A 72,089-nucleotide genomic window follows, 5' to 3' on the forward strand; every position below is an offset into this window, starting at 1 on the left:
AAATGTTGAGTGTGAGAGATGGGGGGAGGCAAGAAAGATTCACTCTCCAGACTGTCTACTCTCTGAGTTAGGGAAAATGAGAGAAGCAGAGCTGGAGAGGTGGGGGGGGGGGGGGGGGGGGGGGGCAGCAGGGGTGAATTCCATATAAAATGTAATAATGTTGAGCTCCATAAGGTATAGCCAATTTTCAGTAGGCAGTTGGTTTTAGGATCAAGGAGTCAGAAGAAATACTTGGTTTGGAGATACTGTTTCAAGAATTGTTAGAATACGCGTGTTAATGGAAATATATGGAGAGAAGGATACATCACAGCTACGTGTAGATTTTTAAAAAACACAACAATTGAAGAATTGGGTAGAATATTACATCAGCTACCTGTGGCTACCAAACAATTTAGTGACTTTTGTTTGCATACAGTTTGCAGTTTGGCAGTTTGGGCTGGGTTCATCCAGGTGGTTTTTCTGCTCGTCTCGCCGGTGGTCATTCATATGGCTACAGTGAATTGGTGACACAAAGGGACTTAACTGATCTAAAATAGTCTCACTCACTTGTCTGGTACTAGGTAGGCCAGCGTGTGCCGGTTCCCTTTCGTGTGACCTCTCCAGCAGGCCAGCTGCAGCTAATACTGTGGGGTCAGAGTTCCAATCACAGTCAGAAGAGGACAACCCCAATGTGCAAGCAACTTTTAAGACTCTGTTTGCTCATTTCTCGAAATCCTATCTGCTAATTTCCTTAAAGCAAACCGTGAAGCCATGTCCAGATTCAATGGATGCAGAAATAAACTCTGCCTCTTGACTGCGCACCAGCAAAGTTGCATTGCACAGGGGCAAGCACACTGGAACGGAAGAGATCATTGAAGCCACCCTTGTAGTCTTCCAGGGATACGGCGAAGAACTGCTAAGTTGCAGAGTGGTATGCAGAAAGCCTGAGAGCTTGTTGACCTATAATCTAAGGGAACAGAGTTCGAAGAACAAGAAAGTAGCTCCCTGTGTCAAATGCTAAAGAAGCCTTTCTTTATTAACAAAGAAGTTGCTAGTGCTCCTAGCAGGGACAGTTGTCTTTGTTTTTGTTTTCATCTTTGCAACTAAATACAAATAGGTAACATGTTTTATAAGGGGTATGTCATTTTTCCTCAGGTTAATCGAGGTATAATTGGTATACAAAAAAAATGCACATGAATGATGCCATTTGGTAAGTTTGGACATATACATTTGTGTGACCAACACCACAATCCAGGTAATGAACATAATCCATCATCCCCAAAAGTTTCCTTGCATCCCCTTGTTGTCCTTTCTTTATTTCTCCTCCCTCCCTTCCTTCCTTCTCTCTTTCATTTATTTTTGAGAGAGAGAGAGAGAGAGAGGAGACAGAGTGTGAGTAGGAGAGGGGCAGAGAGAGAGGGGGACACAGAATTCAAAACAGGCTCCAGGCTCTGAGCTGTTGGCACAGAACCCGATGCAGGACTTGAACCCACAAACTGTGAGATCATGACCTGAGCCGACATCCAACGCTGAACTGACTGAGCCACCCAGGTGCCTGCCTTCCTTCCTTCCTTCCTTCCTTCCTTCCTTCCTTCCTCTTTCTTTCTCTCTTGTGTGGTAAGAACACTTATGAGATCATACAATGGAATGTAATTCAGCCTTTAAAAAGAAGGAAGTTCTGTCGTTGGTGACAACATTGATGGAATTGGAAGACATGAGGCTGGGTGAAATAAGTCAGCCACTGAAGGACAAATACTGCACGATTCCTTTTCTATGAGGCATGTCAAACGGTTGAAGGTACAGAAGCAGACAACGGAATGGTTGTCCTACCAGGGGAAGGGGGACGGGACTAGAGGGAGCAGGAACAGCTTTGAGACTGGCGGGGCAGAATCTCAGAGGGCTGAGCTGGACGTGGAAAGGAGATAAATGCCTGGGACTACTTTGGTGAGCTTGGTCTTAAAGAAGAATGTGGGACAACAGGACAGTTTGTTCCTTTGTTCTGTGGGACATACATAAAACCAAGCATGTTGAAGATTTGGCAGGAGAAGCCAAGGAAGAGAAAAGAGCAGATGCAGACTGAGCAAAGAGAAAAGAAAATGATGGAGGACTGACCGCTAGACAGAAGAGAAGTTCTCTTCCAGGGTAACAAGAAGAAAGAGGGAAACCATCTTCAGAAATGGAAAGGTGACCAACAGCAAAGAAAGATGTGTCCACACACCCACTGTCCCTCTGTCTCGTGCAGTGACTCAGCATGGGCTTTGTCCTTACAGATTACAGGACAAAGAGAATCCAGATGGCAGAGCACGAGTTTGGAATCAGAAAAAACCCGGGTGCCGAGCCTGACTTTCACACTCAGTAACTGAGCAGTGTGGGACAAGTAATTGAACACTTCCGATCATGGGTTTTTCAGTGTGTACGTGGAATCGTGATCCCAGACCCACACTGCTTGTGAAGATCGCATGTGATAAGATATGTGAAGCCCTAACACACAGCCTCAATTCTCCCCTCTCCTGGGCAGGCCCCGCCCACCCAATGGGCTGCATGGCGTTAGGGAAATTATGATCCTTTTCTGAGTTCTAGGCTCTCCATCCGTAGAAGTGCAGCCTGGACTGATGGGGTCCCCAGGCTCCTTTGGGCTCTGATGTCCTAAATATCTAGGAATGGTTCCAGCCCATGACCTGCCAGGCATTTGAAAGGAGGGCAAGTTTGCACAATGGCAGGAAGAAGGCCCAGAGGGAATATTCTGAAAGCTCGTGGGAGTCCTGAACAATGCTGTTCACTCGCCACACGTAGAGGCAGGAATCACAGAGCCTGTTGAAGAGAGGTCAAGCGGTAACTTGATGGTGACCTTTCTGAAGGAAGTACTTTTCTAGAAGCTTGACGATCCCTCTCTGGAGCTAAACACCCGACAGGCTGCCCAAACCCATTCCTTCACACATTTGGAAAATATTCACGGAGTGTCTGTTTTGTGCCAAGCACTCTGTTAGTATTAGAGACCTAACAGTGATCAAAATAGTTGAACATCATTGCTTTGAGCAGTTAATGCTCTAGTAAAAAATATCATAAAGCAATCAGTGCTATGGAGAAAACATAAAGCAGAGGAGAGGGAGAGGCTGTGGGTGGATGCAGGTGCCATTTTAAAAGGGTTGTCAGATGGTTCATGAGTTCGAGCCCTGCCTTGGGCTCTCTGTAAGCACAGAGCCTGCTTCGGAAACGTTGTTCCCCTCTCTCTTTGCCCTTCCCCCATTCATATTCCCTGTCTCTCTCTCTCTCTCTCTCTCTCTCTCTCTCTCTCTCTCTCTCTCAAGATAAATAAATAAATAAAGGGTTGTCAGAGAAGGCTTCACTGAGAAGGCAGTGCTTTCGTAAAGGCCTAAGAATGAGGAAGGTAATGGCTTTGAGACAATAGAAATTGCCAAGGTAGAAATGTGCCAGATATGATCAAACCCCAATTCAGGAACATTTGCCATGGATACAATGCACATCGCTGTATGAGACTCCTCTCTGGAGACTTGTGTGGAGCTCAGTTAAGAATCGTAATGTAATTGTAAGTGTAATTGTGATACCGTAAGAAGTTATCGCAACTCAAATAGATTCGGGCCCCGTGTCCCTCCCTCTAGCTGCCTCCTTGCTGTGCGCAGCCATGAGTCACCTGCAGTCAACCCTGATATCGACACTGAATTACTAAAAGCCCCTGTAGCCTCTAGACATGGTCTGCTTACCACCCAAACCTGTCTTATAGTTTATTGGTTTCCTTTTCTTTTTTATCGGATAAAACTATTAGTTGAAAAATCTATTTTGTTCTGCCGGAAGCCCTTTCCCTATTGGCGTCATCCAAAACAGACTTTAAGATTAAAGCTTCTTTCTTCAGAGGACAAATTCTACAACTCAGCACTGTTGTCCAGTCACCAGGATTATTTATTCCTAAGTAGCAATGACCCCATAACTTGCCGTTTCTCTCTCATTCTTCCTCATGCCCCTAATTTTATTTTTGCTCCTAGGTGACATATTTCCGGCAATCTCCTAGAGCCAACAAGAAGCTAATTTTGAGGAAAAGGATGCAAAAGTGTTGATGTAAAATGCTGATGTTCTGCTACCCACATGACGCACTTGAGAGGCTATAAATGTGGGATGGTGAATTTCCTGTCAAGCTCTCGCACACATTCCGAATTGATCAGGTTAAGGTAGCTAATTCCTGCCTCCATCAGGAACTGGCATTTCTTTTCCTATGTCTCGTCACAGTTTTCAAAGCCTTTTCATGTGCCTTCATTTATTGTCACACGGTTCCCTCCCTCACCACTGACCTCCCAATCGCTATGTTCCACGGACAGTCTGGGTTTTCCCTGACCTTGGCCTCCCTGAAGCATTTGAAGACGCATTCTCTGTTGTGCATTCAGCAACGTGATTCTATCCAGTTTCTCCCCATCGCTCGCCAGCCTCGGTAGGTATCTCTTTCTCAACGTACTCAAGTTTTGGTGCTCCCCAGGGCTCTGATCCAGCCCCCTTTGCTGCGTGAGCCCCAAACCCTCTCACTGGGCCCCCTGTTGTGCATGTGCCAAGGTTCCCCCCACAGCCTCCGACTTGTTCATTCAGTCCCTACTGATCTGACTCTGGCTGTCCGGTGGTCAGGAGACCCTATAGCCCCGGTGGGTCCATTTCACAAGCAGACTTATCTTCATTTCCCTTTGCAAACTTCTGCTCAGACATGTTCTTTGTGATCCTTGGCAAGAGATCATCACCTTCTCTTCCATACTCCTGCTTCAACTCATACAGACCTTCATTACTGCATAAACGTGCTATGGTCGGGGTTTTTTCTTGTACTGGGGTCTTTGAAATCATCGGTGGTTTTGTTTATGTATGTCTCCCTAGTGCCCAGCACAGCAGCTCACTAAGTGTGTATGGACGAATGGAAGGAAGGAAGACAGGAAGGAAGGAAGGAGGGAGAGGAAAGAAGGAAAGAGGAAGGAGGAAGAGGAAGGAAGGAAAGAGGGAAGGGAGGAAGAAACATTTTATCTTCCAAACTATCTGATTTTACAGATGGAAACAACAAGTTCAGAGAAATACAAAAGTGGCCCAGATCCACAGTTAGAAACTGCCATTCCCACTCAGATTGCAAACGACCAGTGCTTGCTCTACGCCACAGAAACATCAGTCACCTTTCCCTCCATTGTCCTGGAAAACAGCATGGGCATTGTTTTTTTTAAAGATAAACCAAGAAGGGGGCGCCTGGGTGGCTCAGTCGGTTGAGTGTCCGACTTTGGCTCAGGTCATGATCTCACAGCTCGTGAGTTCGAGCCCCGCATTGGGCTCTGTGCTGGCAGCTCAGAGCCTGGACCCTGCTTCAAAAATTCTGTGTCTCCCTCTCTCTCTGCTCCTCCTCGGCTCATGCTCTGTCTCTCTCTCCTTCAAAAACAAATAAAAACATTAAAAAAAAAAAAAAAAAAAGATGAGCTTGTCCATTAAAAAAAAAAAAAAAAGATAAACCAAGAAGGATAACTCCCTTGACCTACAGCTGGGACTGGACTTTTCACCTGGCTTCTCCCTGCGCTTCCTCAGCTTGAGAGGCAAAAAGCGTGTTGATCTCACCGGTCAGCAGAAAGTCATTAAAGCATCGCTCAGACAAATCCCACAGGATTGGAGGTGCCAGCCCCACCCAGCCCCAGAATCGGTTCTCGTGTCCAATCCTGGACGAATGAGTCACGAAACGAAAGGCCGTGAGCGTGGCGCATTCCTGCCACCATGGCCCCCGGGGCCGTGAGTAGTCTTCATTGCCTTCAGAGCCTTCCAAGCCTTGGGGTCCTCTGTCCTACAGAGGCAGCCCCATGGCCAGATCTGACGGGCAAAAGGAAGGCGCTGGCAGTCGCTGGCCACTAGAGCTCCCCCTGACAGTAGGGGAGCCCAAGGGAATGAGGATGAGGACCAGGAGGGGAGAAGGGTCTGGCTCTGCCCCGCTCCTCCCTGCTGGCCCCACCAGCCTGCTTCAATGTGTAAAACCTGTCTCATGAGGGTTGGCCACAAGTCCCAGCGAGCTCAGACCCTTGCTGCCCAGACTTCTGATGGGCGACCTTACCTCCCCATTGGCAGGAAATGGCTACAAGGGTCGGGGGAAGGGGGGACAGGGCACAGCAGGGTGCTGCTGGAGGGTAAAGGCTTTTGAGAGCTCTCTCTCCCACCCGGCTCCCCCAGCTAGGAAGAAGCTGTCTGTGTTGGAGGTTGTGGTAGCCGGGCAAGTTCTGAGCTAGCTCTATACCTTCTAGAAAGGCTGCCTCTTGGTGGCCAGGAGTGCCGTCATCTGACAGCCTGCAGCTACACAGCCTTCTGATTCCACCTCAGTTTTCAAGCCAAGGCCATGCTTTTCCGGGGTGCAGGGAGTGTCCCGGGCCTCGGGCATTCCAGTCCATTCATGACACCTCGCGTATACAATCCTGGCTCGGGAGCTACGTTTTGAGTTGGCCGAGAAGCTGTGAGCTCTGCACTAGGGTCGCAGTCTCCTCGCCCTTTACTCTTTCACAGACTTTACACCCCGACCCCAACGAAACCTCTTGCACTGCTGACCCCGTCTCAGTTCCTGCTTCCAGAAGAATCCAGGTGACACAGAAGTCTGTACCAGGTGCGTGCCACTTACTTGGCCTCGCCAGTGATTTTCATTCTCTCGTATCCGACTTGATGAAGTTTTTGCTCCGGCTATTTGATGGCGTGGCTTAACTGTGGAGTGTGAGACATCATTTGGGGGTGGAGGGTGGCATCACCGGGGAGAGATGCGATCTTCAAATGCAACTTCAGACTTTGTTCACTAGAAGAGAAGCTACTTCACTGAGATCATCGTCCAGACTAATGTGCCAAACTCTGCACCCACTGTTTGGTGTCCAGCTGTGCTTGTGTGAACACAGGCCCGAGCTCTATCGGCTCTTAAGAGGTTACTGACGCAAACAAATAAGATTAAGTACAAGAGCAATCGGTTTTATTTTTCTTTCTTTCTCACCACCAGCTGTCTAAGCTGCTGTGAGTCTTGGTGGCTCCCTCCTCAGAATCAATGTCCTGGGCTGGACTTCAGCTGCCCTGCAACCAACACGGGCTGTAAGTCATGAGTCGGCAGCACAGAGAGTGAAGACTGGTTCCCTTGTCAGCTCTTTCCTTCAAGTCCGTTCCGGGTCTGCTCTGAACTCTCCCAACAAAATAATATCTGTGGTAATGGCCACGCTGTTTGTGAGACGGGTAAGAAAATCTCACTAAGTCGGCCTCGAGTCACTTTAGAGGCAATGTTAATTTGATTAGTCTTTCCATTTAACATATCTTTCTTAAGGCTGTACTCTCTATGTAAGGTTAGGCACAGTGGGGATGTCCCATGGTTGCTGACCCCACATTGTGGGAAGACCGTTCCAGTTATCTATTGCTGAGTGACAACCCCCCCAAACACACACACACACACACACACACAACTTGGCAGCTTAAAACAATGACAATTGTAGATTGCTCATGAATCTACGATCTGGGCAGAAGCTGGCGAGGACAGAGCATCTCTGTTCCATGTGGTATCAGCTGGAGACGCCCGAAGGCTGGGGCTTCTTGTAGGAAGACTCTCGCCCTCACAATCTGGTGGTTGACGCTGGCTGTTGGCCGAGCCCTCCCCCGGGACCGTGATTGGAACAACTACACGCAGCCTTTCCTGGGGCCGCGTGGCTCCCTCACAGTATGGTGGCTGCGTGTCCCAAAAGGGCCAGACAAAAGCTGTGTCATCTTTTACGACAGCCTCATAAGTCTAAGAGCATCATTCCCACCGCCACAGACACTGACTCATCCAGACTCAAAGAAAGGAAAGAGATGCCGCTCCCGAGTGGAAGCATTTCATTGTGAAATATCACGTGGGATGAGACATATGGCTCTGCCAACTTCTGGAAAATACGCTTTGCAACCAGCAGATGAGAGATGCGGCCAAGGCCACCTGACCCTCACGGTCACTGCCAGAGGGCAATATGAGTGTGAGCCAGAAAGCAAGGGTGGAAATGAGCCCAGGGCAGTAGCCTGTCACTATGCTCGGCCTACTTGGACTAGAGCAGAGGGCTGGAGCGATTGCCATTGTCACAGCTCTCCTGAAGATGACGTGCCCACCAGCGTGGCATGTCTATCACGAGCTGCTTTCTCTCTGCTTCCCCCATCAGAGCAGAAATGTAGTAGCCATGTGACTTTCTTTTTCTTTTCTTTCTCTCTTTCTCCTTCCTTCCTTCCTTCCTTCCTTCCTTCCTTCCTTCCTTTCTTTCCCTTTCTTTTATGTAGGATTAAATATCAAGTAATACGAAACTTAAGGATTTTTGAGCAGACAGAAACATGGACCAGCAAATTGAAAGCCCTTGTGATTTCTTATTACAGAGAGGCAGTTAAGGTTAGTCAGTCCTCTGATTTCCAGGATTACTAAAAGGAGAGCATTACCCCTCATGTTTCTTCACTGAGCCTATTTCACTACAAAAATCAGAGTCACAGGGGTTTGTTTGATCGGTCCCATTAGTCCTGATGTCTAGGCAGTAGGCAAAGGAAAAAGAAAATGGATTCAAAAGGGCATTGTCCTCAGTGCCAACGGGGCGTGGGCCATAGGTTTACTGGGTGACCCTAGGCAAGTTGCTTAACTTCTCTGAGCAACATTCAGCAAATATTTATTGAGTGCCCATGTGAGCCAGGCAATGTCCTAGGCACTGAAGACAAAACAAAACACACAACAACAAAACATAGTCCCTGTCTTTGCAGAAAGCACATTTTAGAGGCAGAGCAAACAAAAAAGAGACCATGTCGAGTGCTGATGAGTGGGGTGAAGAAAAACTACTATAGGATAAAAAGTCAAAGCACGACGGGAGTAGAGTGATATTGGTAAGTCTTCCCTTATCAGGACCTGAAAAATGGAGGGTGGGAGCCACACAGATGTCTCAAGAAAGAACACTGCATGAAGAGTCAACAAGTGTGGGGCACCTGGGTGGCTCAGTCGGTTAAGGGTCCAACTTCAGCTGAGGTCAAGATCTCACGCTTCGTGAGTTTGAGTCCTGCATCTGGCTCGCTGCTGTCAGCGCAGAGGCTTCAGATCCTCTGTCTCACTCTCTCTCTGTCCCTCCCCACCCTCTCAAAAATAAACAAACATTTTAAAAAAAGAGTTGACAAGTGCAAGAGACCCGAGACCCCCCTGTGCTCATCATGTTGAAGCAACAGCAAGAAGAAATTGCACAGTCAGTGAGGCTGGGGTAGATAGATGGCGGGAAGATGGGCAGAGGCAGGAGATGAGACTGGAAGCAAGAGGTTGACCAGGTCACAGAGGACCTCATGGACCGTCATAAGGACCGTGCGCTTATGGAGGATCACGTGGAGAACCACTGGGTGGCTTGTGCACAGGAGTGACCTATGTAGGCCTCAGAGCATCTGCTGGATCATTCTGACCACTGTGTGGAGGGGAGTAGGGAGGCACGGGTGGACTAGTTCAGAAACTGCTAGACCAGTTCAACTGAGAGACAGCATAGCTGGGACCAATGGGCAAATAGGGAAGCGATGTAGGTAGGAAGGGGTGGCTTGATTGGGTGGCCTTCTGAATATGAGAGCCAAGGAACTGGTGATGGATCAGGGGTAGCACCACTATGACGAGGCTGTAAGGGGAATAAAATGAAACGTGTGTGCCATCTGGCCCCCCACCAATTCTCAGCCCACCTCTGCCCCGCAAGTAAAGCAGAATCTCTGGAGAATTCACACGGTCTTTTGCGCTGAGAAGAGGGGAGGGAGGGGAGAGGGGGTCCCCACATCAGTCAGCACATGCCCACCTTCCCTGCCACCGTGTGGCCAAGGTCCTCTATGCCCTGGCCGAGAAGGGACTCGCGAGTGATCCGTGAGGGTCAGCTAGAGGTGCTCTCCCCCACATCGGTCTTTGCACGTGCCAGTCCCCACCCCCGATCCTCCTATGTCTCGGTTCTTCATGAGCATTTCCACCACAGGCCCCGTGAGGTTCCACTTATTACGAGCACTGAGTTTTCAGGAGCCCCTCCAGGCCTTCCCTCTTCATTCTGAGTCAGAGCCGGCCTCTGCAGCGACCCGGCACCCCAGGGCTTAGCATCGTCCCCAACGTCACCACACTGGACTGTGACTGTGCCGGAACAGAAAATCCACCCACGTGACTCTCCTGCCCACAGAGACACGGCGGTTTCTTCATTCTGCCAATAACTGGCGTTGTTCTTCCTCATAAGCCCCCTCCCAATTGGTGAGCAGGACAAGAAAACTAAAGTTGGGTTAAGCCATTCCTCTTGGGTCTGATTCTAACACCACGAGGTGGGTGGGCGGAGGGGGGGGGGAGGGGGGCGAGTGGTGTTTCCCTGAACTGTCCAGGTGCCCTCTGGGTCCTCCCTGGCTTCCGCTGTGGAGACGCAGGGCTGGCCACGCCTTGACGTGGTATCTCCTGAGCACCTGCCAGCCAGCCCAGGCATCCTGCTGGTTGGTTGGAGCTGTGGACTGGCCTCTCTCGGCCTCTTCACCATCCAGTGGTGCCCTCGGGCTGCCCGCTCCTCGCCTGGGCAGCCACTACCACTCTCATACACCCTCAGCCTCTGCCGTATCTAAACCTACCCCTGCTGCTGGCGACCTCGCCTCCCCGGAGGGCCACCCTACGGTGGGCTCTTTCTCTCAGCACACGTACCCTCCGCCCCCAACCCCCACCCGTGCCTCTGGGGAACCAAAGTGACTCAGGGGTGCCAAACACAGCCCATCCACTCCTCTGGCCGTTTGTCTCCTCTGAGCAGATCTCCACTTCCCGTCTTCCCACACCTGCCAAGACTAGAAAGAGTGGGCTTTTCTCCCTGTCTCTTCTTGATTTGCAGACTTCTGGATACAAAATTCTTTGACCAGCCCTACCCGACCTACCTCTTGCCGTATCAAAGGAGAACTAAAACAATTTAGAATGCTCACCACCTCCGCAAAGACTGTCCTTCAGGCCCGCGTCTGGTAGCTATGGCTGCAAGGATGCCGCGTAACAAACAACCACAAAACCCCCGTGGTACACTCTCAATAAGCATCCGTGAGGCTCGTGGGTCTGGAGGTTGACTAGGGGTCAGCTGGCCGAGGCTGAGTCCCACCAGGATAGCTCAGCTGGTGTGATTCTGCTCTACTTATCCCTCTCCCCTGTCAGGGGACAAGCAGGCTAACGTGATTCGCAAGGAAATGGAAGAGCGCAGAAAGGAAGCCCAAAGGTGCAAGCATGTTTCATGCTTCTGCTGGCTTCGGGTCTGTTAATATCCCATGGGCAAAAGCAAATCACGTGGGGGTGGAAAAATATTAACCCCCCGCCCCCAACAAATGAGAGAGCTCTGCAAAGTTATGTGGGTAAGGTTGTGACTGGTAAGGGAGTGAAGAACATAAACAGAAATCTTGAATATGGACTGTTTTAGAAAGACCACTTTAAGGCCCCATTCTCATATGGCACCCTGAGGCTGATGATTGTCTTGGGCCAATTGGAATGGTTATCCCTCTTATGGAGTTATCTATTCATTTGTCTCCTTCCATGAAAGCTGGGGCCTCCTTACGGTCAGGGGCTGTATTCTGTTCATCTCTGTAAGCTCAGAGTACCTACATGTAGTATTTGTAGTGGATATTATAGTTCCCTCCCCATCAAAGAGCTCATCCTCCCCTGTTGCAGGGTGGTCATATGCTTTGGGTGACAATGAGCACACTCTGATTTTTAGTGGCACATGCCTCTAAAAGTTCATATGGGAATATACCAAGGCTTAGGCGAATCAATGGATGGCTTTTCCACGGACGCAGATTTTGGGGTGGTTCTACCTGAACAGAGCTCACAATTTCTGTTCCCTGGGAGAAACGAACGCCAACCTCCTGCATTTAAATGAGAAAGCACATAGCCCGGTCCACCAGCAGCCAAACTACTAGCATGAAGGCAGCTGGCTTAGCACAAAGCAGATTGGAGAGAAACGCAGATGAAAGATGAGAGAGAGCTGAATTGTGCCCTGCCTCTGTGGTTTTCAATGAAATGGCCCGGCGCCCCCAAACCCCCACATGTTGGCCTACTCTATGCCTTTCACTCTACGCCACTTCTTCCCAAAGTACAGCACTCGCATGTTTATTTCTTGAGACGAACATATTTATTTCTTCATCGTCTATCCTCTCACACTGGAATGCAAGCTCCATGTGAGGAGGGGCTATCACATGAACCGCTTTACCCTCCACATCTGGAACAGTGCCTGAAACACAAAATGCACTCAATAACAAATGGTCAAAGAGGAGAACAGGTGAGTGAGTGAATGCATGAATACATAAATGCCATGTTTAAGTCAGTTTGAGTTTTCCGTTTATTACCACTTATTGCCATTTGTTACCAAGAATCCTGCTATGCTTGCCGAACGCACGTGTGGATGGAAGGGTCAGAGCAGCAGACACAGTAGCTTGTCTTGAAACACGTAAAGGTTATGCTGTGAAGAAAGCACCTGGCTCACTCTGGGCAGCTCCAGAAGTGGAAGTTACATCAAGGCGCAACATAAGGAAAGGCTTTCCGACAAGTTGTTCAAACAGAATATGCACTGACTCGGTAGGCAGTGAGCTTCCTGTCACTGGTTGTATAACAAGTTTAGCCAAGCTAGTAACTATAGCGTGTGTTCTTGCAACAATAACAAGCTAGATGCTGGGTCTTTTCCAATATTAACAATTTATAGTTTTACCTCCTCTCCCAGGTCTCCAGACTACATGTGCATCTGAAAATCTGAACAGGTGGGGATCCCTCTTCTTTAGATATCTGTCACTTCCAGAATCTTCTCCTGTCTAGTCCTACTTTGGCACTTTATGGTTCTGTGACTTCGGGAAGCTCAGCTTACCTCAGGGAGCCTCAGTTTACTTATCTGCAAAAGAAGGAGACTGGAGTTAAGAAATTAAATATCTCAAGATCATATTGGTGAGCCCTTCTCTGTGGCTTGATGATGGGCCATGGGCTTTGGCTTTCCTTGGTTTAATGTGATTTTCATAATGATAGAAACCTTTACACTAAAAGGGACCACTACTATCACTCTCTTTTTATAGATAATGAAACAAAGACTCAAAAAGGCTAAGCACGTCTTCCACATCACAGGACAAGGAAATTCTGGAGCTTGGAATTTGAAGTATTAATCTGGACTCCGGCTTGTCAAAGTAAGAGCTTATACATTATTCAAAGCTGAGAAAACCACATTCTATAATACGTCAATGGGTCCTTTCAGCTCTGATGGCCTGAGATTCCCCACCTTCCTCTACTGGGCCACAAACTTAGGATTTAAGACTTCACAAGGCAACAAGGAAAGCAACTTCATCCTGTCCTGCTGGTCCCTCTGGCCTAATGTCTCCATACACCTAGACAGGAAAAACAATCCCCAGAATTCTGTGTCTCTCAAATCTCCCACACCATACGCTCCCCGCTTGAAGACTCCTTGACTATAAAGAAGCACAATAAACAATACCTGCTCTGAGTCAGACTTTTCCACTCAGGCAGGCAGGACCACATTATGTATGGGGGACATAATTGTATGTGGGTGGAAAGGATAATATTAGCATTCCCATTTTACAGACAGAAAAGCCGAAGTACAATGAGCTTGTATAACTTGTGCTAGATCACCCATAGCTAGTGACAAAGTCAGGACATGTGAGCTCAGTGTAACTCAGTCCAAGAAGCCCATTCTCTGTATACCTGTCTCTGTATGCATATCTCTTTGTTTTTCTCCATTTAAATATTGTCTTGCAAGAAAATAATGGTTCAATTCCACCCTGTGCATATTTTTACAGGAATGTAGTTGATCTTCTTGATTTGGAAGCTGAGAAAACTATGAGAGCAATCATTTGTCTACCTTCTCACCAAATATCCTTCCACGCCTACCCCTGAAAAATGGCCAGAGAAATTATTGTGCAGAAATTATGTCAAGTTCCCTATCCTGATCTTTTCCTTTTTCTAAATATAATGTATTGTCAGGTTAGCTAACACTGTATACAGTGTGCTCTTGGTTTCAGGAGTAGATTCCCGTGATTCATCGCTTACATACAACACCCAGTGCTCATCCCAACAAGTGCCCTCCTCAATGCCCATCACCCATCTTTCCCTCCCCCCAACCCCCTCTGTCAACCCTGTTTGTTCGTATAAACCACATCTTCTTTATCCATTCATCAGTGGATGGACATTTGGTCTCTTTCCATAATTTGGCTATTGTTGAAAGTGCTGCTATAAACATTGGGGTGCATGTGCCCTTATGCATCAGCACTCCTGTATCCTTTGGATAAATTCCTAGTAGTGTTATTGCTGGGTCGTTGGGTAGATCTATGTTTAATTTTTTGAGGAACCTCCACACTATTTTCCAGAGTGGCTGCACCAGTTTGCATCCCCACCAACAGTGCAAGAGGGTTCCTGTTTCTCCACATCCTCACCAACATCTATTACTTCCTGAGTTGTTCATTTTAGCCACTCTGACTGGTGTGAGGTAGGATCTCAGTGTGGCCTTGATTTTGTATTTCCCTGATGATAATGATGTTAAGCATCTTTTCACATGTCTGTTTGCCGTCTGGATGTCTCCTTTGGAAAAGTGTCTATTCATATCTTCTGCCCATTTCTTCACTGAATTATTTGTTTCTTGGGTGTTGAGTTTGGTTAAGTTCTTTATAGATTTTTGATACTAACCCTTTATCGAATATGTCATTTGCAAATATCTTCTCCCATTTCGTCAGTTACCTTTTGGTTTTGCTGATTGTTTCCTTTGCTGTGCAGAAGCTTTTTATCTTGATGAGGTCTCAGTAGTTCATTTTTGCTTTTATTTCCCTTGCATCCTGAAACATGTCAAGTAAGAAATTGCTGTGGTCAAGGTCAAAGAGGTTGCTGCCTGTTTTCTCCTGTAGGATTTTGATGGTTTCCTGTCTCACATTTAGGTCTCTCATCCATTTTGAGTTTCTTTTTGTGTCTGGTGTAAGAAAGTGGTCCCGTTTCATTCTTCTGCATGTTGCTGTCCAGTTCTCCCAGCACCATTTGCTAAAGAGACTGTCTTTTTTCCATTGGATACTCTTTCTTGCTTTGTCAAGGATTAGTTGGCCATAATTTGTGGGTCCAATTCCGGGTTCTCTATTCTATTCCATTGGTTTATGTGTCTGTTTTTGTGCCAGTACCATGCTGTCTTGATGATTACAGCTTTGTAGTAGACGCTGAAGTCCTGGATTGTGATGCCTCCAGCTTTGGTTCTCTTCTTCAAACCAAACCACTTTAGGTATTTGGGGTCTTTTGTGGTTCCATACAAATTTTAGGATTGCTTGTTCCAGCTCTGAGAAGAATGCAAGTGCAGTTTTGCTTGGGATTGCATTGAATGTGTAGATTGCTTTGCGTAGTATTGACACGTGGCCTTTGATGACAGTAGTGCTGCCCAACAAGATGCAGGAGCTTAAAACAGTTATCATCTACTGTCATGGCTCTAGGGGCCAGTTAGGGTGGCTTGGCTTCAAACTAGAGCAGGTTGGCATTGCCTGGCTTAGACCAACTTCAGCCAGCTGGCTCTGCTTCAAGCTGCAAGGCCCTACTCCACATGTCCTCCCCCACCCCCCGCCCCCATAGGACTAGCTAGATGGAACCCGTCCTTGTCACGGCACCAGTGCAGGCACAAGGCAGCAAGCCCAAATACCCACATGCTGTTTAAGCCTCTACTCACATCAGGTCTGCTGGCCTTCCATCGACCAAAGTGAATCCTCTGGATAAACTCAAAATCGAGGGATGGCAAAGTATACCCCACTTTGAAGGGGGTGGGGGGTGGGGGGCGGGTATTGGTTTGCTAGGGCTGCCATGACATAATGCCACAGACTGAGTGGCTTAAACAACTGAAAATTGTTTCCTCACAGTTCTGGCGGCTGGAAGTCCAAGATCAAAACGTGGGCTGGTCTGGTTTCTCCTGAGGCCTCTCTCCTTGGCTTACAGATGACCACCTTCTCACTGAGTCCTCACCTGACCTTTCTTCCACACATGCACACATCTTGTGTCTCCTCCTCTTCTTACAGGGACACAAGTCCTATTATATTAGGGCCCCACCTTTATGGCCTCATCTGACTTAATTCCCTCCTTAAAGGTCCTATCTTCAAATAGATCACGTTGGGGGTTAGGGCTTCAACATATGGATTTGGGGGTGGACACAATGAAATCCCTAACACAGGATTCGTGAATTTTTATGATCAATAATGCCTGGTCTCATTTTAAGATCTTCTATAACTGGGAGCCTGACTGACTATGATTTCAAATTCCGACTCAACCACTCAATAACTGTGCAACTTTGGGAAGGTTACCTGTATTTGCTCGCTTGCAAAAAATGAAACAATTACAGTAATTAACCTGCATGTTTGTCAAAAATTGAATGAAACAATCCCTACAGAGCAAGCACAAAGTAAGTGCTCAATAAATATTGCTAGTGCTGTGGCTCTTCACAATTAAGAAGCTTTCACTTTACTCAGGGAGGCTGTATGGGCTGGGGGATCAGCCATATGCCTTCCCTTTCAGGACCCGATTCTATCCTACAGCAAACTTTATTCTCCCAAATCCATCTTGCTTCAATCTGTTTCTGCAATATGGTGACTCTCTAAAAAAATCCACTTAACATTTCTCTGCCAATAAATTAGAGGCCAGAAAGAAGGAAGGCGGCATGCACTTACCTTTCTAGACATTTTGCAGATGGCTGGTTGCCTTGAAGCCAAGTCATGGCTTCTGGGGGCTCAAGTAAGTGCTTGATTCTCATCTGCCGCAGAAGAATCCTGTGAGCTCAGCGGGGGACAGCACAAGGATGAAGTAAGGCCTTTTGAGAGTATGTCTTGGGAGATCTCTTTGGAGTTAATGATACAGAATCCAAAAGACCTCCTGGAACTTTGCAGTCATTCCTCAAACTAGGTTGGTGATTTCACGGGCTAAGTGCCATGGCGACCTCACTGACATCTTCTGATGTCTTCTCAATGCCTTCTCAAAGAAGTCAATCATTGAACCTTCCCAGCATCAATCTTTTCAAAAATTTTTCCTAATTTGTGTTTCATGTGGTTTTCAAATTCTCAGATCCCACCCAAAATATCTGTAGCAAGTGGTGGGGCGGGGGAGCACAGTGAAAAACACCCACATGCATTTTTTTTCTATTCTGCATATAGCAACTTCTTCAGTGATCGCAATATCCCTGAACAGGAGTTAATGTTTTCTGCTTTTTAACATAAAACAAGATGGTAAAATTAAATTGTGAGTAAGTCACCAAGATACAACAGGTGTGCCTGCCAAAGTTAGATACCAGACAAAATGCTATATTTTTTTTTAAAGAAATTCTTGAGAACCATTTCCGCACTGCTTGGCTCCAACAGAAAATCACAGATGTGAAAAGGGGTTAAGATATGGGAAGAAAAGAGGATTTCAGGAGAAATATGTCTTCAGAGCAATAATATTCAAAATGTGGTCTCCAGACTAGCAGCATCAGCAACTTGAGAACTTAGAAATATAGATTATCAGGCTCTGCCCCAGGCCCACTGAATCAGAACCTCTGGGAGTGGGCGGGGTCCAGTAATCTCTGTTTTCACAAGCCTTCAGGTGATTCTGCTGCAGGTCAAAGTTTGAGAACCACTGCTTCAGATAAAGCTACGTTCTAAACACCCCAGGAAACTTCCCTAGACTGCCAAGAACATTCTTTGAGACTCTCTAGGGCATCAGCGTCAATTTAACCAGGGCATGCCTCACTGCCAGCCAACTTCCAAGGCACTTGGGGGCCACCGTTCCCCAAGGCAGGAAATTTAGGGAAGACAGAAATAAGACAAGGCTGTTTGCAAACAAACAACCAACCAACAAACAAAAAACCTTCTGATTCTGAATTTACTAAAGACACTTAGACTGGGGACAATTCAAGATCCTAAACCAACCTCCCTCATGTCTATGCTCTGATAGAGCTGGCCACACCAACACTTTATAGTCCCTGTAAAACCAGGGACTTCCTGGGGAAGTCCCTGAAATGGCCTGAGAAAATAAAATCACACATTGGTTTCCCTCCGTCACTCAAGCCTGCAGTCTCAAGTTCACTGATGAGGAATGGCTTTGCTTGGATCACTCAGTCTAATATGTATCTCCTGGGGTTTGTGAAACTCAGTGGACTGAAATATGACCATTGTCCCCCAAATTATGGAGGGCAGGAAACATGATCTGGCAAGCTGATTTAGTGCCCTTTAAAGTTTAGTGCAATGGTATAGGTGTGTACTCCTAGATGTGCTCAGAGAAAGGATGTGTGAATGTTTTCCACGGGCCCAAGGTATATGACCTGCATAAAAAAAGCCAGCATAACTCCTCTTAGGACCTGTATTAGTTGCCTAATGCTGTGTAAGAAATTATAACAAACTTAGTGGCTTAAAACATCACTCGTGTGTTAGCTCACTGTTCTGTAGGTCAGAAGTCCAGGAATGGTATGACTGGGTTCTCTACTCAGGGCTACATCCATTTCCTGAGGCTCTGGGGAAGAGTTTGCTTTCAAGCTCATTCAGGTTGTTGGCCAAATCCAGTTTCTAAGTCCTACTCCAGTACTCCGGCCCCCATTTCCTTGCTGGTTGTCAGCTAGGGCCACTGTCAGCAATGAGAGGGTCCCCACATTCCTTACCACATGGCCTCATCCACCTCAAAAGCCAGCAATGAAGAACCCCTCTAACATGTTGTCTTTGGCTTCCTCAGTCTCTGACCTCTTGACCCAGATTTAGAGGACATGTGGGATTAGGTCAGGCCAACCTGAATAATCTTCCCTTTGATGAACTCAAAGTCAACCGATTTCTTGAGTAATCAGCACCTAAGTACAAAGTCAACTGATTAGGTAACATTAACTGCATGTACAAATTCGTCTTGCCGTGTCATGTAACAATCATAGAAGTCCCACACATCATATTCTCAGACTCCACCCACATTAAAGGGGAAGGAATTACACGGGGGTGAAGGTCAGTGAGGGTCATTTTAGGGTTCTGCCCGCCAGAGATCCTGTCCAAAAACCAGAGGGGTAAGGGGACCCCAGCAGGTGGGAGATGAAAATGAGTGTCAGATAGCTATAGATCATCTTTTGGGGGTCAAGAATTTTGAAAAGAGGAATCCAAGCAAACAATTTCCAAAGAGCTCATGAAAGTGTCATCTGAGAGTGAGAGTAGGCTTTAAACTCTCGCAAGGTGCAGAGAGCAAGAAGCCAGAAAGGATGGCACCTCTTGTCAGTTATAGGGGAACTTTCTCGTAACCTCTTTTCCCTCCACTCTCTTTCAGCTGGAACCTGGCAAGGGCAAAACATGTGTATTAGCTAGGGAAAGGGAAGATGTGAATACAGGAAAGAAGAATCAGGCCATCACACCCTCTTTCCCAAAAGGCAGGGGGCCACCAAAAATAGGTCTTAGCAAGGTGAGAGAAGTCTCACATTTGCATGAGAACTGAAGTATTGATCGACACCTAGGACTGGATGTTTTTTCCACAAATTACAATTGTAGTTTTTCATTTGTTTTTTCTTCTCTAAAGTACTTAAAGTAGCTGCAACTTTCCTCAGAGTGATCACAAAAGTCATGGGGACTCCTGAGCTTTCATCAAGTGGTAGGGAAAAGACTTTCCCCAATGAATAAAGTTTTAAAGGACAAATGGGAGCCAAGAAGAAAACAAAGATGAGGACAAAGACAAAGAAGTAGGAGGGGGACAAAAGTCACACTGAAAGCATCATGATTGTTCAAAGTACTGGTTATGCACATGTAAGACAACTGGGACGACAGAAGGAAAGTGACTTACCCAACATACACAAATAGTACGCTAGGCAGTGACTGAGCTGGGGTGGGAAATCAAGTCTTCCAGACTCTGAAACCTTTTATTTTGCTTCACAACCATGCCAAGTAGAAATTTTGACTATAGGAAAATCACAAATCTAGTGGACAGAAAGCCAGAGTACTCCTGCTGCGGATAGGTTCTTACTCCCTCATTTTCCTTCACGTGGGCTCTGTTGCAGGAGCCAATGTGACTCTTTCCAATAATGGGTCAGCATCTTAAAGAAGCCTAAACTATTCTTCCTAGATAAAACTCCAGGGACTTAGACTTTCCTTTTCCAAAGAAAAGAGGTAAGGACTCTGTTGTCGGAGGAACCTGGTACCTCCTGGTTGACCAATCACTATGGAGCTTCAGTTAACTTGAAATAACTTATTTTTGGTCTAGGTGGGATGAAAAATATACAGAAGCCTCCATTTCTCACCTTCTAGCTAGAATAGCAGTAGAAGATTCCTAAGGTGATCAGACCCTGCTGTAGTGAGAGAGGAGGGAGAAGGAAGGAGAAAGACAAAATGCTTTCTCTATGGCCCGAGTCTTCCCTTTCAGTCCTGAGGGCAGCCTTCTAAGAGGAAAGACATGGAGGTCAGAGAAGGGAAGTAACATGTGCTCACCCCTTCCAGAAGGAAATGAGGAGCCGAGGCTATGCTCTGGGATACCATACAGTGAAATGGAGCTCAGTGAGGTCACAGACCGTGGCAGAAAAGAACATGGCAGCTAGACAACCTGTGATGTGTGCCAACTCTGGCCTTTTGCACATGCTTAACAAGCCTATCTGAATCTCTGTATTTCATCTAACAAATGGACTCACAGCTCTCTAAGATTGCTCTGTGATGAAACTGTGTTCATAAAACACTTGACACATAGTTGAGATGACTGTTGCTTGTCTCTCCCATCCATAGTATATCCTCTGGCCATTGCCCTATGAAATTAAAATTTTTAGAGAAATTCTCAAGGTTTATAAAAAAAATATATAGTCAAAGTCAACGATGGTATTTGTAATCCATGAGAACACACAGCCACACATCCATGAACTCACTGTTTCTAGCCATAAACTAGTGACACTGTGCTGTATGCCTATCATTAGGTTGTCGTCAGACCATATTCCTCAGCAGGGAGACAGGGCCACTGGCCTCCTTTTTCCTGCTCACAACCAGAGTGATGGAGTTAAGGAAGGAACATGAAGCAGGAATGATTACATTTTAACTTAGGACACAAAAGCCGAGTGTTCTGCCAATATCTTTCCACAGCAGAAAGCCTTCTAAGAAGGGAGTCGAAAACTGAAGCAGAAAGCACCAGATAAAATTGTCAGCCAATGCCTGAGTGGCTGACTTCAGGGCCTACCCAGGTGGTCAAGCACCAGGTGCATAAGGACCCTTTCACCCCACCGTCAGCCAAGACAAAATGGTGCCAAGTCCCTTGAAGGCTGTGGCCATAGAAGAGCTACCCTTACATGAGATGCCCTCGCTTGCCCTTCTCAGCCACTCTGCTTTCACTAGATGTCAAGAATGCCAAGATGTATAGAAAAACGGTCCTTAGCTGCAAGACCTCACAAGTAACAGGAAAAACAGATGCGATATTAATCAAAGTCATTAGTGCCAGCTTCCCCAACAGACCCAGCATTTCAGTGGTTTAATACACGCTTATTTCGTGTGCCCGTCACATCCAAACGTGGGTTAGGTGGACTTCCTTGACACTGCAGTTACAAAGTCTGTAGTGACAATGAACTTCAAGGTCAGAGAGACGGCAGGAGGGTCACATGGGATGATTTCAAGTGCAGGCCTAGAAGTGGCACACTCTGGGCAGGACCCAGACACGTGGCCCCAGTCTAACTGCAATGGTGGCTGGGAAATCCAGAAGAGCACACAGACATTTGCTGAGTGTTAATAATCTCCACCATAGACAGACAGACAAATTAAGGCAACGCAATGAATTACATTTATGGCACTTGATTTACGGCATAGTTTTGGTTTATGGCATAGTTTTCGCAGCAGCGCGGTGAAGGGAGTTATAAATTCTGTTTGAGCAGGTCTAGGAAAGTTTCATGGAAAAGGAGACAACTGATACGGGTCCTAGAAAGGGAGTAAGAGGAAGATAATGAAGGAGTGAAGAGGGACGTTTTCAGGCAGACGCATGGACGCATGAAATCACACAGCAAATTTACAGACTTTACCAAATTTGGCATGTCCAGGGCAGAGTGTGCATGGGGGGGTGCAGGAAGGAGAGATTAGGGTGAGTGGGACCCAACCCTGAGGTTGGGAGGAAAATTTCAGGGCTATGGTAATGGGGTGCTAGAAACCAGAGTCCTTGCCAGGGTGTGGTCAGATATGTGAGGCAGGTGCTTGTGACCCTCAGCCAATAAGCCAGGCCTCCTAAGTTTCCTGCATTCGGGACAGAAGTCATCACCGTGCCAATGACCACCGCTGCATGTGGCAATGCAAGGCTCTCTTCTCCCTCTGCAGCACCACACGGAAGAAGAGGGGGGGTGTTATTGAGCATCGAACATACCAGGCCTCAAATGCTTATTCCACCACTACTGGGCAAGTAGCTCTGGAAGCCACAGTTTTTCTAGAATGAGATTAACAACGAGTACCATAGAAAACAGCATGCTGATGAAGGGGAATGAGACTTGTAGAGCTACAAGATGGCCTCTGGCATCGGGCCTTCCCAACAATCTTAGCAACTTCCACCCTCTGTCAGGCCTACTTCTTTCTCCCTCTTTCGAGAACACGCTTTGGTCATATAATTGACAGATTTGGACTGCTTTCGGGGTGTTTTTACTTTGCACTGCGGTGTCCTTGGTCTCTGTGTCAGTTGCAGTAAAGCTATTGAGTGCCTTAACGCCCTGCTCCAACACACCCACAGGACAAAGTTCTTGCCTGTTTCTGGAATCAGGGCACTTCTCAGTCTCTCCTTGAAGCCAGACTGACCTTGGAGTCTAGAAGTCCTCTCAGGACTCAGTCTAGATCTCATTAGGTATTGACAATTGCCCTCCGAGGTAGATAGTATCATCCCCATTGTACAGATGATGAAAACCACAAAGGGATTTGAAAGGTGAGGCCAAATGTATTCTATTTCTTTTACAACAATTTGAATCTTCTCCCTGGTATATAAAACAGGCCACCGTTAGCTGTTACCTTAAAAGGTAGGAGGAAAAGAAGTAAGTATTTTGCCCGGAAATAAGATGGCTCTTTAAAAAAAAAAAAATCATGCAACTAGTTTCCCCCGTAAATACTCTATAAAGTGGGTAATCTCAAAACACTAGGCAATAAACAACAAATTCCAGAGATAAAACACAGAAGGTATAGCAGGCGTCATTGCTTTTGACTTGTACTTAATAGAAGTAAACTGGGCCCAGGGTTACCAAGTGAAACAGCAGGGCCCTGACGCATGTTGAAAGATGACACTCCTCCTTTTTCGTTAGCATGTTTGTGTTTTTTTTTTTTCCGAGAAACTACATAACTGACACATGATTTTTGGGTTATTTAAATATTTATTTATCTATTTATTTATTTTTGAGAGAGAGAGAGTGTGGGAGGGGCAGAGAGAGGGAGGGAGGGAGAGAGAGAGAGAGAGAGCGAGCGAGAGAGAGAGAATTCCAAGCAGTCTCCACACCGTTGGTGCAAAGCCTGACGCGGGGCTTGAACCCACAAACCTTGAACCATGACCTGAGCCAAAATCAAGAGTTGACACTCAACTGACTGAGCTACCCAGGCACCTCATAACTTATACATATTTAAATACATAAGATGCACAAACACATGTATGCCCACCATTTATATGCATATAAACATGTACCTTTACACACACATATACCCCAATTAACACAAACCAGACTACTTTTTGTTGTTGCTGTTCTGCTTTATTCTGGTGTAGTTGCCACCAGTAAGAAATTGAGGAGGATGCTTTGGATAATCTGACACTCTCTCCCTCCATTGAAGAGAGCAAACAGGATTGGAAAAGAGAAGAGAGGCCCAGGATGTACAGCATTTCAGGGCCAACATCCCTGAACCAGGAGCTTCAGGACCCACCCTATTTCTTCTATTGGCTTCCATGGCAGGAAGTGCCCCCCAGCCTTCCCCCCACATCCCCTCAGTCCTCTTTGGTCATCTGCAGGCAGCTCCCATGTCGGACACCCCCTGGTCAGAGGAGTGTGTTCAGCCCAGGCTCAGAACGGGTCAGAAGTGCCAGGGGTTAACACCTTAAGAGCTAGCTCAATGCCGAATATGTTGGAGTTGGTGGACAAACACCCCAGCTTCTACCCTCACGGGACAGGATCTGGGTGTGCTTTGCATAGCCTCTCTTCAGGGTTGGGCCCTAGTCACCCACAGCAGGGGCCTCCTAATCAACGTGCCCCCTACTGACTTTCCCACCCAGCCCATCTCACTTCCCCACTTCCTTACTTTGCTGCCCGAGGCCATTGCCTGAGAAAACTCCTTACCCAAATCCCTATTTCTGGGTGTTCTCATAGGGGACCCACACTAAAAAAGTTCCCCAATTCTAATGCCTCCAAACCAAGCGTCCAATCCCTGACATCTCTCTGCCTGCCTTGCCAGACGCCCAGGGCCCCCTTTCCCAGCCAGTTCCAGAGGAGACCGTGGCTCCCTCCTCTGGGTTGCAACTGTTTACACTTTGTGTCCTCAGGTGGCCTACAGCAGGGATTCTGTCACGCCTCCAGAGCAACACCAGAAAGAAGCAGGTGTTCAGTGACAACTGGCGAATCATCTCATCCCCCTCTGCCCGGCACACACACATCTCCAACACATCTGCAGCCCCAGAGTCGGTCTTCGAGCCGCTTAGAGCCGCTTAGAGGCTATGGAGCTGCCTGGCCTGGGATCTGATAGCCCGTGGGGACGTCCACGAATTGGCCCTGGTAATACGCTTTTCTGGAACTTCAGACAAGCAGATGGACCCACCAACGGGCCTCTGGCCACTGGTTGCCCTCCGTCAGTATAGTATGCATCTAAGAGGAACCCGCTTTGTTCCAGAGCAAAGAGACTGGAACACACAGAGGTGTTCCCAGTTCCTCTTCATGTAGCCTCCCTACATGAGACCCTGCCCCCACAGTGCCCCAAGCACTCCCACAGAACCCAACCCTCCGCATTTGCAGGGCGACGCCATCTTGCAGCTGGACTCAGACAGAACCGCCCTACTTTTGCTGCCGACGTGTCCAGTGATGAGGAAAGTCTCACAGGTGTCTCACAGAAAGCCCGCTGCTCTTCACCTTCACTGTGGACTGCCTCCCTGCTTTGCCCAAATCACCCGTCAAGCCCATTTCCTGCAACCCACCACCCTCCCCAAGCCTGAGCCCCCACACCAAGTTGACACCACACGGCAATGGGTTTCCTACCGGACCCAAGAACAGGAAAGCTGGTTCATTCCTGTCCCCACTGCTGGCCACGGTGCCGATGACACATAAGGCGTAGCTTTCCGCACCGGGGGCATGGATCTTAACCTGCAGATACCCCCCCCCCCCCGGAAAGGGGATGCAGTGACGTAAATTCGCCCAAGAACACCGAGTCTCCGAAGTGTAAAAGAAGGGGGCTCCCGAAGGAGGAGAGGCACCTGAGAACACCCAAGGCATGCTTTGCTTGATTCACATAGCTTAGCCTGGGGGAAGAGAGGGGTGCAGAGAAGAATCCACTTGGATAGCGCTAAAGGACAGAATATGACACCGCTGAGCAGAGCATTTCTCCTATAGTTACAAAGATTAAGAACCTGAAGTCAGGCAGCATTTGACTCGCAGCCTAGCTTTTCTGAGGTTGTCCATGAAGGACTCTGAAAATGCCAACACACAGTAGCAAAGGAGCTTTAGAAATGAGCTTCCTGGCGGCATTTCTGATTGACAGCCAGTCACCGTGTGGTTTATTTGAAGCCTGTTTGAAGCCAGTGGAGAAAAATGAACAGAAGGTCAGAGCCACACTGGGTACCTTCTAGATGAAACTTCCACAGTGTGGAGGGAGGTAGTTTGCATTCACTGACTCAGCTTAGAAAACTCTTCAGGGGCACCTGGATGGCTCAGTTGGTTAAGCGCCTGACTTTTGCCTTTGGCTCAGGTCACAAGCCCACGGTTTGTGGGTTCAAGCCCCGAGTCGGGCTCCACGCTGCCGGTGCGGAGACTGCCTGGGATTCTCTCCCTCCCTCTTTCTCCACCCCTCCCCGACTCGCGTGTGCACGCGCTCTCTCTCTCTCTCAAATCAATAAATAAACTTCAAAAAATCGTTTAGGAAATTTCCTGGCAATTATTAGCAGGGGTCTGATCTAAGGATAACCCCAGGAAGGGATGTTTTGATGTGCTTCGGAGTTAACACCGTAAAGAAGGTCATCATCACAGCCAGGGAGGGATGGTGGCATTCCAGAACACCTGTTGGAAACTCAGCCTGGCCAGCGGCACACAAAGCTGGTTTGCGGGCATGCGGGCGTCTTACCACAGATCCCGCAGTGCTAGGCAGCCGTGTGACAGCCCTCGCCCGGCTGTCATGGAAACAGTGTTCTGTGAAGGCTCATCCACAGCCTCCTGACCTACTGCGCGAAGCAAGGCCTTTCACCCTTCTCCAGCCCTTTCCATGCATCTACGTCTATGTTCCAACGTGGGAGATGTTCCTGTTCCTTAAAGGAGGTAGGAAAAGGGGGGGTTAGAAGGTGCCCACTACGTGCCAGGTTCACACCACGTGAATAACTCCACGTAACCTTCTTAGCGGCCCGAAGTGGAAAAGCAGTGGAAGGTACAGTCTATCCATCAAAGGCCGCTCAGGAGCAGAGAAAGGACTCCAGGTTCTTCGGCAGAGAGGGGGTTAATACAGAGACTATTAAATGCAGGACAGGGGTGTGAAGGTCTGCGAGAGCCACTTCCAGCTTTGAAGAAATCAGAAAATATTTGGATCACAGGAAACCCCTGCCAGTGATCTCACCCGCATACCACGCTGGAGTAGGGGGTCCCAGGCATTTACCGCGAAGCCACTGCAAACATCACGCCCATTACATGTTTGCATGCCTACCGCCAAGTCAGAGGGCAGAAAGGCTTCTCTGCCCTCCAGGTCTGCATGATCCAAACCAGAGGGGCCTGGAAAATACAGTTTTCAGCCCCCGAGACCCCACGAGACAAACCTAGAATCAACAGGCAACGTCCTGCGTAGAGAGGTACTGCTGTGCTCATCTTATAATTAAAGCAACTGCCATGCCAAGAAGTGAAGTAACTTTGCCTAAGTTCCCGCTGCCGAGCTGCAGTACGAACAGCGTATGAATAAGCTGGAGTCTCTCTGCCTCCAGAACCCAGAAGGACAAACGGAATTCTGATGGACGTGGGGACATCAACTTGTCCACCTGAATCCTGAGAGGACATTTCTGTGCATGGATTGCTGTGTGCCCACCAACCAATGCCGGCCTGAGAGACAGAAAGGACGCCCAGCGGTGAGGTTCTAGGTAAGAGTCTATTTGATGTTCACCCAGAGTAATTAGGAGGGATCTAAGGCAGTGATATTAAAACTCGCGAAAATCTCAAGTCTTAGCGGGGAATGCGAGTTAAAACCACAGCGAGACCCTCTTTCGCATCCGCCGGTGCAGCAACGCGAAGGGCCGGCCGGGAGGGAGAGCCTCACCACCTCTCAGACCCTGCCCGTAGACGTGTAAATTGGTTCAACCACTTTGAAAAATGTTTTAGCATGACCTCTTAAAGTTAAGGGTGCTCACGATTTTTGAGCAAGGAATGCTACTCATAAAAATGCTACTGCATTGTAGTCATATGGTGGAATATTATAGAGCAATGGAAACGAATGAATCACAAGTACATTTAGCGAGATGTATGAACTTCTCAAAGTTTTCATGCTGACAGAAAATATTAAGTCACCCAAGCGGGATAATCCCATTCTTATAAAAGATAAAACTACATAATGTACTGTGTGGCTTGCGTGCATTCTGTCATAAAACTATAAAGACAAGGAAGGTAAATATTAATCAAAATGGAGAATAATGGGCTTTTTTAGAGGGAGACAGCAATGGAATAAAATCAATGGGGCTCAATGGGGTTTCTATGGTCTTGAAAATGACATGTTTCTAAGAGGGACGGTGGGTCCAAGGGTATTGATTACTACTCCTTACACTACATCAGATATGTTGTTTACACTCTTTCATGTAAAGCAAGTGGATGTCATGGTGGGGATCTTCTGTCCACTGGTCTCTCTGCAGCCCCACCCAACTACCATTGGGCACTAGGGGTAGTCAGTGTGTGGCCTGTCCATCCCTCTCTGGTCTCTCAAATGCAACCTCCCCTGCTCTGAGCTGACGTAGGCATATGCGTTCCATCCCCAGAATTCCTCCTGAACACGTCTCACTTGCCAGCTCCATAATGCAGAGTAATAAACTGAGATCGTGTACAGCATGGACCTTTGGAAATGGATTTGAATTTTGAAGCCTGATTTGAGTTTCAGAACCTGGGTTTGAATCCTAGTCCTGCCACTCGTTACCCATGTGATCTTGGGAGCATTGCATAAAACCTCACGTATTGCAGCCAGTAAGTTAGTACTTCTCTCACGGTGTGCTGGTATGAAAATGCAAGGAGTTAACACACATAAAATACTCAGGAGACTGACTGGCATACAGTGAAGATCACTTGATTGTCAATTGTTACCATTTCTGCTCATTTTTCCTCTTGCTACCTGTCGATCAACCCATCCCTCTTGTTTGAACGCACATCTTAGTAACTACTATCTACGTGGCACCGTCCTTAAAAACAGTTGGTTTTTAAGGCCAACTGCCTATTTTTATAACTAATATGTTATTGGAGCACAGCCACATCCGTGCGTTTCCCTATGATCCGTGACTGCCTCTGTACCACAACGACAGAGTTGAAGAGTCGTGACAGAAGCTGTATTACCCGCAAAGCCTATCTGGCCTTTTACAGAAACTATATGCTGACTCCTCCTGAAGAATATGGTTGAACTCTGCTCTCCTTATCTCACCTCCACTTCCATAACCTCCCTACCACAGACCCGTTTCCAGATATCTGTACTCCAACCCCAGGCACAGTGGCTGGTGAAGCCAACATAATCTTACATCCTTGGGCTAAAGGGACCTGAAGTCATCTCTACCCTTGGTTGTCTATCTCCCACCATGGGCAGAAGATTGCACACATGAAGTACCCAAGCCATTTCTGACCAAGGCAAAGCATGTGACAGCAGACTTTGACCCTAAGGTCTCACTGCCTCATATTAGAAATTTCCAACAGAACAATCCACGATCACTTCAAAATAGAGCATGCGATAACATAGCACGTATGCAATATCACGTATCTATAAACCACACAAAGATAAGTATTAACTATCAGCACGACCTGGCCATTAAAAATGTTGTAAAACTTACATACCTACTTAAATTTAAAACTTAAATACCTACTTTGTCCTCCTAAGTAAGACAAAGCCGTTAAGATAATAATTACGAAGCCATATGATTTTCTCAGTGGGTCTTAGGAGGAAACAAGTCGATGTGAAACAAGCATCTGTTTTTTATGTTGTCTCTGTTCCACTGAGTTGGTCCACGTGACCTCACCTGCCCAAGACGATGCGCTTGTAAACGAGAAGGCCTCCAATGGGGATGAAGGATGACACAAAGACAAAGAAACCAGAGCGGATGCAAAGACGAGGAGTTTCAGCAAATTACCCACCCCCAGTCAGGGAAGGAAAGAAAGAGTAGTGCCCTCCTCTGTGTGCTATTTCGGTCACATGTGATTAATAGCCTGTCACGCTGTCAGGAGAACCCAGACTCTATCAAACCGATGCACGTGGCAGCTCTGGGCGCCAAAACAGGGCATGTTTCTGGGTAAAATGTGCCAGGGGGATGCACTGTGTGTGTATATATAGAACACATACCTGTCACTAGCATCCCTTGATCCTGAAACACTGTGGAAATTTCTCTCCCCACACACACTCCCAAACTGTGTGTGTGTGTGTGTGTGTGTGTGTGTGTGTTTCCCCATTTCATTCAGCAAGCAGCTGTGAAAGCTATTATACTGCCTACATAGCAACAGAAAAGGATCTGGTAAGTGTTTAATGAGGGGGAGGTGTGATCAAAGGGACAGGGCAGTTAAATTGGGTAACTTAGGAAAAGAATGAGGTAATGAATGCTGTTGCCTTGGAGACAAGGTCATGGTCTATGATCTAATATTGCTCTATCTGTAACATTCTACATTCTGAGAAATGGGCAAATCCGATTTGCTTCACTCATGAATATTATCTTTATAGAGATATCAACAGTCCAGTCAAGGTACTTTATCTCCCCACCCATTAGTGAAGCAATACATAAACGAGACATGAAGTATGTCCTCTAGAACAGTAGAACGCAAAAGCCTTTTGTGAGTCCTGAAAGGACTCTCTATAATTTATTTTTGTTCCTTATTAAATTGGCTGTCATATTTCTCTTTACTTCCCATAAACATCCTATCTTCCAAGCCTGTTTAATAAAATATGCACACGAGAACACCCAAGAAATTGATGCTTTTCTGTAAAGTTTGACCTCGTAAGCAAATGTGCCCCAACTCCCTATATCAAAAATGCTCTTCTAATAATCATCCCTGGAATTCCTGGGCTAGCTAATTCCCCAGGGCAAAGTTAGCACTAGGATTCAAGGTGACTTTAAAACCCATATCACAATACCAAAAGAGAAATAAAAACAAAAATTCAGAACTCAGAAACATATCTAAATAAAAGACCAGCGTGGGAGAGAGGGTGGTGCAGTAATCTGTAGTCCTTAATGTCCTAGTTGTGCTAGTCGAACCAACAATTTGAGCTTCCTAGTTGTCAAAGCAAAAGATAAAGCAGGAAGAAAAAGAAATGAATAAGATACAACATCCTTCAAAATAAGTCAAGCTTTTCTTAAAACTCAGTATTGGGGGAGCCTGGGTGGCTCAGTCAGTTTAAGCGTCCAACTTCAGCTCAGGTCATGATCTCGGGGTTCACAAGTTCGAGCCACAGGTCAGGCTCTGTGCTGACAGCTCAGAGCCTGGAGCCTGCTTCGCATTCTGTATCTTCCTCTCTCTCTGCACCACCCCTACTCATGCTCTGTCTCTCAAAAATAAACGTTAAAAAAAATTTTTTTTAACTCAGTATTGAAAGAAATTTCTCACTTAAAGTTCCACATATGGACCACTGAGAGATAGTGTGCACAGTAACCCAATTACATATGCAGTGATTGGTTTCATTAGGACCCTCGGGCATGAAACCCAAGGGCAGTCCTCTCAAAACAGTCTTGGGGGGGGTGGGGAAGGGAGAGAGAGAGGGGGGTAATGAAGGGGTAGAGGAGAAAATAATGCAGAGGCTCTACAGAGCGTGTATTTTGTCTTGCTTGATCCAAGAATTATCAAATTTTCAAGAACTCCCACATACCCATTTCCATATATTCCCTATTTCGAGTAACCTTGCTAACATTATTCCAGATCGACAATATCTTACGAAAATGGAGGAGTGAGTTTGATACTACAACGGAAGAAACCCTGAAGAGGGCTCCAAAAAGTCCACAGAGCAACTGTATCATGTTGAAGACGCTGGGTCTGTTCGCACTCTAGCAAAGGCAGAGACCAATCATGCTCATCAGGCCTTCACCGGCTTCTCTACCTTTCCCAGTCTCCTTTGCAGTTAGGTCAGGCTATATGGCTAAGTTCTAACCAAAGGAATGGGGCGAAAAAATGATACAAGACATTAGAAAGTCCAGAGTAACCCTCCGACATGCTTTCTTCCCTTACTATGGCAACCTTAGAGGCCATGCGTTGCAGATAGCGTGGCTACATCTAGCTGTGACATGAGTGAAAAATAAACTTTCATCTGGCTGAGCCGCTGAGATTTCAGGGTTTGCCTACCGTGGGAGTGAGCGTGGATTGCCTGGACGAACAATCCACTGGCCGACAAACTGCCTTCACGACGCTATTTGTCATGTTTTTAAATCAAGCTTTATTCATTCGATTCTGATGTTATGTATTTTGGCTTAACTATTCTTTGTAAAAATATCGACATAAAGTTGCACAAGTTTTAACTACTGCACTATCTTTGAACCGAATTCTCTGTCTCTCCTTTCTCTCTCTCCACCTACTCAGGCTTTCTTAAGATAGAGAGATAAAAATATAATTAGGAAGAAAGATATAAATGGTGCGTGACAGATATAGATACATAGATAGAGGGATGGACAGATACAATGCTTAGATGGCTTCTGTAAGTTTCAGGTGGGCGTGGCTTTCACATTGACACCAATCAGTAGTCACCTAAAGTCCACCCCTGATGGTCTATAAATGGTAGCACTGAGCCCTGAGAAGGAGACTGGGATTAGCAGTTAGTGGTAGAGAAGTGTTTTAACTCACTTAGTTCTATTCCAGAGGCTGCATCTGAATTACCAGTCTGTCGACTGCCTTGAGTTAACTGATTATCTTTCATTCACTCGGTCACCATTCCCAAAACCAAATGTTGCTTCGCTAATAAGATTAGTGAGAAGTCGTTGTTGTTTCCTGTGTCCTGACAACTTGTGCTTCATTCTCTGTAGACTTCCTGTTTTCTTTAAGGATATTTATCTATTTGCTGATTTGTAAGAGCTCTTCAACAATTAGATTAAAATGAAAATACCTTAAATAAAATATCTTAACCTTGTACCTGTCGTACTTGAAGACTTTTTCTTTTTTCTTTTCTTTTTTCTTTTTTCTTTTAATTTAAGGTGTATTTATTTCCTTTCAGATTTTCCTTTATGATTTCCATCATGGCCATCAAGTTCTTCTTTACTCCAAACCAACATAAATATGTGACTATATTTTCCATGTATGCTAACAGTTTAATTTTTTTCACCTTGACATCCTTTGTCTTCTTACAAGTTATGCTTACAAAAGGCTTTTGATCCTCCATAATTTCGTTCCCTGGGACTTTTTATTTTTCACAGTCAGTTTTCCAGATAATATTAACAAATGTCTATGCTTTATCCTGTTAATTTAAAGCACTTTCTTATATACTGGATCAACTAAAGCAGTGAGAGCAGACAATCTTCACTTGGAATGAGAATGGCTCTAAAGTTTGCATTTTAAGCCTGATGCGTATGTTTTGATCACATATGTATTTATTACATTCAAGAACTATTCTATAAGTCCTATGTCACTATAACTTTGTTTTGTTTTGTTTTGTTTTTGAGAGAGAAAGCACAAATGGGGAGAGGCAGAGAGAGAGAGAGAGAGAGAGAGAGAGAGAGAATCCCAAGCAGGCTCTCCACTCAGCATAGAGCCTTACACGGGGCTGGATCTCATGACCCTGGAATAAGCCAAAATCATGAGTCAGATGCTCAACAGACTGAGCCACCCCAGTGCCCAGATTTTACTATAACTTTAAATCAAGAATAGTCATACCTTTTTCTGTTACTAATGTAATGGATTATCGTAACATATATTTTTATCAATGAGCCAGCATTATATTCCTGGAATAAAACCTACTTATTCAAAGAACATGATTTCTGTAATATATTTGATTTCATGCAGCCATCATGTGGTTAGCATTTTGCATTTCTATTTCTAAGAGAGATTCATCTTGTGTTGTTATAAGTAAAAGAAAGGAGAAACTTGTCTTTTTGTGCTTAAATTTTCAAGTGGCACAAGAATTTTTGTTCTAAAATTGTTTGAAAGAGCTCACTCTTCAAACCATATGGGTCTGACATCTTTCCAGGGGTTATTTTTAGATGTTTTTCATAATGTCTTTCAGGTTCTATTCAGTTTTTCCATATTTCTCCTATAATCTGTTGCTTTTTATATTGTCCCATAAAATTATTCTTTCATCCATGTATTTATCTGTATTGGTATGTATTGCTATAGAATTCTACTTTTTCTGATAGATGTATATGAACATACATAAATGACTTAATTGCGTTTCTTTGATCATTCCTTTTAAAGTATATAGTTATTTCTTTTTAATTCCCTGATCACCTTTATGAGAGCTTTGTCTCTTATTGAGTTTGATTCGAAAGAAAGATAGATAGATCTAGTGTTTATCACTTATACTATTTTCAAACATATTAATTTCTATTCATATTTTCATTCACTTTTACCTTGGATAGGACACAATTCTAAATGCAACATAAAGTCCAACAACCTCATTATTGATTTTTTCTACATTCTGTTACCTACTCAACATTTAAAATATTGCTTCCTGCTATTTCCTTGAGTTTTTAACCTCTCCCTTTTTTAATTTGTACATTTTGTAATTCTTTACCTAAAGTTTTATGATTATTATATTTTTATTTGTACTTTAGCATTAGCAATTTAAGCTTTTTCCTTTGGCACATTCAATATTTTCATGTAATTTTACTTCTCCTGATAGCAACACTGATTCCTTCTGTTTAAAATTACATGTAAGTGGGGTGCCTGGGTGGCTCAGTCGGTTAAGCGACAGAATCTTGATTTCGGCTCAGGTCATGGTCTTATGGTTCATGGGATCAAGTCCCGCTTTGGGCTCAGAGCTCCCTCTCTCTCTGCCCCTCTCCCCGCTTGTGCTCTCTATTTCTCTGAAAAAATAAAGAAGTAAGCATTTTTTTTTTTTTAATTTTTTTTTTTTCAACGTTTTTTATTTATTTTTGGGACAGAGAGAGACAGAGCATGAACGGGGGAGGGGCAGAGAGAGAGGGAGACACACAGAATTGGAAACAGGCTCCAGGCTCCGAGCCATCAGCCCAGAGCCTGACGCGGGGCTCGAACTCACAGACCGCGAGATCGTGACCTGGCTGAAGTCGGACGCTTAACCGACTGCGCCACCCAGGCGCCCCAAGAAGTAAGCATTTTAAAAAATAACAATAAAATAAAATTACATGTAAGTATATCTTCATCCCTTCATTTTTTAAGCTTTTGCTTTGGTTTTTTTTTTTTTTTTTTGGTGTGTTTTTTAATGTTTTATTTATATTTGAGACAGAGAGAGACAGAGCGTGAGCAGGGGAGGGGCAGAGAGAGAGGGAGACACAGAATCCGAAGCAGGCTCCGGCTCTGAGCCATCAGCACAGAGCCCAACGTGGGGCTCGAACTCACAAACCGCGAGATCATGACCTGAGCCGAAGTTGGACTCCTAACCGACTGAGCCACCCAGGCGCCCCATGCTTTGTTTTGCTTTTAATTGAATTATAGTTGTCATGCAACGTTATATTAGCTTTAGGTATACAACGTAGTGATTTGACAATTCTATACATCACACAATGTTCACCATGAAAAGTGTAGTGACAATCATAACCATACAAAGTTATCACAATATTACTGACTACATTTCTCAGGCTGTCCTTTTCATCTCTGTGACTTATTTATTTTATAACTGGAAGTCTGTACCTCTTAATCCCCTTCACTTAGTTTGCCCATCCCCCCACCCTCCACTCGGGAAACCACACCAGTTCGTTTTCTGTATTTATGAGTCTGTTCCCATTTTGTTTGCTTGTTTGTTTTGCTTGCTTTTTAGATTCTACACCTAAGTGAAATCGTATGGTATTTGTCTTTCTCTGACTTATTTCACCTAGCATAATACCCTCTAGGTCCATCTGCGTTGTAGTGAATGGTAAGATTCATTCTTCTATCTAATCAATATTCCATTATGTATATATACCACATCTGTACCCATCTGTTCATTGATGGACACTTGGTTACTTCCATGTCTTGGCTATTGTAAATAATGCTGCAATAAACATAGACATTCATATATCTTTCAAATTAGTGTTCTCATTTTCTTTGACTACATACCCAGTAGTGGAATTACTGGATCGTAGGGTAGTTCTATTTTTAATTTTTTGAGAAACCTCCATACTGTCTTCCACAGCGGCTGCACCAATTTACATTCCCAACAACAGTGCACAGGGGTTCCCTTTTGTCCACATCCTCTCTAACACTTGTTGCTTCTGGTCTTTTTTACATTAGCCATTCTGACAGGTGTGTAAGCTTTATTCTTTAATTTTGTTTAGGGGTGCCTACGGGTAAACTCATAGAGCTGGATTTCATGTCATTCTAGTGTCTTTCACATGTACATGACACATAGGTCTAATGTGCCTATCTTTTCCCTTTCTAATCCTGCAAGTCATTTTTACAATGTGGGAAATACCAATTAAAATCAGAATGGGGGGTGGGGGGGCAACCTGGGTGGCTCAGTCGGTTAAGCATCCGACTTCAGCTCAGCGCATGATCTTGCGGTTCACGAGTTCGAGCCCCGCGTCAGGCTCTGTGCTGACAGCTCAGAGCCTGGAGCCTGTTTCGGATTCTGTGTCTCCCTCTCTCTCTGCCCCTCCCCCGCTCACGCTCATCTCTGTGTCTCAATAATAAATAAACGTTAAAAAATTTTTAAAAATAAGATAAAATAAAATAAAATAAAATAAAATCAGAATGGGAATGCACACACGAGTCTTTGTGTACGTGAATGCCCACACATGCATATGCATGTGCGTGGTTGCGCATGTGCACGTGACATGGGTGCATCTGAAGCTGAGGAGACCAAAAGGTGACCACAGCAGACCAACAGAGTCCACATCTGTAGCCAGAACCCATAAAGTCTGGTGTGCCATCATACCTCCCCTGAAGGCAGAAGTATCTGGGCAGCACGGGAGACAAGCTCGAAAGATTCAGAAGGACAGGTGAAAGCTAATTTAAATAAAAGGATGAAAGTGAGACTTAATGACAGGGTAACGCTTCCAGAAACTGCAGTGTTGCTTTATATCCTTGTCCGTATAGGTCTCTATGGTAATATCTGAGTAAACAATTACGGCTTGCCTGAGTCGTTGAATAATCAAATTTGTAACAGTGCTGTGATATTTCTATCAACTCCTTTCAGGATCTCATTATGACCTCCTCACACTTAGAGGCTCACGCTGGCTACCTGTCTGGACTGCCCAAACCCCACATAGCCCCCCCTTCGCCATGTACCACTGTCAGCTGTTCCAAATGAGCTACCTAATTCATCGGGGCTGGGGACCCAAGAGGGTCCTGGCCCACCGCCTGCCCCTGATGACTGAGCTGGATCAATCTTCTACTTTTAGAAAGAGTGGCAAAGATCGTGCCCTGCCAAAGGGAAGAGGCAAAATCTGGGCTCTCTGAAACGTGTTGCTGAAACATGCTGTTTGGGAATTCACTATTCCGTGAAGGAATTCTCTCTCCTTCCTGAGAGAAGGAGGCCAGTTACCCGTGACAGTAGAGAGGCTAGAAGCTACAACACACTTGCTCTCCACTCACTTATTCAAAAATAGATCCACAAGAACTATGAGATTTTCTTTCTCCGGCCAAGTATAAAAATATGTCTCTTTTACAGGACGACATTTTAATACAGCCCTGGGATATTCACACAAGTTTTTGAAAGTGAGTTTAATTCACTGCCCTCATTAGGAGGCGTTTGCATTTCTTAGGCACCCTCTCTTCTGCTTTTTATGGTCTGCAAGTTGGGCTCACCTACTCAATCAGCCTGTGGTCGTGGGTATCAGGGGGCAAAAAATGCTTAAATACATTTCAGATGGAAATGGGCATCTAGGGAGAGAGCATCACAAGTAAAGAGCCATCCTCACACACCTGTGGCCTCCTGAGGGCCACTGCCCCCCTGGAGTCTGCTATGACCTTGTTGACAGGTGGCCTGACAATCTAAGAGAGGATCCGCATTGGCACTGGTCCATCTCACCTGCTTCATGCTCTTGACAGCCTGAGGATGTTATCATTCCGCTAGGGCCCAGTTCCAAAAGCCCCCCAAGTACTCTATCAGGAACTATGTCACATATCAGTCTCTTTTTTCTTAACTGTTCTATTATAGACACAATGTAGTCAACATGAAAACTAAGAAATATGATAAACAAAGACTGAATGAGGCACAGGTGTTCCATGCAGGTCTCATCAAAGCACAATAAAACCAACCCATTAAAGAGGTTTAGATGCATTACCTTCTCCCTCAGCAGATTTTCATGGCTCCCCTACACCCACATTCACAAAATAGACAGGAATGGGAAGTCACATGTGTGATCCCTGATGCTGCCTGGTTAACAGGCCCTGGAGGAAGAAGGGGTTGTGTTTTTCCGGGAAAGTAGCCAAAGACGCACTGTCTTTTGTGCTTTCCCCAGTGAGGTCGTGAACAATAACCCCGTACATCAAAAGTGCAGACAATGGCACGACGAACGTTTCACACAAAGCCTGATTTGCTGCCGGTGTTTGTGTTCTCATCCCCCTCCTGAAGCCACACAGAGCTCACTCAAAGCTAGACAAAGCCCTCCTTGCTTCCTTGAACTCCAGCCTCTGGGCAATCCTGACATGCAACATTCTCTCAGCTTTGAAACATGTGGGTCAGTTTCCGACATACTCATGGGACACACAGATATCACCTGATGAAGAAGGGCCTACATAGGAAATGCGCCTGGCCACGTTCCTCATCCATTCTGCCGCCTGTGACTGGTTAGAGTGCCAGGCCAACGGGTGCCCCATTCCCACCTCTGAGGAGTGTGAAGAAAGACTGCTGGTTCAGGTCTCTAAGACTTAGAAGAATTCCTCATGTGGGTATTTAGCATAGATACTTCAGGGGAACATTCCCGCGTCAGTTAGAGGGCTCAGCTACTTCGACCTCAATGCCCCCGCAACGAGGATGCTACCAATGCACACGTCTACAGTGAACCCATCAGTCTCTGTGTGGAGCCCACTCTCCATCTTGGCTAATGGGCCAAGATAGATCAACATAAGTAGGTCAAGTAAAAGTGAACTAGAATCCAAGTAACTAAATAGCTAATGAAAAGTTTTACCTCCTTTCTGGTCCTAGACAATGGGGCATTTCCTTCCTACAGAGATCAAGATAGTGACAATTTATGATCTGGGCCCTCCCCATCTTTAAAGTCCATCATTCAACATTACCTTCAAAGGGAACCTCTGTGAATGAAATCTTGAGTCCCTAAACTCTCTAATAATTCTTGTTACTGGCATGAATTAGATCACTATATAACTTTTGCTACTTAGAAAAAAAAGTAAAAAAAAAAAGCAAAAACTTGGTAGACTCTGTTGTTACTCTGATCAGTAGCAGTAGCAGAAATGATTGAGCTTTGAAAGTAACATGAATGCAGGAAAATATAAATAGCCAGAGCCATTTTCAGCCAAGGAACAATCAAACAGCAATCTCCAGACATTGTGCAACCCCAGGGCTCCCCGATGTGCCAAGGAGAAGATTGATTGCTTACCTTTGGGAAGCATTCTTTCCATTTGAGAAAGAGCTGTAGGATAATCTTTATACAGTTCTTTGGAGCCTCAGATGGGCTCTCTCTATAGCTTAGTTGTGTTTTGTATACACAGCTCCTCAGCGAAGGTTAACAAGAAGGTATAAAATGACACTGCGCACAGCCCTATACACCTCAGTGTTCAGAAAATCAAAGTGCTCGATGTTATAAGAGGCATAGAAAGAAAATGAGAGGCATTCACAACAGTGTGGATTCAAACTCTAACATTGACACTCTGCTCTTACCAGCAATTTTTTTCAGGTCAAATTTGAATCAAAGAAAATATTTCACCTAAAGTTCATTTAATGATACTGTGTGATTCTAGTGTTTCTAGAATGATCCAATAAAATGCTGTGTGCTCTGTGCTACCTACAGTGCTGCTTGCCGTTTCCCCCAGGTTGTCTCGGAAAAGAAGTCAGAAGCTACAGGTTGAGTTTCCTTGGAAGGGAATCTACATCATTATCCTTAATCATCACACACACACACACACACACACACACACACACACAACTATTCGAGAAACCTATAAAGAAAATTTTAGATATATAGGGAAAAGGGGAAACATGCCACTTAGAATTGCATAAGCCACTGTTTCAGCATTCAGGCTGGAGTGCTTAAGTTATGGATGGAAGAACAGAGATCCAGAAAAAAAAAGAGGTCTTGTACTAAGGGATACAGACTTAATGTCCTTAGAAATCCAGAACGCAAACTGGAAAGAAATGAATAAAGTTGGTTGAAAACCCATTCACCAGAATGGCTACAATGAGAAAAAGAACGACCACCACCGGCAGGTAACATGGTGGGAAAACCGGAAACCTCATAGCATGTGCTCTTGGTGGGGGTGTAAATTGCAACACCACTTTAGAAAGCTGCTTCGCAGTATCTGTAAAGTTGCACGCATGTCTATTCTGTGACCTAGCGATCCCACTCTTAGGAAAGCACACGAAAGAAACATATAAACATGTTCACTAGAGGACATGTGCAAGAGTGTTTGTAATAGCATCATTCACAATAGCCCCAAACCTGACACATTCCAAAGTCCATTAAACAGAGGCTAATAAATTGTAATACACTCACACAATGGAGTACCATGCTGTACCCATAATAAACAACTACACAACAGCAACATGAATGGAACTCGCTTACGTACTGTTGAGTACAATAAGGTAAAACAAAAAACCGTATACTATGTAATTCCATTTGTACAAAGTTTACAATCAAATATAGCTAATCTATCATGTTAGAAGTTAAAATAGTGGCTAATTTTAGAGAGGGTGGGGAGTAGGTAGAGTCACAACCAGGCTTTCCGAAAGGTTGAATCTCTTAAACTGAGTATTTGTTACATGGATGTGTTCATTTTGTGAAAATTCATCACGTTATACACTTAAAAGTTGATAACTGTTCTGTATGTGCAACACTTCTGTAAGATGTTGATTTTTAACATTCATTGTAGAGATGGTGATAGATACTAAAGAAACAGAAGAAAGAAACATTTCCAGACATAAAGAACTGAATTTCCAAGTGAAAAGCACAATGACTTTCCCTCCCCTCAAAACAAACAAACAAACATACAAACAAATAACAAGGAACACCATAATCACATCCAAGATCATTGAAATACAAGGTTACAGAGTCATCTTGGGGAGGTTAGATTCTGGTAATGGGGGTCTATGTAATTCAGAACCCTTCCATTGAAGACAACTCACAGTAGAAGAGCTGGACAGAATACTTTTCAAAAATATTCTGGTAGCCATTGAAAAGCAGTATGGCAGGAAAGAATTACTATCACAAGTTCTGGGAAAAGTAAAGAAATACATGGAGGTGAGAGGGGTGCCTGAGTGGCTCAGTCGGTTAAGCATCTGACTCGAATTCACCTCAGGTCACGATCTCATGGTTTGTGGGATTGAGCCCCACGATGGGCTCTGTGCTGACAATGCCTACTTGGATATTTCTCTCTCTCTCTCTCTCTCTCTCAAAATAAATTAATTAATTAAATTTAAAAAAATACATGTAGGTGAGTCCTCCTTGAGAAGGCCACTTTTCTTGTAAAAATTTTGCAAAACCAGAGAAGGCGGTGGAGAATGCTAGCAATGTTCTATTTCTTGACCTGGGTAAGGGGCACATAAGGTCTCCTTTTGTATGTTGTGAATTTTTCTATATGTGAGTTGTAGTTCAAAACACGATGGCGAAAAGGGAAATATCAAACCAGCATTGCAGTAGGAAAACAAAACCACAACAACAAAAACAAGAGTTGATCTCAGATTTATGCAAAGCAATACTATCAAAGCCAGAAAACAGAGGACAAGTACTTCAAATGTTCTGAGAGAAAAATACTCTACAAGTATACCTTCAAGTAGAAAGTATAAAAGCAATAATCAGACATGCTATAGTATGCAGTAACTCAGAGAACCCAGCACTTGTGAGCCTCTCTTACAAAAATTCCTGTAGGCTAAATTTCTGCTAGCAAAGAAATCAATCAATACACACAAAAGAAAAGGAGAAGCATAAAACAAGGACTGGTGGTTGGTGCTGAATTCATTTAAACATAAAACTCAGTCTAGGGGCGCCTGGGTGGCTCATTCGGCTAAGCGTCTGACTTGGGCTCAGGTCATAATCTCGAGGTTTGTGAGTTCGAGCCCCGAGTTGGGCTCTGTGCTGACAGCTCGGAGCCTGGAGCCTGCTTCAGATTCTGTGTCTCCGTCTCTCTCTGTCCCTCCCCCACTTGTGCTCTGTCTCTCTCTGTCTATCAAAAATAAATAAAATGTAAAAAAAAAAAAAACAAACCTCAGTCTAAGCAACTTGAGAATTGTAAGATCACTGGTTCCTTTAATTTCACTGTGAATTTATCTCTACTAAATTAAAGAAGGATTATGTCTTAATATTTTCAGTAAAAATAGCATGTGTTTTATGAACCTAATCTTTTAGCGCTCTCTCTCTCTCTCTCTCTCTCTCTCTCCATCTCTTTCTCTATCTCTCCTTCCATCTGTATGTATATCGATATCTGAAATTATGTTCACGAAGTGTTAAAAACAGTTGTTCGTAGGTAATGGGGTTTCAGATCATTATTTTTTCCTTTTCGTATGCCCCATTTTACTGCATTTTTATTTTTCGAAATAAACATATATGTTTATAAAATAAGAGTCATTATTCTTTCACAAAATAAAAAATATAGTGGGAACAATATAAACAAAAATAAAGTCTATACACAGAAGTCAGGTATGAAAGTGTGTTTCCCTTAATAACACTGAAGGAGATCTTTAAACATAGTCAGCATTCGATGAACACATAATTTAGCAATCAACAAAATAACTGACAGCATGTAAATTATTCATATTTTAATTTTTCAACTGTTTACTCTCTTAAATTTTTATTTCTCTCTTTAAAGCAAACACATTTATTCAGGAGTCTACAATCAGAAAAGAAGAAAAATTTGTATCAAACTGTGTTTAAAATTACACATTGAAAATTTAGGTTCAACAGAAGAAAGAAGCTTCGGGTAGCAAAAAGTCAAACCTATCTTAAATGGTTGCAGCACTATTTATTCAATTCCACTTCTCTAAAAGCACTGTTTTCTACCTAAAGTTATTTCTCCCCCCTTATTTCCACTCCCAGCCCATGCAGTCTTCTGAAGCAGGCAAAGCTTCTGGCACTTTTGATGTTCTTTTCCACATTGCACATGACATCCAGTCAGTGGTGGCTAGCATGACTGCACCCCTGAACAATCAGACGGCCTGTGGTCCATACATTCCCACTGTCTCCAAAGTCAAGTCCGAATTCTCTAGCATCCAGACAGGCTGCCTTCCCTGGACTCTCATGACATTCATTCTCTAGTTAGCTTATGGAACCTACCATGAGCGAGCACTGAGCTGGCCACATGAACGAGTCTCCTGCCCTCAGCTGGGCTACAGTCCCCCAAGGAGAAGGGCAAGCAAGAGACGCCTGTGACATGGTGTGACAGGATAGACAAAAGCGACCACCTTCGCGGCGGATATCGTCCAGGCTGGGGAAGTCAGCGGAGGTCTCCCTCAAGAGGTGACAGGTGAAATAAACCTGAAACATGATTGCCAAGTGCAGAAAAGGGCACTCCAGGAAGAGAGGGTATGACATGTTTGGGGAAATATAGAACTGTTCATTTAATGCTGACATGTTTAAGAAGAGAAATGGAGAGAGGAGACAGGGGAGGTGGTGTTGGCCGGTGGGCCACATTATGGAGGCACAGCAGATCCCGGCCGGCCCTGATGGGAGTCCACCTGATGTCATGGCCAGATAACCATTCCAGAAATGTAACTCTGATTTTTCTCACTCCCTTGCTTACAATTTGTCAGCGGTTTCTCAATTAAAGTATAAGCCCGTTCAGAATAAATGAAAACAGTTTTCTCATTTTGCAGACGATTGGTGGATACCACTGCACAAGCTAGAGTATTATTCACGATGATAATGAGGAGGGGTAGGAGAAAATACTAAGGAAACATGTGACTTACTGTTGTGGCTCCTTCGTAGGCCATGTTCAACTCAATGTGCATACTCATGTCCCTAAATGATTCTTATCACAAAAGCTGCCCCGATTGGAACAAAGAGGATTTTAAACTATGATCATACGACACTAGTGTTTAGCTAAATATGAGAAGTTTAGTTAAAAGTAGTTTGTGAAAGTTTAGGACAGGTTCAAAATTTTTTTCAGGGAAGCATAGGCCCTCGTCATTTCCGAATGAATAAGGGATATAATGAAAGAAAACTAAATACGTTAAAAAAAAAAACCCTTGAAATATAGACCATTTTTCAAGACATAATAAAGCATCACTTCCAATTATGAAAAAGAATCAAAAGAATGTCGATAAAGCCTTATAGACGTATTGTAATGAACTGATATGTATTGTACATAATCAAATAGTGATGTAACTAAGAAAATTAAGGTCTTGGAAGGATAGAAGTGCTTGAAAACACTTTCATCTTTGGTACTCAAAGAATCTTACTACAATCTTATGTCTTCCATCAATTCTGACAGAGAACCATGCTCTTTTTCAGGTACCTATGATGTTTCAAGCATGGCAATTGTCCCTGGGGAAAAGGGAAAAGGCCCCACCCCTCCTGGAGCTCTATTTAGTCAATCCCCCCAAATTCCACAAATCCTGATTTAATGAAATCAAAATAAGGTGTAGTTCACTACCCCGTGATCTTTCCACTCATTCATGTGCTCAAGATACAATGATGCACAGAAAACAGTCATAGAGTCCTAAGGGAGACAATGAACCATAACAGAAATCTGATTAGAGCTCTAATTAAGACTTGTACAAGGCACTGTGGGATCTGGGCTGTTGCATCCTACATCTGTCTGTGGGTATGCTGAAAGTTGTCCAAGGAAGATAGGAACTAGGCAGGGAGTGGAAGGATGAATGGGTTTCTCAGGCAGGCCAGTGCTGGAGGGCACTCAAGTCCATGCTCAAGAGTTTGACAGGCAAACACAGACCACCTTGACCACAGGGTGTACCTGAAAAAGGGCGGGAAAACCAAATGTTAAGTCCCAGAAACATTTTTGGCGTTGACTTTTGAAACGTTCATTCTGGCAAGACTGCAGAGTCCCAACAGTAAGGGAGGAGACTGAAGGCAGAAAAGCCGTTAGAAAGTGTCATCATAAACCCGTTGAAAAATGATAGGGGCCTTAACTCCTTATTTTTTGGACGTGGTCTTTTTGGTCCAATTCTCTCTCGGTAGGACTTGTCGATATAAATGACTAACGTCAGAAGTCATTAAACCCAGATCACCTGACCCCAAAATTTCATTTCTCTGATTTCTGAGACCTTTGCCAAAGGAGTCCTGGGGGGCAGGGTGAGGCTCTGTTCATGTCTGTGGCTCTGGTAAACACCACAGCAGTTGCTAGGCTGTCTAAAGTCAATGACCTCTAAAATCTGATGAAAGCTGTGGATCTTTGAACAGAAGAAATTACATATGCACAAATTTTAGGTGCTCAAGCTGTGTCCAAGAGTGACTAAGACTCAGGCTTTTACATTTAACTAGAAGTTTTGATAGCTATTGTAGGGAACAGCATTTTAAAGATTTAGGGTTTCACCCAGTGAGGAAGCACTGATCTAGGGGTACTTAAAAACAGCTAAATTTTTATTTGAAATACAGACGCCTGTTTTTAATTATTAAGTAAGCTTTGGTTACGCCGCTTTGTTAATAAACCGTATGTTCTAAAAGGTCTCAAAATTTAGAACTCACTCAACCATTATTATTCAGTGGGGGATACACTTACCAGATTCAGCATGGCATGGGATTATACAGAGAATGATTTACTAATCACAAAGCCAGACTCTATGTTAACGAAGCCATAATAAAGAGCTCCTTTACTGAGCCCAGTAGGATATGGTCAGAATGTGGCTGTTGCTGCTTTTTTCATGGTCTGAAGATGAATTCTGACCTCGCCCCCATCGTTAGCTACAGCATGGAGGGTTTTTCAAGCCAGCCAGGAAGTGGCAATGACACTTGCCCTGACCCGAGATTTAGACCCCAGCGCAGGTCTCTGTGAACCAATATAACATGAAGAAAAGAGACGGAGTGAGCATGACAAGTTTTGCCAAGGTGTCCTCTATTGTGATCGCACCTCAGCACACAACTCCTGAGTGTCCGCTGAAGTCGGGCAGTGTGGTCGACACAAAGGCTACAGCCAATAAGGAAATCAGAGGGAAGACACTCACGTAGCACGAGCCCCAGACAGACAAGGAAGCGGCTCCTGCACACGCTCATCTCGGAGAGGGCGGACTCGACATGTCAGCAAAGAATGGACAGGTGGACGTTGTGGTGCCAGCTCTCCAGCCCGAAAGTATGGAGTACACCAACGTTTACTTCCAAGGCAGTGTTTCAGAAGGGAAGGAATCTTACCTTGAGGAGACAGTGCTGGGCGTGAATGAGCTAGGTCTACACGATGCACCAACGCTTAATTACGCGGGCAAACCTAGATGCAAGGGAAGTGGGGACATGTGTCCAGTTAAAAAACTATTGGAGAAGAAGGGGAGGGATAAAGATATTCACTTATATTTTCTTTTAACTCCGCCTCCACATTTAGTGAGGGGAGAGCTACATTCAACTCAAGATGAAACCAGTGAGGGGCACCTGGGTGGCTCAGTCGGTTGAGCGTCCGACTTCGGCTCAGGTCATGATCTCGCGGTTCGTGAGTTCAAGCCCCGCATCAGGCTCTGTGCTGATGGCTCAGAGCCTGGAGCCTGTTTCAGATTCTGTGTCTTCCTCTCTCTGTGACCCTCCCCTGTTCATGCTCTGTCTCTCTCTGTCTCAAAAATAAATAAACGTTAAAAAAAAATTAAAAAAAAAAAAGATGAAACCAGTGAAAACTAAGCTCTCCGGTTTGAGAAGCACAAAACAGATTTCTAACACCAGGCGTCCAGATCCCTGATCTCTGGGGCCAGAATATCAAAAACTACTGGAACACAACCAAGGCCACTTAGATACACGGAGGCCATGCGGAGAGTGAGCACATAGATTAGGACAAGGTTATCCCACAAGATCAAGAGCAACCACAGGAAAGAGCGGGCAAGGATGATGGCTCACCCCCTGCAGGGGCTGCTGAAGCTATATGACAAACAGCAGTGCTAAGAACTAGGGCAAAAAATCAGCAGAAGCCCTCGAGGAGGTGGTGGTTGCCCTGGGATCCATCAGGGGAGGGGCATTAGAGTCTGGAGATCCAGTCAAAGTACCACTTGGAACTTTGATTAAGGATCCTTTTTATTGATTGATTTAGCAAAGCTGCCGACACCCAGGTGGATGGAGCACTTCAGACTATCGGTACGAGAAGCAGCTATTGGAGAAGAAACCATTCAGAAAGCCCGAATTGTGCTAACGATTCTCCCACATCACCAGGACATACACACCAACTTTCCTGGTAGAATTTGAGTGTCCCAAGTTATATTTACTCAAAACCATAGATTTGGGGGCACTGGGGAGGCTCAGTCAGTTAAGCGTCCTACTCTTGATTTCTGCTCAGGTCATGATCTCAAGGTCGTGGGATGGAGCTCCAAGTCGGGCTCCGTGCTGAGTGTGGAACCTGCTTAAGATTCTCTCTCTCCCCCGCCCCTCTCTCTCCCTCTGCTCCTCCCCTGCTGACTCTCTCCAAAAGGAAAAAAAAATTTTTAATGTTTTGCTTGTTAGTAGTTTGGTGCTGTATAAAGTCATGAGGGGAACACAGTTTGAGAGACCAAGCTTCAGATTCTGACTTCTGTTCTGTGGGCATCGCAGCCTCAGGCAAGTTACTCAGGACTCTGAACCTCAATTTCTTCCTTACATTAAATGCACAGGCTAATATGGGGAAAATGAATACCCTGGAAGTACTAAATCTTCGCATTCACTTTATATCCCTTAGTAAGGTTCTCTTTGTATCGCATTTCTTGTTAACTGGATTCCTGGGTATTACATAATTTTGTTACTTTGATGACAGAGATCTTGTTCCTAATTATATCCACAAGGATACCAAAAAGCTAAATGATGTCTTGTATGGATATTTTTGTAATTAGCCACTGTAGGAAACTCTTTTATTAGTTCTAATAATTTTGGAGTTGATTTTCTCAAAATCTTTGGGAAAATAAGGTCATCTGAATTTAATAAGTATCTATTGAATGAATTAGTCAACTGACTTGGCTCTGTATTTTCAGTGCTCATCACCAGTCCTATTGAAACCAAATTTCTCCATTCTTTAGAGCACACTTGATTCATATTTTGGCTCTCTTATGAATGTCTCTAAATGCTTTTCCATAAGAACATAGGAATGGTATATTCTCTGAGTTATTACATATTTGAGAATATATTCGTTTTTCCTTTGTCGTAAAACCCAGTAAATATTGATCCATTATCTTTGGGTATCTAAAGTTTCATAGGATGACCTACTAAACTGTAAGTTCCATGAAGGAAAGGATGGGGGGGGGGGGGCTAACTTTCAAGCACAAAGCAGAGAAACTGGAATAGGATAGGCACTTTTATCAGTCAGCTTTTGTTTGGTTATGTTGCTGGAACAAATAAACCTAATGGCTCTAAACAATGAAAGTTGACTTCTCAATCACATTACATGTCAGCTGCAGGTAGGTTGAGGCCCTACCCACAGCCACAGCTCTCTTTATATCTTTTTTATCCCAGAATCCAAGTTGATAGAGCAGATCCTATCCAGAACACTTTTTTCCCCCAGGAGAAAGGAAAAGACAATGGCAGAGCCATATATAAATCTCACTTTTAAATGTTTTACTCAGATACAGCACATAACACCTCAGCTTATATTCCATTAGCCGAAGAAAGTCACCTGATCAAGGCTGACTTCAATGGGGAGGCATATTGCTCCCACAGGGAAGCGTGTCAAGTCATATGGAACAAGCAGGAACGTATTAATCCTCTTATAGGCAGGGTAGCAAATTTGGAACAATAACACATCACAGTAATTGACAAATACTCGTTGAATAAATTTTTTTTTTCTGCATGGACACTTACTGGGATTTTTTTTTTTACTCCTAAAAATCCAATATATCATTAGATCATATCTTGGGAATGGATCTCTATTCATTCATCTAGTCTGGCCCTTAGTGAATATTTTCTTATCTCTCGACTCATGTTTTTTGGTGGGATTTTTTGTTTTGTTTTCCATCTTAGGGAAATGTTCATCTATCCTTTTTTCCCCTTATTTTTGTTTTTACACTCTACCTTTTTTTTTGTCTTTCTTTTAAGTCTTGTTACAAGTGTAGTTCATAGCCTGTGTCTATTCCCCACTAGCTGACCTCTTCTCAGACTGTTTGAATATCTTCATTTTCCTCTAAGCTCCGGGATTATTCCTCCAACAGCTACCAGGGTCCTAAATCTACTTTCAGTGAAGGTCATTAGTGTTCACTGTTTTATATAATAGATTCATTTAAGTTCTATTTATGATTATCTTACCGTGGGAGGATCAGAAAAAAAGAAATAAAAAGACTGTATTGGGCATTTTTCAATGGATTATTGTACTTTCCCCCCTCAGGGGGAATTAAAATAAAAATCATATGACCATGTCTGTGTTAGCTATTAAGTGTGTTTTAGTTTTAAACGTGCAATAAATCACTGAACCCCAGCTACATTTATGTTTTTATTTTGACCACAAGAAGGGACCCTTTAGTCCCATTTTGCCCATTGTCCTAGGACAATTATTAATAGCTCCTATTTTCGTTCCCAGAAGGGTCCAGGTTTGGAATATAAATTATATGATCATATTAATCATTAGTCAACCTTTGTCTTCTTATAAAAACAAAGAAGTTAAGAATAATCAGACCCCACCCCTCTGATTATCCTTAGGAGGATCTAAGTCGTTAAAAACAATTTCTCGCTTCTGATGTTACATCCTTAAGGCCAAAAAAACGAGTGCGGATCTGGACCTGTTTTGATGCACAAGAGCAGAGAAGGGAAGTCTTACAAAAAGGGCTAATCTGCAGACCAAGAATGGGGTTGCTGCCTTTGATTAATGCATCCACACTTCCCTGGTTTCTGCAGACTAGAGAGAGCAGAGTTCTCATGGAGCAGATAGATACATCATCAAACCACATCCATCCCATCGGTAGGGCAAGCATTCACCTTCTGTGGTATTTGTCTGGCCAGGGACTGGGACACATCTTCCTTCTGTGTTCACAACACTGAAGTCCTTTTCCTTTTATTGTATATATTTTATCTAAGTTATCTGGACAAGTTTTCAGGAAGGCTCATGGGAAATGAAATATGCAGTCAGTAAGTTATTTGGGTTAGTCTAGAAGTCATAATGTGATATCCTTCTTTAAAGATTTTTTAAATATTCCGATCATATTTTTTTCTTTACTTCTAAGAGCTCTCCTATGTCCATGAAAGATAATTCTTTCATGATTCTCTGCTTACATTTTATTGACTTAACCCCCCTCGGATTTCATTGAATTTTATTATGATTTATCTGTTAATAGTAGTAAATTTATTTAAAAAGAACTATTTGTCCATATTGGCATCCTACATTGTTTATTACTGACTTTATAAACAGACAGATGATAGATTGATAGATAGATAGATAGATAGATAGATAGATAGATAGAGATTTAGGAATAGTTGCAGATTCTATATATACATATATTGGGAAGGTTTTAAAATGTTTACTCATTCTTATGCGGTAGTAGGAAGCCTATGTTTAGCTTTAGGAGTTGATTGAGGTGCTGCTGAAGGTTATATGGCTCAAATATATTAGTGTTCAAACCTTTAGGAAAATAGCAAGAGAAAAAGGAAAGGTTTTAACTTATTGAGAAACAATAGTCTTTTGTATGGGGTATTTTGGTGAATGTGGACAAAACAAGGTAGACTTGGGAAGAAATATCTTTTGGGCTAAACGTTCTCTCCATCGCTGGAGTGCTTTCTCTCTTCCCCCCTCCTTCCACCTAATCAAACAGAAGGAGCCCCCCCCCCCCCCAGGCATATATCTACCTCCAACCCCAGTCTAGTGTCTCCATGACCTTCAGCTTATCATCTACATTCCAGGTCATTCGGGGTGCCCTCTTTGGATTGTTCCTCACAAGGTTGGTTGGAAAATCTAATATGATCATAGATTTCCCCCCACACACACACCAATTGCCAATAACCAGTTCTCATCTGCAGACCCTAACAGTTCAGACAAGAGGAATTTACTGAGTTGTTTGTTTCATTTTGTTGCCAGAGGTCTTCTTAACTTCTTAGACAGGTTATTCCTCTCAATAGAGAGAATGAGAACTCATCAGTTCTTCCTTCTAATCTGTACCATTTCTTGTCAAAAATCCTTAAAGTTTTAAGATAACACCATTTCCTACTTCACAGTCATGACATAGGGATTTCTTCGTTATTGGGTCATATCCATGGAAATGTGGAAAACTGCAAGAATCAGTCATGTGGACTCAGAGAGATATCTAGCACAGACGCTGGGAGAAATTCATTATTCTGTTTCATTATCATGGGTTCAATCCACTCCGGTATGCAGATATTTCTGTGAGTTCCAATGCAATGCAACGGAAAATTCCTCAATCACATGGGGTGGCGAAATGATCTCTTATCTGAGACTTTTGGTAAACAGACATCCTTTCTTTCTAGAGTGCTGCTTTGCATCTCCAAGGTCACCAGCAACTCAATAACTATGGAATATTGTAAGTAGATAACACTAAATGAATTGACTTTCCCAACGTGACAGTATTGAGTACTCCTCTCTACGTCTTGTCCTGGCTCTGGAAGCAAGTCTTTTTTTTATTTAAGGTATTGAAGCTACAAGTGTTGGAATGCATGCTCAAAACAGCTCATCTGTGTTATAACCCCTTTGGTTGCATGTGATTCAACTTTGGAATCCTTGCCAATGAGGATTACACTGTGAACATTACACTCGGGGTACTTTACGTATATAGGTAATTCTTACCACATTGCTGCTATGTGTGTTGGGAGGTTGATTTAGAGGTGAAAGCAGGAGGCATAGTGTGGTTATTAACGGCTGCTTTGTTTTTAGTTCTGTTTAACCACTAAGAAAAGTACTGACAATTTAAGCGCTTCAACTGAACAGCAAGTTGCAAACAAAGATGTTTGAGTTTACTTGAGTTTCTCTTAACCTTCAGCTCCACCCACACACACCTGCTGAAAGTGTGGACAAGAGGGAAGACATGTGGTGGCCGTCCCTGGGCTGAGAGACCTCAAAGGAACCTGGGAGGAGCTTCAGGGTTCTGGGATCCCCTTACAGGAATTGCGACATCTGTGAATATGCTTCATCCAGGTGTCTTTCCTCTGTTCTGGACATGCAAGCAATCAGAAGAAAGACAAAGTGTAACTTGCACTTTCAGGAGGAAGTAGAAATATGCAGATCTTCAAAGCAGACTATCGCCACTTGAAAAACTCAGCAAGCCATGCACGTTAACATTGAAGAGACTGAAGCCAAAAGAGGCGAACAGCTCTATTCTCAGCTGTGTAGCCAGTTTGTGGAAGAGGCACAAGTAGGACGGGCATGTTCCATTTCCCACCCAGTGTTCTCATCACCACCCTACACACCCTTCTCCACATTATTCTATGATCAAAGATGTTCGCCCCTGATGGTCTTGGTAGCCATGTGAGCCTTCATTTGGTAAGACTCATTCTTAATTTCCAAATCACCGGTGCTGGAAATGTTGAGCCATCTTTGATTTGCCTCTATCTCGTTCTTCTAATCACTGAGGAGGAATTAATCAAGGTTCCATATCTGTCTTCTCCATTCCTACCCCTACATCAGGCCTTTAGCATTTGGGACCTGGCTTCCTACAATGGCACTTTGATGCACTCCTTTCTTTCAGCCTCTCACATTTCTAATTCTGCACACTGCCAATAGATTTCTCTTTCTCCCAAGGGATTTGGATCAGTCTCTTCCTGAGGACCTGTTCTGGATTCTCATTGTTAACAGAATCTCATCAAAAGTCCTTAACACAGGCTCTCAGCGTCTGAGACTAAAATGCTTCTCTAACCTCATCTCCCATGATTTCTCTTTACCAATTATGTATTCCTGGCACTAGGGCCTGTCAGATTTTTCCAGAAATAAAGGCCTACATGCTGGCCTTCTTTCAATGCCCTGGGTCTTGAGAGATGCTGGTTTCTCTCTTTGGGATGCTATGCTTTTCTTTTAAAATCACCACAATTTGAAGCAATAGAGTAAATCGAGTGCAACTGAACAAGGCAATGTTGAATTGAATTCAGTACCTGTTCATTCCACTTTGTTTATATTCTGTAATTTACTCTTCTAGTTCCCCTAGATGATTCATTCCGCGAGAACAAGGATCATAGAACCCATGCCATGTACCTTCCTGTAGAAGAATGCTTAGCCTGTTATTGCCCTACCACTGTGATGTCCCACAAGCAAATCTGCTGTCAGAGCATCCCGAGCTAATAGGCATGTGGCCTACACACCCCATTTCCTGTCACTGTGCACTGAGCTGGAGGAAAATAATCAGGGTCATCAACATACTAAGGGCCTGGTCCATGCCAACCTGCCACCACTGGTCCTCTCCCAAAAGCGAGATGTATAACCAAAACAAAGAGAAGGCCCTCAGCCAGTTGTGCACAATGTCAAGAGAGGCCATTTTTGGCCAAGGACTGAGTTCTAATAACTGGGCCGGAGGGTCTCAGGAAGAGAAATTTTTCAAAAGTTAGGTGCTAATTTTTCCAAGGGGTCTCTTGAGGCCACATCAGGGTAAGAGTCTTTGAGAAGCAAGAGTTCTGAGAGAGGAACAGTCTTCCTAAGGTAAAGATCCTCATGGAGAAAGGTCCTCATGGAGGCAATATTTAATGTGGAATATGTCCTCTTAGGAGGATTAGTACTCGTATGGAACAGGTCCTCGTGGGAAAAGGGCCTTTTTAGGGGTACGACCCTCATGGAAGAAAGGTCCTCATGTGAAGAATCCTCATGAAGTAAGGGTCCTTAAAGGGAAAAGGTCCTCATGAATAAATGTCCTCATAGGGAAGGATCCTGATAGGAAAGGGTTCTTCTAAAGGGGGGAGGAGGAGTTCTCCTTGTTTTAGGATCCCCATAGGAAAAGTACCCTCATGGGAGAGAGTTCCCTCAACGAAGAGCCCATATGAGAACTATTCCTCTACCAGGACTCTTCTCCACGATGACCTTTCTAAGAAGAGTGGGAGATGTGAGGATTCCATGTGTAAGAAGAAAAGCCAGAAACCTAATAGCAAATGTACATTGAACACCTATTATGTACCAGGCAAGACTGACCTCCTTTACAATACAAGCTCATTTAATCCTTACAATAATCCCAGGATGTAGGTACTATTATCACACCCATTTAACAAGGATGAAAACAAAGAACCAAGGCTAAATACTCTGCCTGATTCATACAATTGGTAGGTAGTAGAACCTAGATCCCAGCTTCTTACATACAATACATACATACACTAACATACAATAAGGCCAAAGACCTTCCATTATTCTGCCTCAGAAAGAAGTTAGACATTATAACCTTGTAATCAGAACCTCAAGTTCTATAGGCTTTATCACTCCCTTATTCTCTTAACACTGAGATACCTTCTTTCCAGAGGAATAAACAATAAGCCTCTTAACACGGAAAGGTTTGAGCATTTGTTCAGGACAGCTAGAGAGACTGATGTCACACAACCTATCTTTGGGAAAGGAAGACCCAAAGCTGCAGTAGGAAGTGGCTATTATTGAGAAAAATAATCTGGATAGGTCCTTGAAGGATTGGTGTAAGAAAAAAGTCAGCTCAAGGAGCTGATTTGGCCCTGAATAGGAATTTTCCCAGGGGTCCTCAACCCTCAGCAGGAGCTCCTGTGTCGTGCAGAACTCCAGCATAAACCCAACCCTGAGATACTGGCCGAGGCCTGTGACAGAACACCCATCAGTTGCACCTGGTCACCAGCCCAGGAAATAAACCTCTGCCTTTAGATTTGGACTACGCTCCTGCCTAGACCCTAGATGCTGCCTAAATTGTAATCCTAGACATTGCAGCAACAGCACACCAATTCTCTCTTTTCAAGCCTGGCCACTGTGCTTCCTGAGACTCCTAACCCAATGAGAGATGCAGGGGTAAAGCAAACAGTAGGCAGCTGGAACCACCAAGAAAACAAAAAGACAATCTACTGATCGGGAGAAGAAGATATATGCAAATGGCATATCCAATAAGGGATTTATACCCAAAATATATAAAGAATTTATCCAACCCAAAACCCCAAAACACAAATGATACAATTAAAAAATGGGCAGAGAACCTGGGTAGACGCTTTTCCAAAGAAGACATCCAGATGGCCAACAGACACACAGAGAGATGCTCAGTATCATTCATCATCAGGGAAATGCAAATCAAAACCACAATGAGATATCACCTCACACCTGTCAGAATGGCTAAAATCAAAAGCAGAAGAAACAACAAATGTTGGCCAGGATGTGGAGAGAAAGGAACCCTGTGCACTGTTGATGGGATTGCAAGCTGGGGCAGTCATTGTGGAAAATGGCATGGAGGTTCCTCAAAAACTTAAAAATAGAACAACCTTATAATCCAGCAATCAAACTACTGGGTACTTACCCAAAGGATACAAAAATACTAATTCAAAGGGACACATGTACCCTTATGTTTATTGCAACATTATTTACAATAGCCAAGATATGAAAGCAGCCCAAGTGTCCATCAACTGATAAGCGGATAAAGATGTGGGGTGTGTGTGTGTGTGTGTGTGTATAATGGACTATATATATATATATATATATATATATATACACATATATACATATATATTCCATATACATATTCCATATACATATATATATACGTATATATATATACGTATATTCCATATACGTATTCCATATACATATATATATACATATATATTCCATTATATATATATATACATATATATATAATGGAATATATATATAATGGAACATTATTCATCCATAGAAAAGAGTGAAATCTTGCCACTTGCAACAACATGGATGGAGCTAAAGAGTATTATGCTAAGTGAAATAATTCAGTCACAGAAAGACAAATACCATATGATTTCACTTATATGTGGAATTTAAGAAACAAAACCAATGAGCAAAGGGGAAAAAGGGAGATAGAGAACCAGACTCTTAACTACAGAGAACCAACTGATGGTTACCAGAGGGGAGGTGGTTGGGAGGACAGGTTAAATAGGTAATGGGAATTAAAGAGTGCACTTGTAGTGATGAGCACAGAGCGATTAAAATAAAAACTTAAAAAGCAATAAAAATAAATAACAATTTTTGGGTTTCTGGAGAACGAGAGCATGAGAGGAAGAGGGAGAGAGAGAGGAGCTTAAGCAGGCTCCACACCCAGCATGGAGCCTGACCCGGGAGTCAGTCTCACAACCCTGAGCCAAAATCAAGAGGCAGATGCTTAACCAACTGAGCCACCCAGGTGCCCCCCACCAAAAAAAAAAAAAAAAATTAATGTTTATTTATTTTGAGAGAGTGAGAGAGAGCACGAGCAAAGGAGGGGCAGACAGAGAGGGGGACAGAAGATCTGAAGCAGGCTCTTCACTGACAACAGACAGCCAGATGTGGGACTTGAACGAACCATGAGATCATGACTCCAGGTGAAGTTGGACGCTTAACTGACTGAGCCACCCAGGCACCCCCAAAATAAATTTTAATAAAATTAAATAAATTTAAAAACCACAATGAGATATCCCCTCGCATCAGTCAAAATGGCTAGCTAGTATTAAAAAGAAAAGATGGGCGCCTGGGTGGCTCAGTGAGTTGAGCGTCCAACTTCAGCTCAGGTCATGATCTCGCAGTTTATGAGTTTGAGCCCCGCATCAGCCTTGGGCTGATAGCTCAGAGCCTGGAGCCTGCTTTGGATTCTGTGTCTCCCTCTCTCTCTGCCCCTCCCCTGCCCATGCTCTGTCTCTCTCAAAAATATAGAAACATTAAAAAAAAATTTTTTTAAAGAAAAGAAATAATAAATGTGGGCAAAGATGTGGTGAAAAGGGAGAAAGGAGAAAAACAAAAACTCACACACTGCTGGTGGCAATACAAATTGGTGCAACCACTGTGGAAAACAGTAAGGAGGTCCTCCACGTAACTAAAAATAGAAATAACAAATGATCCAGTAATTTCACTGCTGAATATTTATAACAAAAAATGAAAATGCTAATTCAAAAAGATATATGGCCCCTATGGTTATTGCAGCATTATCTACAGTAGCCAAGATATAGAAACAACCCCAGTGTTTATCAATAGATGAATCAACTATATAGATTAGATAGATGATGATGATGATGATGATAGATAGATAGATAGATAGATAGATAATTACTCATCCATAAAAAGGAATAGAATCTTGCCATTTGCAACAACATCAATGGACCCAGAAGGTATTTTGCTGAGTGAAATAAGTCAGAGAAAGATGAATATCATATGACTTCACTTATACACAGAATCTAAAAAACAAAACAAACAAAACAAACAGACTCTTAAATACAGAGAACAAACTGGTGGTTACCGGAAGGGTGGGCGGGCAGGGTGGAAAAAAATAGGTGAAGAGGGTTAAGAGAATTCAACTTCCAGTTTTAAAGTAAGCAAGTCACAGGGATGAAAAGTACAGCATAGGGAATATAGTCGATAATATTACAATAACATTGTATGGTGACAGATGCTGACGACACTTATCCTGATGAGCACTGAGTAATGTATACAATTGTTGAATCACTGTGTTGTACACCTGAAACTAATATAACACTGTGTGTCAACTATATTTCAGTAATTAAATTGATTAGTAAGTAAGTAATTGAGAGAGAGAATGAGAGAGAAAGCAGGTAGGAGGAAAACAAAGGCCAGATGATGTCCCAGAAAATCAGTGAATGAGAGGGACTTGCTCTGTTCCACACTAGCTATTGACCTCCAACAACCAAGGGAAGAACTAAACCCAGGGGTATTCAGGGGCGCCTGGGTAGCTCAATCAGTTGAGTGTCCAACTTTGGCTCAGGTCATGATCTCACGGTCTGTGGGTTTGAGCCCCGCATCAGGCTCTGTGCTGATGGCTCAGAGCCTGGAGCCTGCTTCTGATCCTGTGTCTCCCTCTCTCTCTGCTCCTCCCACACCTCACTTTGTCTCACTCTGTCTCTCAAAAATAAATAAACATAAAAAAAATTTAAACCCAGGAGAATGCAGAGGACAGATTAAATTACATCATGTTCAAAGCCACAAATCCTGAATCTAAGCCATAGACATCTTTGGCTCAACCCTTACTACAAGTCTCTGATCATACAAGAACTAGCTGACCTCACAAAAAGATGGGCCATAAATGAAAAGGGACTAGATTCACACATAAAACAAACAAACAAACAAACCAGAAAAAAAGGAGGGGGGGACAACACAACACAAAAGCATACATAAAAAAAGAGAAGAGCCATGCAAATGATTCTTCAGAGTCTCAAAGAATTACATGGAACTTTCTTTTTACAAAGGATCTCAAGGGGTGCTTGGGCGGCTCAGTCGGTTAAGCGTCCAACTTCAGCTCAGATCATGATCTCATGGTTCACGGGTTCAAGCCCCATAATGGGCTCTGTGCCGACAGCTCAGGGCTTGAAGCCTGCTTTGGATTCTGTGTCTCCCTCTCTCTCTGCCCCTCTCCAGCTTGTTATCTCTCTCTCTCTTTCTCAAAAATAAATAAACATTTAAAAAATGTTTTAATAAATGGAAAAGGATCTCAAAAAGAAAACTAAGTGCTCAAAAAGCATCAAAAGAGGGGTGCCTGGGTGGCTTAGTCGGCTACGTGTCTAACACCAGCTCAGGTCATGATCTCAGGTTCGTGGGTTGGAGCCCCACATTGGGCTCTATGCTGACAACTCGGAGCCTGGAGTCTGTTTCTGATTCTGTGTCTCCCTTTCTCTCTGACCCTCAACCACTTGCTCTCTCTCTCTCTCTCTCTCTCTCTCTCTCAAAGATGAATGAACATTAAAAAAAAATTTTTTTTAAAAACATCAAAAGAGATTGTAAGATAATAGAAGGAGTGATAAAGTGAGCTGGTAAAACACCAATAGAAATGGAAAAGAGAAATGAAAACAGTACAAAGATTCAAGTCCTATCAGAAGCAGAAAGCTATTGAATATCTATAACTAAAAACATATGGGAATGCAAGGTGGTGCAGCCACTCTGGAAAACAGTGTGGAGGTTCTTCAAACAACTAAAAATAGAACTACCCTATGACCCAGCAATTGCACTACTAGGCATTTATCCAAGGGATACAGGTGTGCTGTTTCAAAGAGACACATGCACCCCCATGTTTATAGCAGCACTTTCAATAATAGCCAAAGTATGGAAAGAGCCCAAATGTCCATTGATGGGTGCATGGATAAAGAAGATATGGTATACATATACAATGGAGTATTACTCAGCAATCAAAAAGAATGAAATCTTGCCATTTGCAACTACGTGGATGGAACTGGAGGGTATTATGCTATGTGAAATTAGTCAGAGAAAGACAAATATCATATGACTTCACTCACATGAGGACTTTAAGAGACAAAACAGATGAACATAAGGGAAGGGAAACAAAAATAATATAAAAACAGGAAGGGGGACAAAACAGAAGAGACTCATAAATATGGAGAACAAACTGAGGGTTCCTGGAGGGGTTGTGGGAGGGGGGATGGGCTCAATGGGTCAGGGGCACTAAGGAATCTACTCCTGAAATCATTGTCGCACTATATGCTAACTAATTTGGATGTAAATTTTAAAAAATAAAAAAATAAAATTAAAAAAAAAAACATAGCCATGTCCCTGGGTGACAAGGGTAATTACCCTTGGGTAATCGTTCAAACAGTAAGAAAAACAGCAGATATTTAAAGGATCATTAAGGGGATGATCAAATAATAAACAAAGAAGAATCAATATATACATAATTAACATTCTGAGAAAGAAAAAAATAAATGAAATATTTATCAATTTACTTTCCACGTATGCTTTATATAGAGTACACTTTCACTAGTATCAATATATAGTATTGATTAATATTATTAATAATTATAATATAGATAATATATAATAGAACCATTTTATACCTTTATGTGTGTGTGTATATTGAATGGTATATAATAATAGTAGAAGTAAACTTGCTTGGAATAAAGAAATATTACATCCTGAGGAATATTGGGGTGAGGGCATTGACTGCAAAATATTTATCAGCAAGTTCAATTCTGATGAAGTCACTGAGCATTAGGGATGAAGACAAAATAAATCAGAGACTCGGCATTCCACTTCTGCAGACTAGGTAATTTGGGCCAGTTCTCCCACTGGGCACACTCGAATTTAAAGCACACAGAAATGAAGCAAGAAAGCTCAACAGAAACCAAGAAAAACAAGAAGTACTCGAAACAGCCGACAGGGGTTTACGGCCATCAAGTTCCCACACACGAACTTCAAAATAACCATCCCGAGATATTCAAGGGGATAAAACACAAGATTGAGGATCGGGGAAGAAAACTGGAAGTGATAAAACAGAACTAAATCAAAATTCTACGCTGAAAAATTCATTTGGCAAAATCGAGAACTTAACGTTCAGGTTTAGACACTGGTGAAAAAGAATTATTGAACTGGAAACGAGATCAGAAGAAATGTCTGAAGTGAAACATGGGAGAGAAAAGGATGCAAATACAGAGAAAGAGTCAAACAGAAGTGAGGAAGACTGACACGTGATGAAATCCCAAAGGAGAGGTTACAGGGAATTCGCAAGGAGTGATACTTGGCGAGATGATGGCTGAGAAGTTTTCAAAACTGATGATAAAAGCATCGAGCTATAGGTTCAAAAAAGGCCTACGCAGAGCAAAACAATAAAAGATAAATAAAAAGAACAATTAAATACCCCATGGTAAAATTGATGAAGTCAGTGTTATGGTCCTCTGAAGGGCCATATGGGCCCGCAGCCAAGGCACAGTTCAGCTGTGGGGACCGAAGATCCCCAGAGGCTGTGGGAAGGTGGATTGCTGACCTAATCGAGGTGTCCGTGGAAAGCACGACAGGCTTCTCCAGCAAGCCTGAGAAGACATCAGGCAGAGACATCTTACTCTCTGCCTCTCTCCTCAAAATGAATAAACATTGATGATAACAATAACAATAAAAATAATCAGTATTGTTAACTGTGTTTTATTCGTAATGATTATTAGTATCGTGTTTAAAACATAGAGTCAATTAAAATGCACGACAATCGCATACAAACCGACAGAAGGTGAAATGGAGGCACATTTTTTTAACATTGTCCGGGAAAAGGATAATAGTTTCAAATAACATCAGACTTTGATAAGTCAAAGACAGATGCCGTAATCTCCAGAGTAATCATCGAACTATAAATATTTAAAAAGGGAAAACTCAGGTGGGCATCGAGGCAGGAAGAGAAAGTTACAGACAGGCTTATGGAGTGTGCAATTGTGTGCTTGGGAGGGATTCAGGGAGGTTCTTGTTGAGCTCAGCATTACCCAGGCAACATTTCATACTGGTAGACAATAGTGCAGTACCTATAAAGTTCGGAGGGAGAAGATGGCATATTCATTAATTGGCTGCCCGGCCAAGGCGTTCTCCAAGTACACACGCGACTAAGAAATATTTTGAAAGATGCAAGAACTCAGGAAATCTAACACTGCGAGTCCTTCACAAAGAAAATTATTAGAATAATAAAACGAATATAAATAGCAATAAACCAAAGTAAAGCAAATATAAATGCAATGCCAAGGTAAAAGAAATGCTGATGGTGTGTTTTAAAATAGAAAAAAAATTGACCACGGTGGGAATCACAGTTAGAGAAAACGCTGTGAAGGTTATAAAGCTTGGCAACATTAAAATAAGGTACTAATAAAAATCAGCAGTGTCAAGGAAGTAAGAGAAAAAGGTATGTTTGCTAATTCTTTACCTTTTATAGTAAAGGCTTCCAAAGAAATCTTCCAAAGTTAAATTGTATGGTTCAAACATTATTCCAAACTCATAAATGTTTTCATAAAGAATCTTTGAAGATTCATATATTTTGTAATAAAGAAATAATTATCTTAAGTATAACCCTTTTAATTACAATTTATGTTGTATTTTTAGGCAATTCTTTTTTTTTTAATTTTTTTTAATGTTTATTTATTTTTGAGAGACAGAGAGACAGAGCATGAATGGGGGAGGGGCAGAGAGAGAGGGAGACACAGAATCGGAAGCAGGCTCCAGGCTCTGAGCCATCAGCCCAGAGCCTGACGCGGGGCTCGAACTCACGAACCGTGAGATCGTGACCTGAGCTGAAGTCGGACGCTCAACCGACTGAGCCACCCAGGTGCCCCTAGGCAATTCTTCTAAACTTCTACCTGCATACCTAGTTTTCCCTATATATCCATAGAGAGATATCAGAAGTGATTTTTACCAGAACGTTATTATCTCTGGTTTTTGGTTTTTGTTTTGTCTCTGGCGACTGGAATTTGGAAGAATTCTTACCCTTCCATGATCCTTTCTCCATTGCTTGAATGTTTTACGATGAGTGAGTAGCACTTTTAAATAGCAAAAGTCATTTTTCTAAAGGACAGGTAAACAGCAAAATAAGAGGAATATTTGCAAAATATGTGACAAGCAGTAACCATATGGTAGACAGTCATATAAACGTTACCAGGAAGAAAACACTAGACAGTATCCGCACAGAACATGAAGTCAGGTCACTAAGAAAAACTACAAGTATCGATAAACAACTAAAAGCTATAGGCCATTAATTAGGAAGCACAAAACATTAGATGGAAATAAGATATAAATATTCATTTACCAGATTGTCAAAAATTGGAAACATTATCCGTCTACATTTGGTAAATGGTTCATAGTACTCACTTCTTACACCCTACAAGCATGTAGTTTAAAGAAGACAAAATGTACTATGCTTTTTTTAATAACTTTTTTTAATGTTTATTTATTTTTGAGACAGAGAGAGACAGAGCATGAGCAGAGGAGGGTAGAGAGAGACACACACACAGAATCGTAAGCAGGCTCCAGGCTCCCAGCTGTCAGCACAGAGCCCGACGCAGGGCTCGAACTCACGAACCGCGAGATCATGCCCTGAGCTGAAGTCGGACGCTCAACCGACTGAGCCACCCAGGCGCCCCAAAATGTACTATGCTTTTTTAAATATAGTGAGTCTTAGGCAACATCAGGACATTGAAGAGATATGAGTGGGGGCAATACCGATCCATGCACATTCTTTTCATGCTCTAGCTCTCTTCCCAAAATTTCAATCTTGTTTGTCATCTGAGGTTCCTTAAGTGAATTTATGCTACTTTATGGTGCTACATGTACACAACTCATTACTCTGAATCACCAAAGGCAACCAGGATTTTCATCCGCTCCCGGTGGGTGTGTGAAACGGGACACTCACTTTGAAGAATCGTTGGGAAGTTTCTAATAAAGCTACACACATCGACGCTACATCCCAGAAATTCCACTCCTCACTGGGTACCTGAGAGAACTGAATGTCTATGTCCGTAAAACCTTGTGCAAGAATATTCAAGTCAGCTTTACTTAGACAAAAACAGAACACAACCCAAATGTCCATCAACGGGAGCACGACTAAATTGTGGTTCATTCAGGTAATGGGAGACTACTCAAAAACCCAAAGGAATAAGCTGCTGAAACACGCAACAACACACATGAACCTCACAGACATTAGCTGAGCCGAAGAATATGCAAGAATACTCTTGTGTATTTGAAGTTCTAGAACAAGGACAACGGACCTGGTGACGCATGTCAGAACAGAAGATATCTTTGGGGAGGGGGCCACTGACTGGAGATGGACCCGAGAAAATTTTCAGGGGTAAGACAAATGTTCTGTATGTTAATCTGAGTGTTGCTTACACAGGTATATGCAGAAGTTAACATTCTTTTAACTGTCCGTTTAGGATTGCCGCATTTTACGTAAGGAAATTATAAATTGTTGGCTTGAAAGAAAGGCCATATGCCTCACCTACGAGGAACTAAACACTAGCTGCTTCCTACACCTCTAAGCCTTGCACCTTCTCTCCCAACACTTGGTAGATTCCCCGCTGCCTGGGAGCCACCAGAGCCTGGGAAGGACCTGAAGAGCTGAGTGGATTCAATCCAAGGAGAGAAAGGGGTGAATGACCTCATTTCATTACTTGGGATGGAGCTGTATCTACACTGTTTGGTAAAACAGCACAAATGTAAACGAGGTGTAAACGGCTTTCACATCTCATTTAGGGAACAGATGAGGCGTGAAATGCATTTCACAGGCACAAGTACTGGAGGGGTGTGCTTAGCATGGTGCAGTGTAGAACATTTGTTCCTCTTCCCTCAGGGATGCTGGATTATTTCTGAACATGGCTACTGTAGGGGCAGGAGAAGGAGGGCGGTGCAGTGCAGGGGGAGGAAGAAAGGCTGTGCTGTCTCCTGTACTTGTGACGCCTGCCTTCCTCCCTCAGCCTGACCACCTCCTACACATCTGTTAAAGCCCAGCTCAGGTACCACCACCTTGCTCAGCGCACAAATCTGTCACTCGTTTCCCTCCGCCTTGTATTATAAGGACAAGGAATGTCTATCATTCTTGTGATCCGCTGCTTGAATTCAGTAGTTGCTCAATTAACCCTTACGGAATGAATGTCAACGGAGGCAGGGGAAATAAGGAGGGAGAATAATGTATCTCGGGATGGCATTTTAGCAGTCAAGACTTCCTCAAACACCCAAAAGAAATATAAAGTTCCAGGGACAACTCGAAAGCTTAGAGGATTTATATCATTTTAGACCTCTCAGAAATAAACACATAGACACCCTTAGGGCATGCGTACTTGTAAGGAGAAATGTAGGAGTTACGTTGTTTGATTATTAAAGCGATATTTTGCCCCCTTTTGTGAGAGGAACTTTGAGATCTCAGATTGATCATTGTTAGGTCTCTAAATATATGGCTGGTTTTATGGGCCTTTGCCAAAAAAAAGGCAGACCTTTTTGAAGAAAAGAGTTGGGGCTTACATTCCAAATGCCACTACCTGATAGCAATTATATGTGTCTCTGTGCCAGCTGCAACTTATATATTGAATTTTGTCTCTACTTAAGGTGACCAAAATGAGGAAGATTCCAGGCTATAACATAATGACACTATCATACTGAAGATTTTTACGTTGACAATTCCAGGGAACATAGGAAAATTGAGATGGAATAACATATTGTGAAATAAATATTTCACTAAGATTTAGAAGATCTGAGATCAAGCCCAGCTTCAAACTTGACCTTGAAAAAAAAATCGCTTAACATCTCAAGATCTCCAATTGTTCCTATGCAAAATTGATTGATCCTGGGATAAGTGTGCACCCGCCCTATGACCCAATGATTGCTCTCTCCAAGGAATATATCTTAGACAGGTACCCAAATTCACATGCATAAAGATATTCATCCCAGCGTTCCTTATAAAAGCAGAGAGTTGGAAACAATTTAGATGTTTACAAATGTAAGCATGGATCAATATTATGTTTGCATGTGAAAAGGACTCACATACCCACTTAGATGGGTCTCAAAGCTAAAAGGTTGAGCGAAAAACTGAAAGACACGGTTTGAAATTTATAGCATAATAGCTTTTAGGTAAAGAAACACCCAAGAAAAGAGAATCAGACAGTATTAGGGATAAAAGAAACAAAAATAATATAAAATATTGAATTAAACAAAAAGAGACTATATGTGAAGCAAGCCAATCGAGAGATGTTAAATATGGGTTTAGCAGAATAGAGACAGAGGAGGATAAGCAACTCTCTCTAGGGGAACAAGGTTTTATCTTCCCTGATGATCTCAAGTCAGAGCAGAAACCGTCAAGATTTTCAATGGCTTGAAACACGGCCTCACATTTCGACCATAGCATCCACTATATTTGCGAAAAGGTTAGGCCCCCATGTGTTCAAATAAGATATGCTGCACAATTAAAGTGGCAGATTGTCACAGACTCTGCTCAGTATTGACAATCAAGGCATTTTTTCTTGTTAATGCAATGTTAATTGGGACCATGCTAACATTTAATTAATTTTAAGTACAATAGATCATTTGTCAACAAAAGGGGGTAAAAATATTAATTGAAACATATGTGAACGGTTACTTGCCGTGTGTAGGAAACATCCCACCATTAAAGTTAATCACAGTGTGATTAATTGCTTTGAATTCATTCAAGATGGGTTCCTGTGGCCTAACATAAGTCCGTCAATAAAACTTACAACGAAGCCTCATTATGAAAAGCCAAGTTACTAAGACGAGCAGTGACGGAGCTGAGCAGCAGAAGGCTGCCTTCCTTATGATTCAGAAGGAAAGAGAAACCAGCATGGCAGGAAGGAAGACGAAGGCCCAGAGGCCGGGCGTTCTGGGAAAGAAGAAGACGTGCTCAGGGAACATCCTTGAGCCTGGGAGATGGAAACTGATGGATGACAGGTCTGGAGATGGGAAGAGTGGGTAGGGGGCTGGTGCAGCGGTGAATGGGGAAGGGCAGTGGGAACTACATCAAGTACAGAGATGAAAAGGACTCTGAGTCTCCAGGGGTGCACAGACGCGTGGGGTCCGCGCTGCAGAGGCTTGGAAGCATGCTGGAATGGGCAGGATGGCAAGTCTTCGGAAACAGGAGTGAAGTTTCCCTACAAACCGGCATTAAGTGGAGTCCTTTGCTGATGAACACGGATGTGGCTCTCAAAGCCTCCAGGGACCTACGTCTCAGTAGTGACTGCTGTGCGGAACAGATGCCCAAATGTCACTCCAGGAAGTCTTCCCCCCCACACACACGTTTATTTATTTTGAGATAGAGAGAGAGAGAGTAGGGGAGGAGCAGAGGGAGGGAGAGAGAGAGAATCCTAAACAGGCTCCACGCTGTCGCTCAGAGCCTGATGTGGGGCTCAGACCCACAAACCAAGAGATCACGACCCGAGGGGAAATCAGAAGTCAGCTGCTTAACCAACCGAGTCACCCAAGTGCCCCCAGGAAATCTTATTCAGGATTCCCAGCTTTGCATCTGGTTCTCGTTGGCCTCCAAGGCCAATACATTGATTCACTTACTCTTTACTCAGAAAATTGAAGGGACTGTCATTTGTTTTCACTACAAGCATGGGACATGAGGCCTTCCATGATATCATCCCATCAAACTTCTGTGACTTCTCGAACCTACCGACAAAGTGCTTTTTACAGGTACTGGGTGTGAGTATAACAACTTTTTGTTTCAGTTGGAATTATTCACAAAGTATAGCCTAATCAATATATTTGGTCACTGTCCACAGTTCTTGGCAGATTTTCAAAAACTCTTGAAGCTTCCTTAGTGATAGGAGTGTCTTTGTTATGCTCATGAGGTGACTTTCGGCAGAAGTCCCTACAGAGCTTCAGGATTGGAGCTGGTCACCAGAGAGACTAACCACATCATTAGAGAACTGTAGTTATGGGCCAGCCCAACCTCTGCAGAGGGGAATGGAGCTGGAGATCAAGTTCAATCTTGTGGCCTATGAGTTAATGATAATTGTTAATCCATAATAATAAATAATAATGCCTATGTAATGAAACTCTAATAAAAACTCTGGATACCAAAGCTCAGTGAGGCTTCCTGGTTGAACACATTGATGTGCAGGACCGGTGATGCACCCAGACTGCACAAGGAGAGGGTGTGGAAGCTCCGCCCTCCCTTAGAAGTTGCCCTATTCATCTCTCCCATAGAGCTGTTCCTGAGTTACATCATTTATAATAAAACGGCAATCATCACTCTAGCACTTTCAGGGGGTTCTGTGAGTTTTTCTAGAGAGTTATCAAACCTGAGGAGGTCCTGGAAGTCCCTGAATTTATGCCCAGTAGGTCCGAAGTGCAGGTGACCCTGAGGTTTGCAGGTGACCTCTGAAGTGGGACAGTATTGTGAAGGTATTAGCACAGTGGGGTCTACACTAATACCAAGTAGTTGGTGTCTGAGTTTAACGAACTTGGAGGACGCCCAGTTGGGGTCAGAGAATTGGTGTCAAGACACAAAAGCTGGGGTGGAGGCAATTTATTTAAGAGGCAGTCCCAGGAAGAAAAAGTAAGGGAATGAGACAGAGAAGAGAGAAAAGTTCTTACGGAATGCACCAATTGCTAGTTACTTCTGCGAGCAACCAGGGGTCAGTACTGTAGGGGGCGTGTGAAGGAACCACAGAGAACACGTCTCCAAAGACACGGAGGACGAGGGACTCCTCCACCGGTTCCCTTCCCCAATTGGTTAAGGGCTGCCCTGGGGAAGTGACTTATCAGTCCCTCCACCACTCTGATTGTAACGGAGTAGGCTTTGGCTTCAGAGAAATTCCTGAAGCAACAAAGCAGAGAGACACTTGATGTGAAATGCCAAAAACATACCAGAATCAGAGAATTTGAGAGAGGAAGTGGTTTCGTGCATGACAAGTACCTGGTACGCTAATGAATCTCAAGAGTAATTCTTTATAGAGTAACTCAAGCTGCTTCTTGAAGCAAAATCATAAATCATGTGTAAAGCAGAATACAAGTTTTAGAATGTTTTCCTTTCCCTCCCAGTTCCACCCCGCAGAAGAAACAGCAAATAAGTCATGAGGCTTATACTGTGTCACATTGGTCCCCTTGCAAGAACTGATTGGATTAGGAATGATACCAGTCCGGGAGAAGCTAATCTGTGGGCTAGCCACTGGTCCATGGAAGTAATGAGGGAGAGGACCATGCTGTCAGTGCTGGAGCTAGAGTGGAAACAAAAGGTGGATGACCAAGTCCTGATCATGAAGGAGCCTCCATGCTACAACGATGTGCCAAGATGGTCTGAGGCAAGAGCTATCTTGGGTAGCGTGAACATCTCATTCCCAGGTTACATTCCAATATCCGCAGAACCCCAGGCTATGGCTGTGCTCCTGCAAGAGCCCTTCAGGGCAACTCACAGACAGCTTTGCAACATGGACAACTTTACAACAGTCCCGTTACCAGAGCTGGCCTGAATGAGTGCTCTGTTCCTGGCCACATAAGAGCCCTGCACAACAGATTGCTTCCAGTGGAGGGTTCTCACACGGCCCGAAACCAGCCACGGCCACCAGAATTTGCATTGTCTACCCTGAAGGCTGCTTTCCTCTATCCATCAACACCATCATATCCTCAGCCCAGCAGGTGTCCCAACGAACAGATCTCAGAGATATTCGTTGAGCAAGGCTTTGGAGACATAGAAACTGCAGGTAACAAAGGCTCCATTTAAATATAGGTGGGAGGTAAGATGCCTGAGGGCTTACCAAGGAGAGAGGAAGAAAGACCAAGAAGACAGATGTAATTTGACCCAGTTCTGGAATATTTCTTGCAGCACATACATCGAATGGGACAGTGGAGTTGGAGTTGCCATCCAAACCAAACCCCCTTCCTAAGACAATCACCATCTCCAACCTGTCTTTCTTGACCAGAGCAATAGTACTTGCTTAGAAAAGAGTCCATATTCATATCACTCAGGATAACTGAACCATAAATCCTGTTTTCACTTCTCTCTGCATGTTGGCTCTCAGTCTTAATCCATATAATGGGATATATCTAGCCAAATTCGCATCCTTCAAACTTTGGAACCAATCACCCCAGCCAGGAAGACACAACACCGTGGCCACCCCATCCCGAGTGATCTGCCCAACACTTTGGCCAGAAACACGGGATATGGTACCAAAGAAGGCGGGGAAAGCAACCGCACCTATCTGCACCATTTCCCCCTGCCCCTTTCGTTCTAGAAGTATATTCAGTACCTACTACGGACCAGGCACCGTACCAGGCTCTGAGCTTGCAATGGTGAGCAAAATCAATATAGTCCCCATCCTCGCTGAACTTACAGTTGAGAGAATCTGACTGGCTTCGGAAACAAGCTACCCAACGTCTCTGAACTTCACTTCTCACTGTAAGATAACAAGAAGGATGTTTACCTTTCACTGTTGTTGCAGGGAAAAGTCGACACGGCTTCCAGGGTTCAACGTTAGCAGTTCAGGCTGGGGTGCTGAGGACAGCCGTAGCAGCTGTCATGTCTTCCTTCCCCCCAAATTCTGCAGTGAGATTTTCGATATCGTTCCTGGCTGCACAGCTTCCAAACTGTTCTTTCGCCCTGTTGGAGATTCTGTGGGCAAGCTAATACCCTTCAATAAATTACCCTTCTCCTCAAGCCAGTTGTGATTGTTTGCTATTAAAAGCCTTAACTGATAAAGTGCCTAATAAATGGTAACTATAGTTACTAATCCCTCAGCCTCTTGTCCCTTTATTAAGAAAAGTACAACCGAGAGTCATGAAAAGTGGGGCCCCGAGAAAAGCAGCCCTAAGAATTAAATATGACCCAAGCCCTGGACACAGCCGAAGGTGAAGGCAGCCCCAAGTCTGACAGACAGGCAGGGTGAAGAGTCATTGTCATTTTCTAGGGACCAGAGGAAGTAGGAAGGCAGTTCCGCCCTCCACATGCAGAGATAAAAAAAAAAAATGACTTCTCCAAATGTGCATTAGATACTGCTGCTTCAACTCCAGATTGAATTTCAGACACTTAAATGTGTTATGGTCTTTCAATTGAGTTCTGTATCTTCGGTGGAACAGAACACAGAGAATCTTAGATTGCCCTTGTCATCCAGGAGACATGAAAGAGAGCCACGTCCAATCCTTGACCTTCAGAGGAAAAGCACGGAACATTGACTGGCTCACAACCTTGACCTTCAGAGGAAAAGCACAGGACATTGACTGGCTCACAACCTTGACCTGGGTGGGGCATAGGTGGTCTCCAAATGAGGAAAAGTCACGGCACTTTGCCAAACTGACCCTGACATGATGCAGCTGTCAGAGAGCCATGAAGGGGCAGCTGGGTCACCACTCAGCCATCAGGGCAGGTCACCCTCTGAGCATCTACCTGATGGGAGATGCCTGTCTTCCTGGAAACACATCTGGCTGGCAGGGTAATGATTTTGGGATTTACCCGGTCTTATTTCTCTTGCTCTACCCTTACCCAGCCTAAGAGTCATATCACCCCACTTACATTCCGTGATACTTTGTTACGCTCCCTCCTCCTCTGCTCCTTCATCTTTAAAATGGGGGTCACCGTATTTAACGTAGTGAGAGCATTAAAGGCAGTATCTATAAAATACTAAGATGATATAAAATGGTCACCATACTCTCGTCTTAAGAGATCAATAGATACAACTAACTGTGTCATTACCCTCACTTACAAGAAAGCAGGGCAGAGAGCCCTGGTGGCATGGACGGCGGCTGTGGCCGACTTGGTTCTCATGGCTCTGCCTCACCCCTTCTCTCCCATATCCTCAAACAGAGACGTGGGAGGCAGACCAGGAGCAGTGACCGGGTCCACCACAGCTCGCACTGCCAGGCAGAGTGTACAGAGAGAGGCAGGGACCCCTGACCCCTGACCCCTGACCCCAGCCCCAGAGAATGGCACACATTGTGGTCCTCCTCTGGGCTCCCAGTGGCTGGTCTAGCGACCCAGAGAGAGGTTTTCCAGAATGCCCACACCAGTGCCACCTCTGAGGAGGCTCAGGTGAGAGCACAGAGACTCTTCAATGCCTACAGGAGTTTAGAGCTCCTTTGGTGGTTAGTATGGAGCCATGGAAGGTTTTTGAACAAAGAGAGAAAATGTTAAAACCGAGTTTAAATTCTGACAGTTAAATTGGGGTGAGCCTACCAAGACTAACAGTCCCCTCGGTTTGACAAAACTTTAGAGAGATGTCTTTTCTGATGATAAGCCCCAATCTCCCTTTTCTTGGAGCATTTACTTTAGAAAACTTGGAATTGGAAATTCTTTCTCTGCCCCCTCTGAGATTTAACTCTTCTCCCAGCCAATTACAACTCAGGAATGTTTCTCAAGGACCTGGGAGTCATCCCTTTGAAATGCAATCCTCAAGAGAAGATAAAAGCCAGCTCCCAGTCTCTTCTGAAGGATAGAAGCCTTAACTTTGATAAACACCAATTAGCAAATACAGAGGCGCAATCACATTGACCAACCTGCCCCCTAAAGTCCTCTGGGACTTTTCCACCCAGTGCTTAAAAACTCCCCATCTTTTGTTTCTGTGAAATTGAATTTCTTTCTCCCCTAAGGCAATAATCTTAATCTTTACTACAGTAGTCTTGAATGAAGTCTTCCTTGCCTGTTTAACTCCATCAAGTGCGACATTTTCCTCGACAGAGATGGGCAAAGGAGCCACTTAGAAGCTATTATAATTTCCCAAGAGAACAGAAAGAAGCAAAGACAGTAGAGCTAGAGAGCGTGGTCTGGATGCGGGAGAAGGGACCAAAGCAAACTGAGAGCAAATCTCTGCTATCCTGAGCCTCTGGACAATGCTATTGTCATCCTGCACCTGTCACAGAGGCCAGGAAGGAAACCGAGCTGGGACAGGAAGATGAACTGAGGAGCTCATTGTTTATCATGTCGACTGAAATTTCTGCTAGATAGATACCCAACACACAATGCTGGAGATGAGGCAGGGATAAGGGTACGATGTTATATACATTTCTTTTCCTTAAAGTAAGACATGTTTTTTTTATCATTATAAAGGTTATAACACATAGTAGAAAGTCGGGACACAGATAATTAAAAACTAAAAAAGGAACAAGATACCCAGATGCTCCATGAAAATAGGAGCCCCCCCTTCCTTTTAGAGTAGTCTG

The 72,089-nt window shown here is 43.9% G+C and overlaps 1 long non-coding RNA gene across 2 annotated transcripts; it reads right to left on the reverse strand.

The window, feature by feature from the left end:
• Window positions 1-12,270: 12,270 nt before the first annotated feature.
• LOC122230009 lies at window positions 12,271-29,819 on the reverse strand. Of its 2 annotated transcripts, XR_006207246.1 has the most exons (3): window positions 29,635-29,819; window positions 12,666-12,842; window positions 12,271-12,419 (listed from the first exon to the last, which is right to left on the reverse strand). It is a non-coding gene; the product is annotated as an uncharacterized LOC122230009 (long non-coding RNA). The 2 variants fall into 2 exon arrangements; XR_006207245.1 differs by having other exon boundaries at window positions 12,271-12,842.
• Between the last annotated feature and the right edge of the window lie 42,270 nt (window positions 29,820-72,089).

This window comes from Panthera leo, chromosome C2 (genome assembly GCF_018350215.1).
Source record: "Panthera leo isolate Ple1 chromosome C2, P.leo_Ple1_pat1.1, whole genome shotgun sequence".
NCBI classification, from domain to species: domain Eukaryota; kingdom Metazoa; phylum Chordata; class Mammalia; order Carnivora; family Felidae; genus Panthera; species Panthera leo.